The sequence below is a fragment of the Erythranthe guttata genome, chromosome 14 (assembly GCF_056151865.1).
Source record: "Erythranthe guttata isolate IM_541 chromosome 14, IM_541, whole genome shotgun sequence".
Taxonomy (NCBI): domain Eukaryota; kingdom Viridiplantae; phylum Streptophyta; class Magnoliopsida; order Lamiales; family Phrymaceae; genus Erythranthe; species Erythranthe guttata.
Genome location: NC_142546.1, coordinates 6,968,838 through 7,032,075, shown reverse-complemented (window position 1 = coordinate 7,032,075; position 63,238 = coordinate 6,968,838). Strand labels below are relative to the sequence as shown.

The window sequence follows — 63,238 nt, the reverse complement described above, 5'->3', positions numbered from 1 at the left end:
TTGTGCAAAATATAAGCAAAGTTGTTGGAGGTGCATGGGGTTAAGAGTGTAGTGCTAAAACGCTATTCGTATGTTACATTATAGATAGAGACAACCGATTTTAGACAAACTGTTGGAGATGGCCTAACATGTAAAATGCATAATAATGTTGTAATAAGTATGATTTTCGGAAAAACATTGGAAATTGCAGAATTATTTTTGAAAATTAAAAATAGGATCGGATATCGGAATGTACCATATAACCGGAATCAGAATTTTCAAAACTCAAAAAGAAAAATATTCTCCAGAACTCAAAAATTTCAGATCAGAATTGACAGAAATCAGAATTTCCAAACTTTGTAACATAATGCGTGTGAATACCTCAATGTATCCTAATTTCAGTTCTTCGATTTTTGGCATATAATGATTAATGTTTATTTATTTTCTTTTTTAATCAATCTCCTATCAATTAACATAAATAAAAGAAAAAGGGTAAATTACAATCATTCTGGGTCAACGTCAAATTACGAAAACCGCATCATGTTTGGATAATTACAACGACCCTATGAATCTTCTTACACATCCGCTCTTGCAGTGTCTAATTTAGTGGAATCTTCTATCTTATGTGGAATATTCTCGAGTTTGTAACTATTTTACTCCATGTGAACTTCACGTTTTGAAACAAGGTAATCATAGGATGTGTCTCTTGGCTTGTAAATATCAGGTTGTGGTGCATCAAAAACTGCATTTATGCACAAAACAAGTACAAGCTAAAGAATATTCTACAAAATCTAGAAGATTCTATCAAATTTAACACCACAATAATGGACGTGTAAGAATATTCATAGTTAAGGGATTGTTGTAATTACTAAAACAAAAGGATTTTTTATTACCGTTAGAGAAGCGCTTGAAGTCATATTTTGAAGATGTTTCGCAATACACAAAGGTCAAATCGGATTTCATGCAGATAGAGACACAAGAGATGCACGAGAAGTCTCTTTTGCTTGCGCAACGAGATATTTCCAAGGCTGAACTGCAAGAGAGTGAGCACGTTGAGGCGGTGAACAACGTGAAGGCTGAAATTCTTGAAATCACCAAGCAACTAGAAGAGATGAGAAACAAGAAAGAATCAGCAAGTTCATCCCTTGGTAAGGTCGAAGAAGATTTGGCCAAGATGCAGGAGGTTGTGGCTATGAAAAGAGAGAATATTTCTCGTCTTGGGAATACACCATTCTTATCTAACCATGAGGTGGAAGCTTTGGAGAAGATGGAAGCACTACTTCAAGAATCTCGACGGGAGCTAGAAACTTTTGATTTATTCGCTTAGTGCTTTTTTTTTTTTTTTGCCTCATGTCGTTTTACTATCTTTCGATGTAAAAGAACATTCAATCATTTTTATGCAATAGAATTTTCTCTTGCTTCTCATAAGGCCTTATTATCGTCTTGGCATCCCTCTGTCATCATTATGTAGCAAATGATAACTTTGGATAATTACATTGTGCACACTTTTGGATTCGCCTGATTTTACAAATTGGATAACTTAAAAGAAAATTAACCAAACTTGCTTAAGATAAACGCAGTTATAACAAATATTTTTTTTTGGTTTGACTGAACTTAGAATATGAGTCTAAGCTGCCTAAGTACCCTCCTCAAAGGGATCAAGTCATAACGTAGTTCAAGCGAACAACTTAGAACATTTTTTTTTGTTGACCATTTTGTTGACTAGTTCATCCTCAGCCCTTTGATGACCATTTTGTTGACTAGTTCTTCAGCTGCTTTCTATGCTCTGCACCTTCTCTTGTTGTGTAAGTTACGAAGGCGCAGGCTCGTTGGATAACCATTTTAACGGATTCGATTTCGCCATGGGCGTAGAAGTTGTCTCTCAGGTCTTGCTCGGTGATTCTTGCGTCGAGCCCACCTACGTAGAGGGTTCTTATGCTTTGGTCGTCTGGTGGCTCAAGTGACGGCATTTCTCCAGCCTTTTTTAGAAGCTTCATTGCCACTGGATCGTTACTCTGCACGCTCGTAAAAAGTTAACAGAAAGGTTAGGACACTAAGGCCTCGTTTGGTTAATTTACCACAATACAAACTCATGCACAACTTAGAAAACTCCTTATATTTATCACATAAGGACAACCTTAAGAGATTAAGATCATATTATAAAATCTATGGTAAATTAAGAAAACCCCTGAAGTTAAGCTTTAACGAGAAAAACCCTTACCTATTTGTAATTACCAAAAATCCCCTTAGGTTTGTTTTCGTCTTACACCAACCTTTTACAAAGTGTGACTTTTCACGTTTTTTTTATTAGTGGGAATAGACTTTACACAATTTCAGATATTTTGTTTTATTTATCACCTATTCAACAAAAAGTATAATAGACTGTACACATTTTATGTTAAAAAACTCAATCAACAGTTAATTTAAGGGAAATTTTGATTGTTACAGATATGTGAAAGTGTTTTTTCGTTATTTAGCCTAAGTTCAAGGGGTTTTCATAATTTACCTAAAATCTAAATTTTTTACCAAAAACTTATTAGGAAATTATTAATTCTTCCATCTCTACAAAAATCCAAAGACGGTTGGTACTTGGTAGTGATATTAGTTGCCAACTGGACATTCCATATGAAGTATGGTTTATTTGATGTTACACCTAATGAAATATATCGGGTAAATATTAACCGTTGATCAGCATACAATCTCATACACCATGTGTATGTGTGTTTAGTGGAAAATTATTTCACCACGTTAATGATTAATAATTACCCGATGTATTTCACTAGGTGTAGCATCTCAAAAACGTATCAAGGGTTTGTTTGATGCTACACCCAATGAAATACACCGAGTAATTATTAACCTTTGATTTGTATCAGGAAATACATCGGGTGATTATTAGACACTACTGATAATGTTAATTAAAAATGTGTAAGAGTTTCTCACTGAATCATGAAAACTATCTAAAAAGACAAACTTCAAAGTAAACTGTTGTCGGAAGTCACCAATTTTTTGGGATTTCTATGAACTTCTGAAAAAAGCTCCCCATCGTACTTAATAGAAAGTACTTAGAACGTATACGCAATGCTCTATAGAGTCATTTCCAACTGTTGGATTAAATCAATTCTCACCATTCATTAGGAAGGGGGAAAAATATAAATAGGAGTACAATTTCATTTGATAACAAACAGAACAAAATAATTTCATTCAAAAAGGAAAATTCAGCCTGCACAAACAAATAGTGACAGTATAAACATACATAAAAATTGGACAATAAGTGACTACAAGGGTATACATGAAAGAAAATTATGAAGAACAAATTAAACACAGAAAAAAAAAATTAGGGAAGAAGAGAGTACTAAAATTATGATGTGAATTGTCTCGGCTGATGTGTATATATAGAGATACACACATGACACGTGTGCGGTGTGTGCAATAAAATTCTTTCCTTTTTTGAAAACAATTCTTAATATAATTACATTCATTATGCTCTAACTTTCTTAATATTACACATTGACCCCAGATTTAAACAAATATATCACATTAACTCACAAAATATTTTCTTTTCAGAAAATAATTTTTTTCTTAATTTTTTTCCGGTTAGATTCCGACGTTGAATTTTTTTTTTTTTCTGAAAACGTTTTCTTTTTCCAGCCGGTCACCCATTGTTGTTATTCAATCTGAAGAAAACTATGAAGAACGAATTAAACACAGAAAAAGAAAAAAAATAAGGAAGAAGATATGATGTGAATTGTGTGAATTGTGATGTGAATTGTGTGGGCTGATGTGTATATATAGAGATCTAGCTGTGAGTTGCACACCCTTGATTATAAATAAATAGTACTGTTAAACATAATTGCAAGTTTGTTGAGGTGGTAAAGTTATGCCTCCTTTTTAAATAGGTCCCGGGTTCTAATCCCTACCCACGCAATAAACCATCAAAATTTCATTAATTTAGCGAAATATTAACTTATTGATAAATTAATAATCATTAATTTATACATTAATTAATAACTTATTAATTTATGAAATTACTTTTATTATTATTTTCAATAAATACATTTTTTTTTAAATTACGTGTATATTATTCATTGTACCATTAGTTCAATGCACTATAGAGCCCGTTTCACGAGCGGAAGCTCTTAAAGCAGCAATGATATAGAATGATTTTATGTTGAGTTGTGAGAAAACTATACCGAAAGTTCTAACCATGTTAAGAAAAGTGAGGGACGAGATTGATTTTTTTTTTTTTGAGGAGACGTGAATTTCATTAATGAGGAAACTCAGATTTTACAATATCAATAATAAAATTAGGAAGAACGTTCGACATAAAAGAGTCTATCGACGAAAGCCTAGCAATCTCATGGGCTGCGCGGTTTGCTTCTCTCTTAACGTGACGAATCTTGAACACTTCAAACGTGCTGGCTAAGCGTTTAATGTCGTCAATAACATTACCGTAGATCGTGCGACTACCAAACTCTCCAGCAATAGCAGCAACTATAGTGCTAGAATCGCATTCGAGAACTACTCTACTCCACCGGTGGTTTTGGGCGAATTCCATAGCTTTGAGAGCCGCCATAGCCTCGGCTGAAGTAGGATCAATGAAAAGAGGACAATGTGTCGAAAACCAGGCTATGCAATTTCCATCAGATGTCCTTCCCAAACCTCCTAGCCCGCAACCATGTTCCACCGAAGCAAGTGAAGCGTCGACATTAATTTTCACCTCGTCTCTAAATGGAACCTCCCACTTGATACTTGATCTTTGCATCTTTAACGGAGGTTTTGAACAAAGAACCTCGGAAACAGACCCTTGCATCTCCATAAGAAAATTCTTTGCGAGCAAAATAATGTCAAGAGCCGAATGGTTGGCCTCCTCGAAGTATTTCTTGTTTCTTCCATACCAAATAGCCCAGCAGATCACCACACAATATTCAAAATCAGTTTTATCAAGCTTCTTCTTCATTTGCAAGAACCAATCCACAATTGAGCAATTATTCGGCCAATGGATCGACCATGCCACTCCACTTAACGCCCAAACCTGCCTCGCAAACGAACATAAGGACAAACAATGCAACACATCCTCCTCTGCAGCCCCACAAATTTCACATAAACTGTTTTCTAAAATCTTCCGATTAGTAAGATTTTGGCGTGTCGGAAGAAGATTATTACAACAACGCCATAAAAAGATCTTGATCTTATTCGGCAAATTCAAGTCCCAAAGCCATTTCCAAGATCTCGATGAAACGAGAGATGAACCACTTGCAATATTAACACCCGCTTTCTCTTGCTCTAAATGAACCGCGGTATGGTAGGCGCTTCGAACGGAGAATAACCCATTCTTATTGTAATGCCATATAAGTCGATCTTCATTAATCGCGCTTCCAATTGGTATAGAGAGAATACTTTTCCGATCCTCCTCATAGAACATAGATGCAATCATATTAACTTTCCATAGACCTGTATTACCATCAATAAGGCTTTGCACCTTCATATCAATCGGCCAGTTTTCTCGAGGAGTGAAAACTTTAAAAGTTCGTTCTCTTGGAAGCCATTTATCTCGCCAAATGGTCACTTTCGCCCCATTTCCAATTCTCCAGCGTGAGCCTTTCTCCACTAGTTCTATCGCTCCCCAAATACTTCTCCACGTATATGACGGATTAGACCCTAAACCTGAGCCCAAAATGTCCGAATGTGGGTAATATCTAGCCTTAAAGATTCTTCCCAGTAAACTATGTGGAGATACCAACAACCGCCAGACTTGTTTGGCTAATAGCGCCGTATTGAAAGCGTGCAAGTCTCGAAAGCCAAGACCCCCAAAATCCTTGCTTTTACACAATTCCTTCCACCTGGCCCAATGAACTCCTTTGCCTTGACTATCTTCCCACCAAAACTTAGCCATCAACCTTTCGATTTCTTCGGTAAAATATCGTGGAAGTCGAAAGCAACTCATCGCATATGTCGGGATAGCTTGAATCACCGCTTTAATTAAAATTTCTTTCCCCCCTTTTGAAAGCCATTTTTCTTTCCACCCTTGAAGACGTTGGCAAACTCGGTCTCGAATATTCACGAAAGCTTCTCGTTTAGACTTTCCTAACCCAGAAGGTAGGCCTAAATACTTATCATGTTTGTCCACCACTTCCATATTAAGTTTCGAGCAAATCAAATTTACATTCTCTACGCTCGTCTTCTTACTAAAAGCAATGCAAGATTTCGTATAATTAACAATCTGACCCGAGGCCTGCTCATATTTATGCAAGATATTCTTAATGCATTCAGCAGAAGAAATATTAGCATTACAAAAAAGCATAGTATCATCGGCAAAAAGTAAATGTGAGACCTCCGGAGCTGCATTGCAAACGGCCAATCCCGCTATATTGCCGCGTCGTTCTTCTCTTTTAATCAGAGCACTCAAAGCTTCTGCACAGAATAAAAACAGGTAAGGTGAAATTGGGTCACCTTGTCGAATACCCCTTTCCGGCGCAAGAAAACCGAAAGATCCCCCATTAAGAATGAAAGAGTAGGTGACGGTGCACACACATAACATCACCAGATCAACGAAAGCACTGTCAAAACCAAGTCTGAGCATAACCTTACGGAGAAAAATCCACTCGATTCGATCATAAGCTTTGCTCATATCTAGTTTAATAGCCATATGTTCTGCAGGGCTTCGTTTCATGTAATGAACCACTTCATACGCTATAAGAATATTATCTGAAATAAGGCGCGATGGCACGAAAGCTGATTGAGATTCAGAAATAATATCATTCATATGCGGTTTTAGCCGATTTACTATAGCCTTAGAAGCGATTTTGTACACTACGTTGCTCAAACTAATAGGCCGAAACTGGGTCATGTTTTTTGGAGTAGCACATTTTGGAATAAGAACTATGTGAGTGTAATTACCTGCTGTAGGAATTTCTTTGTGATTGAGAAGCCTTAAAACCCATTGCGTAACCTCGTTACCAATTATATTCCAAAAGCGCTGGTAGAAAACCACGGGAAAGCCGTCGGGGCCTGGAGATTTCAGAGGGTGCATCCCGTCGAGCGCTTTTTTTACTTCTACCGCCGTGTATTCCTCCATTAAAACTCCGTTCACTATTGCACTAACTCGAGGCTCAATAGCTTCCAACACCTCATCTAAATCAGCTGTAGATGGGTTACTCGACGTAAATATGGTTTTGAAATAATCGGAGACGATGTTCTCCATTTCATCTTTTTTCTCGCACCAAACACCATCGGAATTGCACAAGCCCAGAATAGTGTTCGCTTTCCGGCGAGAGGATGCTTTAGCGTGAAAAAATTTTGTATTTTTGTCGCCTTCTCGTAACCAATGAGCCTTTGCACGTTGTCTCCACATCATTTCCTCTTTGTCAATAAGTTCTTTTAGTTCCTTTGACATAAGGCTAATCTCGGTACCCACATCGTCTGTTAAAGTTTCCCGTTTTTTCCTCACAATATCCTCCTTTAGCTTCTTTATCCGTTTCCTGACTGCTCCAAATGAATCCCGACTCCATCTTACCAAGCCCACTTTACATTGCTCTAGACTATTCCATAGATCACCCATGTCTCGGAAATCTGATGTCGGATGCCAATTCTCTTTAACAACCTGCTCGCACTCTTCAGACTTAAGCCACATAGCTTCAAACTTGAAACCCCTCTTATAATTGCGATGACCATCACTATTTCCCTTCTTCAGCTCAATGAGAATAGGAAGATGATCCGAGAATAAGGCATCTAAATGTAAGACCCGATAACTTGGAAATAAATCCATCCACTCAGAATTTCCGCAAGCTCGGTCTAGCCGTTCTCTGGTGGTAAACGGCTCTCTCCTATTATTGGCCCAAGTAAACGGATAACCGAAATAACCCAAGTCATTAAGCCCCGTTTCTCGAAGACAATCGGCAAATGCTTCCATATTTCTACTGGACGGCAGATTTCGACCACTTTTCTCTGTAATCGACAAGATTGCATTAAAATCCCCGGCACATAACCACGGTTTTGTTGATAATGTTGATAAATGCCTTAATAAATTCCAGGATTGATATTTAAGAGACTCATCAGGAGCGCCATAAAAACCAGTAAACCGCCAACTATCATTCACTTCTTCATAAAAAACATGAGCATCAATGTGATTGATAGAGAAACTTTGTAAGGAAACTTGCACATTTCTTTGCCAGAGAAGAGCTAAGCCTCCCGACAAACGACAATTAAATTATATATTATTAAGATTTCATAGATCTACAAATTAAATATGTACTGTACCATGTAATTTAAGAATTATTTTTATGCATTATTAATTTATATATTATATGGGGTTTCTTAAATTTTCAAATGTGTATTATCTTATGAATTTAGCGAATTATTAATTTAGCACGTTGTCCCTGAGTCGGGACCGGGAACATTTATTATTTAAGCGAGGTTATTAATTTATCGCGTATTAATATATCGAGGTTCTACTGTAATTCCAATTTCGTTCCAGAAAAAAATTGAAAATTGGAATTTTAAAGAAATGAAAAAAAAAATCTTCCAAAATCGGAAAATTTGGATCTAAATCTGGAAAAATCCATTTTTTAATCACCCAAGAGCATTTCCAAGAATGCTATGCAAACGTATATTTTATATTTTATAAACAACCAAATTGTAATTTAGCGCATCAAGAATACATTAAAATAATATTATATTGTACTTAATAATATAAGTATTATTAAAAAATATTTTATATTGTCTTACTTTTTTTGCAAATAAATGTACTAAAGTTGATATTTTATTATTTTACTTAGTATTAATAATAACTGAAATTAAACAATTACTTATGATATCATTTTATGAATTATAAAATTTTAATAATTATTAACGTATATCAATTAAGTTATTGAAATTTTTTTATACCAAATTTATCAATTAGGGCGAATGGCAAAAAGGCACATCACATGGGACTTAAATGCATTTTGGTCAAAAAGAAAAAAAGTCTCTTAATTAAACTCATCCCCATGTCTTTAGTCTAAAATACCCTCTATAATATAATTCTTATCAATTCCATCCATTATGCTCTGACTTCTTTAATATTATACAATGACCTCAGGTTTAAACAAATATATCACATTAACCCCCAAATTTTTTTTCAGAAAATAATTTTTTTTCCGGCCAGATTCCGCCGGAGACCGCCGGTCTCTGGCGTTGAATTTTTTTTTTCTTTTGAAAACTATTTTTTTCGTGATTTTTTTTTTCCGGCCTGTCAACCACCGTTGACCGCCGGTCTCCGGCGTTGACTTTTTTTCTTTTTCTTAGAAAAAAAAATATTTTAATTAATATTACTATCTTGGCTACTAAATTACTGTCTAAGACAGTAATGTTACTGTTTGGGACAGTAATATTATGAATATTATTTTCCCGAACAGTAATATTATTGTCTAAGACAGTTAAATTACTGTTGGATACAGTAATTTAGCAGCCAAGGCAGTAATATAAATTAAAATAAATTTTTTTAAGAAAAAAAAAAGGTTAATTAACAGTTCAATTACTGTCTCCGACAGTTAAAAAATTGCTGGAGACAGTAATTTAGCAACAAATATAGTAATATTAATTAAAATATTTTTAAAAAAAGTCAATTGACAGTTAAATAATTGCTCGAGACAGTAATTTAGCAACGAATACAGTAACATTAATTAAAAATATTTTTTTTAAGAATAAAAAAGTCAATTAACAGTTAAATTAATGTCTCCGATAGTTAAATAACTGTTGGAGACAGTAATTTAGCAACGAATACAGTAATATTAATTAAAATATTTTTGAAGAAAAAAAAAAGTAAATTTACAATTGAATTATTGTGTCCGACAGTTAAATATCTACCGGATACAATAATTTAGCAGACAAGACAGTAATATTAATTAAAATATATATTTTAAGATAAAACAAAATTATTAAAAAAAAAAAAAAAAAAAAAAAAAAGTCAACGTCGGAGACCCGGCGGTCAACGACAGTTGGCCGGTTGGAAAAAAAATTTCAGGGAAAAAAAAGTCAACGGCGGCTGACCGGCGGTCTCCGGTGGTGGGTCAAAATTGGGGTCAAAATTGGTTAATTGATGAAATTGAGCTAAATTGTGGTGTAAATCATGAAATTGGAGTTGAATTGGGTTTCAATGAATTGGTCGTGTTTTGGTATATATACATATGAAAGGATTTTCCTTATTTGCAAATAAGTTTGAATGAGCTGAATTTATTTTAAAGACAAAATAGTTGGATGTCCCTCTTTTAATTAAGTGTCATTGTCATGAACATTTTTGTGATTTACCCTAACTAGAATTAAACAATTACTTATGATATCATTTTACGAATTGTTAAATTTTAATATTTATTAACATATATCAATTAAGTTATTGAAATTGATTATACCAAATATAAAATTAATTCTGTAGACTGTTAATTAGTATTAAATGTCAGTTGTATATGAACTAAAATAAATTTTAAAATAGTTTTCAGAATTAAAAAATATTACAGATTCAAAATAATAATATATTGTTTAGAATAATACACATTTTTATTAATATTTTATAATAATTGAAATATCATTTAGAAATTATTTAATAATAATTGTAAAAAATATAATCAAAGTTGTTGGAGGTGTACAGGGCTAAAAGTGGAGGGCTAAAACGCTGTTCGTATGTTACATTATAGATAAAGACAACTGATTTTAGATAAACTGTTGGAGATGGCCTAACATGTAAAATGCATAATAATGTTGTAATAAGTATAATTTTCGGAAAAACATTGATAATTTCAGAATTATTTTTGAAAATTAAAAATAGGATCGGATATCGGAATGTGCCATATAACCGGAATCAGAATTTTCAAATCTCAAAAAGAAAAATATTCTCCAGAACTCATAAATTTGAGATCAGAATCGAGAGAAATCATAATTTCCAAACTTTGTAACATAATGCGTGTGAATACCTCAATATATCCTAATTTCAATTCTTCGATTTTTGGCATATAATGATTAATGTTTATTTATTTTCTTTTTTAATCAATCTCCTATCGACTAACATAAATGAAAGAAAAGGGTAAATTACAGTCATCCCTTAGTCAAAGTTAAATTACGAAAAACTCCTCAACTATGAATTTTCTTACACATCCATCCTTGCAGTGTCAAATTTAGTGAAATCTTCTAGATCATGTGGAATATTCTCAAGTTTGTATCCATTTTACCCTATGTTAACTTCATGTTTTGAAACAAGATGATCATAAGATATATCTCTTAGCTTGTAAATATCAGATTGTAGTGATCATAAATTACAATTTTGCACGAAACGAATACAAACTAAAGAACATTCCACAAAATCTAGAAGATTCTGTGGAATTTGACACCAAAAGAGTGGACGTAAGGAATTGTTGTAATTGAATTTTTTTCATAATCTGATCGTACCAATCGTTAGCCGTAATTTACCAAGAAATCCAAAAAACAAAACTAGCACCGGTCAAGTGGGTCACAAATTGGAACCAAAATCCAGAATTTGATTCTCCAAACACATCACAAATAGTTAAAATCTAACAAAATAGAAGTTATATGACAGTTTACACATAACATAAAATTGAACAACAAAGTACTTTCTTTTTTAATAAACATTCTTCATTAATTAAAGAAGCAACAAAACTAAGGCTGCGGTGGATCACCGCCAGCAGGCGGTGGAGGGGGAGGAGGAGCCATCCGACCCTGATAAGGCTGAGGAGGTGGGTACTGTTGAGGGGGAGGCGGCTGCATATATCCATACTGCGGATAGTAAGGAGGTGGATAAAATTGACCAGCCTGAGGGGGTGGAGGGGGTGGCGGCCCCCCCGAAGAAGATCCAGCCCCCTCTTGACCCGAAATTACAGCCCCCATCCTCTGTGGGTCCATCGAAGGGTAGTAGGCCCTCTCTTGCTGACTGGGCAACGGAGGGATATTGAAGTAGGCCATTGGAGGGGGTGGATTCTGTGTAGGGGGGCCGCTTTGCTGATTTGACACAATTGCCCTCGGCAATAACCCACTGTGAGTCACCTTTGAAGCTTCATCCGAGCCTCCTTCGGATTCCAGCCTCGGGACCTGTGGTCTGCCCCAGAGCAGCTTCAGCCTCAGCCCTTTGATGACCATTTTGTTGACTAGCTCTTCGGCTGCTTTCTCAGCACCTTCTCTTGTTGTGTAAGTTACAAAGGCACAGGCTCGTTGGATAACCATTTTAACGGATTCGATTTCGCCGTGGGCGTAGAAGTTGTCTCTCAGGTCTTGCTCGGTGATTCTTGCGTCGAGCCCGCCTACGTAGAGGGTTCTTATGCTTTGGTCGTCTGGTGGCTCAAGTGATGGCATTTCTCCAGCCTTGTTTAGTAGCTTCATTGCCACTGGATCGTTCACTCTGCACGTGCATAAAAGGTTAACAGAAAGGTTAGGACACTAAGCAGATCAAATAGGCGATGAATATTGTATGTTCATCGGGGGGTCAAAGCAATGAGGCAGAGGATTGACAAACATGCCGTGCAATAAGTCGAAAGCAACAGAAAAAAGAATCAATTTTTTTAAATTATCTCCAAATTTTAACAACCACATGCTAATCTTGATTATCTCAAAATATTCTCAGTCGCATAGCAAAAATAATAGACTCGGTCATAATTTTAATTTACATACAGTTGAGAACAAATAATGCATTCAGAAGGCAGATCAAAGCCAACAATTACTAAATCTTTTCATTTTTTCAGCGCTCACATAATAGAACGAACATATTTTACCACAGAAGAGTTCATATATATATATCACACTAACAAATGTTTCGACACGGAAAATAGTTTACTAACAACATACCCATAGTAGCGGTCTTTAATATTTTGCTGAGACAATTCACCTTCAACGGGCATCTCGTGCCTGTAAGGGCACTCCGGGCCTCTCGTACACTGTCCGCGAACAAAGAAACTGCAGACGTGTGCTCGGTTTCTCTTGTAGTACGGTGTGGTTCTCTGGAGCTTCAAAATAGTATCATTTGCGCGTACCTTCCCATACGAAGATTCATAATCTATTCCAGCTCTTGCCTGCATATAATAACAAGTTTTTATTAGCTCAATTTTAATAGGCCTTCTGCTTTTCTTCGTATTTTATATTCACTCAATTTTAATTTCTTTGCATAGGCGCAGATAGCAATCCTCGTCTCTAGAATCTCTATCAGAGGTTGGTTATCCACATCAGAGCCGTTGTGACTCACAAACAACAACGTGAAAATCAGCCTTCTTGAAGGCCGACGACTCAAATCAGGGTCAACTCTATGTAAAAAACATGGTTTCTGGACTACATAGTGATTTTAAGGGTGGTTGAATTAGCAACGAACTGTTAAAAGAGCCACAACAGTTGGTATACTGCATACCTAATCACAAACAACCAAGAACAAAGATGCTACAAATTTGTAAATTAGTTACTGTTCGGTTTGCAAACTATCGATACAGGTAGTAGAAGTAAATAGAAAAAGTGAAATTGATTTCATAAACTTTCATTAGTATATAACAAACTTCAATAAAGTGTTTCGAAAGTAAGTAAAAGAAATTACTGATCTTAATAGCTCTCAGTTACAAGGAAACATACCCTGCGATCATGCTCCTCCGCAAAGTATTCCCGATTGACATCGCTCTTTGGAATGGCATCGTTGGAATTGATACTCAGAGCAGTATCTCGAACCTGAACAGGCAGCCCGTATTCGAGATCCAAAAGGCAAACTTGACAGACATTTTTCAGCTTACTGCAGGTTTGGCAAATCTCCGACTTCTTGTACCTAGCATCGCGACCGGGCCTCCACCTGAACACAGTGAAGGGCCGAGTGCAGATCTTGCATTCCTTGTCATAATCAGCTTTCGTCTGCACCAAAATAAATATATCAGTACGTTCTAAGACGAAACATTGCTGAAATAACGATTTATTTTAAGAAAAAAAACATCGTTATAGGTGTAATGAAATTGAAAACTGAGAAAGCCACCAATTATATTAGTGGCTTCAAATACACGAACGAAATTGAACAGTATAATAGTGGCTTCAAATCCTTTCGGAAATAAATTGCTACAGCTCTCCCGTTCTTCGCAATAAACTATAGAACCCAAAAATAATGCCAAAATTTTGCAATACATGCATTCTACCTCAGATCCTACTTTGCAACAAAGACGACTATTGCCCAATCATTATTCAAGCAAGCTTCAACTTTACGGGGAGTAACAATTTCGTAAATAAGTTCATAATTCTGTAATATTAATATTCCAAAATATTACCACTAATCCACCTAAAAACAGTAGCAACTAATTGAAGCCCTAGAATTAAAAAAAAAATTGAAAAAAAAAATGAATCGGAAAATACCATTCGAACATATGGATTATCGCCAAGGCAAGACTCGCATATAATTGGGAAATCAGCTCGCTCCCACCCATCTGCTTCTGCGTCCCTCAACAGCCGATGTGCCATTATCGACTAAACTTTTCTGTACCCTAAAATTTCGAAACTAAAAGAAAATTAGAACAAAGAAGAAAGGCCAATACAGAAACCCTAATTCGTAATTGATCGTCAAATCAAACAGTAGCTTGTGGATCGAAAATTTACAGGCAGGGGAAGATTACGACGGCGGCTGCGCGAGGATACGACGGCGGAAGAGAAGATTTTTTAAGAAAAAACAGCGAGAGATGTACAAATCTCAACCCGTAAGAGGGATGGATATAGGGTGCCTCGTTTGGATTTTATAACGAGAATTACACTTTTAGTCCCTCATTTTCACCGAATTCCACCTTTGGCCCCCTATTGTTCTAGAGTGAACAAAATGCACACCAAAAGTTCGACTCCAAATACTTTTCGTCCAATCCGTCATATGATTGTTAAAATTGAAATTTAATAATATTTTGGGGCTACAAGACAATTAGAAATTTAAAGTACTATTTATAATTAATATTTTTTTAATATTATGCATAAATAAAAAAGAAAGAAATCGATTATTTGAGTGAATTGCATTTACTATCGCTGTTAAATTCGCAACTGCACGATTTCCCCTGTCATAATTTTTTTTAGCAAATACCCCCCTATATTTACTTTTAAAATGCACATTCGACCCATTTACTTTTATCCCCTTGACCCGCTGTAGTAAGACCAAAATACCCCGAGTAGTTTTGTTATATTACACGTTGGTAATTTTTTCATTATATTTAATAAAATCTTAATTTTTATTTCTATTTTAAACATACACAAAAATATTATTAAATATAAATATATAAAAAGAAAAAAAGGTCATCTCCCCTCTCTCTTTTCGTCCTTTCTAAGCTAATCCTTGCAATTCTTCAGGTCCAGAAATTTCAGAGACAAAGAAGAGAAGACGAGGAAAGAAATTAGGGGATAGGGTTTGATTTTAATTAAGTTCTGAAAAATTGCAATTTAACCCCTGCATTTGTTTTAAAAATTCAATTTAGTTCTCTACCTTTAAAAATTATATGTTTAAGAGCTGGATTTTTTTATTGCAAAAAACCACAGGTTATTATTGTCCTTTCATAAGCAAAAGGGAAGAAAAAATCGCAAACGCGGCGAGTGAGCCGCACTATCAGCTCCAAGGGGGCTTTTCGCCTTTGACTAACAAACATATGAGGGTATTTGCTAATTTTTTTATGACAGGGGGAATCGTGCAGTTGTGAATTTCACAGGAGTAGTAAATGCAATTCACTCCGAATAATTTTTTATTTCCAAAATCAAAATGCAAAAAAATATATTAAATGTAAATGCATTAGAAAAAAAATTGAATAATATTTTAATTTTAACAAACAAAATGCAAAACATATAGATATAATACATTAGAAAAAAAGAAAGAGAAGTTTGCGCATCCATCGTCTTCGTTTTGATCTCTCACAACTTAGATACCACCCACCACCACCACAGCCACCACCACAACCATATTCATTCCGCCATCTCGCGTTTTGTAGTTCCAAATTATTGTTAGAATCATGTTGGGTTTCTAATTACTCGAGTGCTAGTGAATAAAGGAAAATTGTCAAGTCGGAACTACTCAATCGAATGAGGATTAAGTATTAAATCATCATTTTGTGGTGTATGTTGAGAAATATATAATTATAATGTTAAGATTAGTAAAGTGATGAATGTTGCTCAAGAAATAGAAGCATGTCGAAAAAAAATCTAAACTTTATATTCGTCTATAAGAAATGTAAAAATTATTTTCTTGTACATTTTTCTCCTATTTATTAACATTAAATTTCGAAAAACCTTGAATAATAAATCACGGATTCGTCCATGAATGCAATGAATCTTTTTAGGGAACGTATAGAGTCCAATATGTCTAAACTTCTCGGACCATTATCTTCCAATAGAAATGTGGCGTGTATAGTATGGATGCAGGGACCCCCTAATTTTTGAAGTCCTTATTATTTTATATGGCCGTCCTACAATTAGTCATGGATCCGCCGTATCCCATCTGAATTTTTTGCCCAATTTCTCTTTTCAAATAAGAAACCTAAAAACAGAACAATTTTGTTGTAATTGTTCGCCAACGTCTTCAAATCGCCAAAATATTCCCCGTAGCTGATTATATGTATCAAAAAAATAGGTTTGGGTGTGTATGTGCAATTTTTTTAGTTAAGGTGGCAAATGGCCAAAAATAGGCAAAGTATAGGTGGCAAAATCCTATTAACCCAAAAAATTATATTCATCTATACTTTAGAAACTAAGTGAATAAAAAAAAAATACAACTTATCAAGATCCTTAAAAATTATATATTTATTTTTATCAGAAAAACTATTTTACAAAAGAAAATAAATTATTTCATCTATTTTCATCAACTACAATGAAAGATTCACTAATCGAATGGTTTAGTGAGAAAAAAATATGTTTTTTTTTTATTTCTGAGAAAATACTGTTTTTAAGCAACTAATGTAATTTTTTTTCCGCACTTTGTATGCTTGAAATTAGATCGGGGAGTAGAAAAAAATAACTTAATTCATTATTTTGCTCCCTAAAACAAGGCGATAAGAATAAAATTGCACTCATTAAATTTTAAAATTCATTTTTTTTATTAAAAATTCGAGGTACACTATTGTGAATGATTTATTGTGTTTATAAATACAAAGTATTATTAATAAGGGTAGATTACAAGCACCTTCATGAGGTATGGTTAAATTACGAAAAAACACTTCATTTTTGGATAATTACAACTACCCCTCAACTATGAATCTTCTTACACGTCCACCCTTATGGTGTCAAATTCAGCACAATCTTCTAGATTCTGTGAATGTTCTCTACTTTGTACTCATTTTATGCAAAAATGCAGTTTCTGATGCACCACAATCTGATATGTACAAGGCAAAAAACACATCTTGTGATCATTGTTTCAAAATGTGGAGCTTGAATAGATAAAACCGATACAAAATTGAGAATATTCCATATAATCTAGAAGATTCCACTATATTTGACACCGCAAGGATAAACGTGTAAGAAGCCTCAAAGTTGAGGGATGATTGTAATTATCCAAATATGATGGGTTTTTTCGTAATTTGATCAGGTTGTAATTTACCCTATTAATAATTTAATTATTTTGAGGGTGAAACTTGAAAGTGGCAAAATGCGATGCAAAGTGGGATCAAGTAGGAAAACTATTTAAGGGAGTTATTTTGAATGATTGTAGGCTTGTAGCAACAATTGGAAGAAAAGGATTTTGCAGTTCGCAGGTAAAAAGTATTTTCTTCCGCCGCTGCGATAACAGGTACGAATTTAGGGCTCTAATTCTGTTTAATTTGTGATTTTAGACAACTACGAATGTAGGACTTTTATTTTCCAAACCTGCAGTAAGCTGAAGAATGTCTGTCAAGTTTGCCTTTTGGATCTCGAATACGGGCTGCCCGTTCAGGTTTGAGATACTGCTCTGAGTATCGCTTCCAACGATGCCATTCCAAAGAGCGACGTCAATCGGGAATACTTTGCGGAGGAGCATGATCGCAGGGTATGTTGTTTATCTCTAACCGAGAGCAATCTGTCGACTTTTTTTTTTTACCCATTTTTTTTCCGATTAAATACTTGTTATTATGTGCAGGCAAGAGCTGGAATAGATTACGAATTTTCGTACGGAAAAGTGCGCGCAAACGATACTATCTTGAAGCTGCAGAGAACCACACCATACTACAAGAGAAACCGAGCACACGTCTGCAGTTTCTTTGTTCGCGGACAGTGTACGAAAGGCCCGGAGTGCCCTTACAGCCACGAAATGCCTGTTGAAGGTGAATTGTCGCATCAAAATATCAAAGACCGCTACTACGGGTACGTTTGGAAATTATTAATAAATATGTTTATTATATTATGTGAATGCCGAAAAAGAAATAAAAAAGATCGATAACTGTCGGCTTCGATCAGTCTTCCTAACTTCTGTTTTTTGAAATATCGACGCACGTGCAGAGTGAACGATCCATTGGCAATGAAGCTACTGAACAAGGCTGGAGAAATGCCGTCTCTTTTGCCACCAGACGACCAGAGCATAAGAACCCTCTACGTAGGCGGGCTCGACGCAAGAATAACCGAGCAAGACCTGAGAGACAACTTTTACGCCCACGGAGAAATCGAGTCCGTAAAACTGGTTATCCAACGAGCATGTGCTTTCGTAACTTACACGACAAGAGAAGGTGCAGAGAAGGCAGCCGAAGAACTAGTCAACAGACTCGTAATCAAAGGCCTGAGGCTGAAGCTGCTCTGGGGCAGACCACAGGTCCCGAAGCTAGCATCCGAAGGCTCGGACGAAGCTCCGAAGCAGCAAGCTATGCAGAATCCACCGCCTCCGGTGCCGTACTTCGATATTCCATTGCCAACGGCGTATTATCCTTCCATGGATCCACAAAGAATGGGGGCTGGTGCTGGATCTTTTATTTTTTGAATATTCACTTTTAAGCTAAATTTTTGTACCATATCAAGTAGTAAGATCAAATTTATATGGATTTTTTTTTTCATCTTTTTCAATGAAATTATAAACGAATCAAATAAATAATTAACATAATACATTCGAGACGTATTCTACACCAACATGCTAGAGGTAACTAAAATTAATGTAATCGAATACTGATGCGGTATTGTACATCCAAAATATTTCTTGTTACAGTAAAATCAAACATTATCGAGTAGTTAATCTGCAAAAAAAATCGTGTTTCGCGTCAAATCAGTGCTACAGAGTACTCAAACAACATTCATGCAAAAAAATCGTGTTTCGCGTCAAATCAGTGCTACAGAGTACTCAAACAACATTCATATAAACGCGAATGAAAAAGAATGTCTACATTAATGTACCTTAGCTTAAAAACGACAACACCGAATATCAAAAAAAAAAAAAAAAAAAAAAAAAACAACCCCATATTAATTATTAATATACTAGTGCATAAAAAGTATGTACACACATAAATAAGACATATCACGTCAAATAAAATAACAAAACAAACATTGTTTAAAATATATATTTTCATATTTGCTGAAATACTTTTTTGTACACGATTTCTATAGTAACATAAATTATTATTATTATTCTTATTATTATTGTTGTTGTTATTGTTATTATACTAAAATCATAACAACTTGTAATTCTTTTATCAAAACAACTATCAAACCCTAATGATTTTGATAACGGATTTTAATCAGGACCAATACCGATAGATAAATAGCGGATCGGATTTTTTTTGCCAGCCATGGTAAAGTGAAAAAACACATAAAATTGTAATTTATGACAGAGTGTAACTGCAAAGTAATTTCAAAGAGAGGAACCTCTTTTTACAATTTAAAGGGGTGAAAATGCAAAAAGTAAATATTTATAAGGGTCGAAGTGCATTTTGTCCTAAACACTAATCGAAGGAGATCCAAAGTAAGAATCAAACCTCCATTGCTCTTAGATTCTTCTTCAACAATGTCTCTTTCTCTGTGCTTCACCCCATCAACCCGCCACCCCAAACAAACCCGACCCGTTTTCCAACTCCACAAACCCTCAAACCCCATTAAAATCTCCGCCACACCACGGATCAACAATCATCACGCAAGATTCAAAATTTGTTGCGTGAATCCCAAATTCGAAGATTCGGATGCAGTGGGGCCCGCCGATTCCGATAGGCCGAGATGGGAGAATTGGTTGGCCGGTGCGGCGAGTTTGTACCCTGTTTATGTGACCGTTGGAGGGGTGGTTTCTTTCTTGAGACCCGCCACTTTTTCTTGGTTCTACAATTCGGGTCGGGTTTCGTATAGCTTCGGACTCGGGTTTATCATGCTGGCTATGGGGATTACTTTGGAGCTCAGAGAGTTGATCGCTCTGTTCAAGCAGAGGCCTCTTTCTGTGAGCTTCCCCAATTAATTTAACCCCACATTTAATTTAATTTTGAATCTTCAAATATTTGCTCTTATTTTCGGAATCGGTAATGGATATTAGAATGAGGTTTATAGATGAGATTTACGACTTTCGAGCTGTGTATTGTTGCGATCGAACATTTACGAAAAATTAGGGGAGTCGTTGTTCTCGATAATTTCGAAACATTACATGAACTTATAAGTGTCGGTTTCGGTTTCAATTAATGGATATTAGATGAGATTTATAACTTTTGAGCTGTGTATTGTTGCGATCGAGGTTAACGAACATTTACGAAAAATTAGAAAAAATTAGGGGAGGCGCTTTTCTCGTTAGTTTCGAACCATTATGCGAACTTATAAGTGTCGGTTTCGGTTTCGGTTTTGGTTTGAATAATGGATATTAGATGAGATTTATAGATGAGATTTACAACTTTCGAGCTGTATATTGTTGCAATCGAGGTTAATGAACATTTACGAAAAATTAGAAAAGATTAGGGGAGTCGCTTTCTCGATAATTTCGAACCATTATGTGAGCTTATAAGTGTCGGTTTCGGTTTGAATAATGGATATTAGATGAGATTTACAACTTTCAAACTGTATATTGTTGTGATCGAGGTTAACGAACATTGACGAAAAACTAGAAAAATTAGAAAAAAATTACGGGAGCAGCTAGTATATAATTTCTTCCATCGCTTCTCTCGTTAATTTCGAACCATTATGTGAACTTGTAAGTGGCGGTTTCGGTTTCGGTTTTGGTTTCAGTAATGGATATTAGATGAGATTTACAACTTTCAAGCTATGTATTGTTGCGATCAAGGTTAACGAACATTTATGAAAAATTAGAAAAAAAAAATTAGGGGAGCAGCTATTATATAATTTCTCCGTCGCTTTTCTCGTTGATTTCGAACCATTATGTGAACTTATAAGTGTCGGTTTCCGTTTCGGTTTCAGTAATGTATATTAGATGAGATTTGCAACTCTCAAGCTGTATATTGTCGTGATCGAGGTTAACTAACATTTACGAAAAATTAGAAAAAATTACGGGAGCAGCTAGTAAATAATTTTTCCGTCGCTTTTTAATTTCGAACCATTATTCTGTCTGCATTGACATATGAAGTTCGTCGATTAGTTAATTCCCAATTTACTTTGAAATATCAGATATTTTACGGGTGTGCTGCTCAATACACCATTATGCCTTGTTTGGGGGTGATAATTAGCAAATTATTGGGGCTGTCACCTTCGCTTACAGTGGGTCTGATACTGCTCTCGTGTTGTCCAGGTGGCACGGCATCCAACGTGGTACGACCAATCCACATTACATAGTTCTTTACGAGCTCCACTTTTCTTTAAACTACTCTATGTTACTTGTGGTTTAGTTTCGATTCATATTCAATATGATATTGATCAATATTCACAAATTTTTCCGTTTCTTTCCCTTTTTGTCTGAAAATAGTGTTACAGGTAACTTTAATTGCTCAAGGAGATGTTCCTTTGTCGATTGTAATGACTGTATGCACTACGCTTGGAGCAGTTATTCTTACCCCTCTTTTGAGTAAGATTCTTGTCGGAACTTATGTTCCCGTTAACGCACTAAACCTATCCGTGAGCACCTTGCAGGTTAACGTTCTCTCTCTCTCTCTCTCTCTCTCTCTCTCTCTCTCTCTCTCTCTCTCTCTCTCTCTCTCTCTCCCCCCCTCCCTCCCTCCCTCCCTCCCTCCCTCCCTCCCTCCCTCCCTCCCTCCCTCCCTCCCCCTCCCCCTCCCCCTCCCCCTCCCCCTCCCCCTCCCTCTCCCTCTCTCCCTCTCTCTCTCTCTCTTATTTATTTAATGGTTTTTATCTCTCTGTATAGGTGGTAGTTGCTCCGATTCTGCTCGGTTCTTATCTGCAGAGCAGATTTCCTAAAGCGGTGAAACTAGTGACTCCTTTCGCACCACTCGCAGCTGTTTTATCTGCCTCGTTGCTTGCTTGCAGGTCCTAATCTTGCCATTAATTTAATTTATTGAAAACTGTAACATTGTTTATTTATTTCAGCATATTCTCGGAAAACGTGATTCGTCTGAAGTCTTCCGTAGTGAGTGCATCTTTATCATCCGATCTATCTCCGATTCTTCGTGCTCAAGCAATACTCAAAAGTGAACTCGGCGGTGTTGTACTTTCTGTCTTTTTGCTACATTTCGCAGGTTTCTTTGTCGGGTAAGATTTTTCTTTCTCTTCTGTTGTTTTGCAGTTGAATTAGTATTCTCTAATAATATTAATCAAAATAGCAATAGTGGAGATCGAAACTCACGAGTGTAAATTGGTGAAGTTGACTTTGCCTAATCGAGATTTTATCGAATTTACGTTCTTGTTACGTTGGTTTAACATGTTTTACTAATTATCCTTTTTTTTGTGACGAACCATCTTCTTCGATTAACGAACGAGCTTAATTACATTGAAGTAAAATAAAGTGCTTCGATTTTTCCCATGCAGGTATTTATCCGCAGCTTTCGGTGGATTTAAGGAGCCACAGCGGCGTGCAATATCAATCGAAGTAAGTGAGATCGACCACTCTAATAAAATAATATTGCCTCATCTATATATACATTCATCGAAATTTTACAATTTTATTACCAAAGTCGGTCTTAATAACAATCGGAGTATCTATACATGCATGATTTTTTTTATTTTTTATTTCGATTTGATAATTATACTAAAAATGAAATCATAATTTAAATACTTGCCCCTTCGTTTTTTTTTTACAGGTGGGCATGCAAAATTCATCTTTAGGAGTGGTTTTAGCTACATCGCATTTCACCTCGCCGATGGTTGCGCTACCTTCTGCCATGTCAGCAGTAATTATGAATATAATGGGCAGCAGTTTAGGTTTCTTTTGGAGGTACGTTAACCCTTCTGAATCGAAGGATTGTCCTAAAGTTGTGCAAGAGTGACGACGACGACGACGACGACGACGACAGTGTGTAATAATACATTACTACAGCAACCGAACAAAGAACTGTTGTGAAAGAAACGAAAAATGACACCAAGTGTTAGATTAGGCGATGAGAGGGTTTCCGTATGAATTTGTTGAACTTATTTGAGAACAATGTGGATTATAATCATTTTTCTTCGGGTTTTTTTTTTCGAGATTCTGGCATGGCTCGAAGAAACGGTTTCGAAACATAGTCATTTCTTTCGATATGGGATTGCTTTCATTTCTTTGTTTAAAATGTATTAGAAGCTAGTTTGATGCTAGTTCTGTTATTTTCATACTCATCTATTCCAAGTTCCAACCACAAGATTTAATTGGATTATCAAATTTTAAATATAAAAATAAATCTATTTGAAATTGACACGTGTCAATTCATGATAGGTTATTTAGGTACTTTATTTTTTTTATCTCTTTTCGCACTGCATATCCTGAAATTGGATATCAAAATTACTACCGCTTTTATTCCTCCATTAGAAATGAAAATTTAAGTTTTGGAGCATCAAAATGAAATATTTTACAATTTCATACCCCATTTAATTTCTCCATTTAACTTGCTCTTAGATCTTAATAAAACTATCATTTTTAATCTATATATATATATTTTGGAGAAATAATATTTTGGGCACATTTAGGTTGTTGAAATAGTGCCTTTTGGCACTATACATGTTTGAAAAACAATAATAGCATTTTATTTTTTCGAGATCAAAAAAAATAGTTTCGAGATCAAAATGGTGTGATTTTTATTTTTTTCGAGCGCATAAAGTGCGAAAAAATAAAAATCACACGGGATAATTGAAAAAAAAAATGTAACTTTTATCTGTAAACTATTCGATTGATAGATCTTTTATTGTAATTAGTGAAAATATTAGATAGAAATATTTGGAAGACAATATGATTTTCCAGATAACTTGATAACGAAATAGCTGAAGATTTTCTTTTTCGTAAAATATATTTTTGTGATAAAAATATATAATTTTTATATACCACTAAAAAGTAAAAATATTAAATTACCTTTATTAGCTTTAAAATTCATGTGAGGTGCATTATGCATGATATATTGCGTTTTGGTGGTACAAAGTGCTATTAATTTGTTTTGAGGGTGCAAAATGCCAAAATAATATATTTCAAGGGTGCAAAGTAGGATTAAGCCGCGCATTTAGTATAGTTATATTACATAATAAATAAAAAAAAAAAAAACGTACTCTCTATGTCCCATAATAACTGTCTATTTTTAAAAATATTTTATTTCATATTATATTATCTGTCACTTTAGATTTCCAATAGTACATTAATTACTTAATTTCTAGTTAATAATCATGTTAACTGTTTTTAATACTCTTTTTTAATCAATTTCTCTCTCTTATTATTTATATATCAATTTAGTCTAAAAGCATACATCAAAACTAAAAACGACTATTGAAATGGAACGGAGGGAGTAATTAATAGTCGACCTAACTTTAGGAAAAAACTTAATACACTAACCCCTTTATAAATTACTCCCTAGTCCCTAACATATTGCAAATTGGTATTCCACCTTTGACTTTGGAGAAAGCCAATTTACAAAATTATAAACCAACCCCCGCCGCTCTTGCCACGTGTAAGTTAACCATTGGTTCCCCAAAATCAATTCTAATTGGGTACCGCACTATTGGAAATGCCAATTAACGTTCATATACCAGACATTTTCTCACTTTCATCCACTCTTTTCTACACACACACACACACACACACACACACACATATATATATATATATATATATATATATATCATCGCTGATTCAATTTCACATAATTTTGAAACGATAAATGGACACCTCGAATCCGGCAGAGTCAACTGCGGTTGAATCGCCGTACTCGGCGCTGCTCACGGCGGCGTCACTGATACCAATTCCTCACTATTTATTGGGGATTTCGTTGATCGGAGCTGTAATTCTGTACAATTTCCTCGAGATTCATTTCTTTCAGGACTTATTCAGCGGATTCAGGGGACAACCGGTGGTTCTGACTTTCGATCCTCACTCTCAACTCTACCGCGACGTCGTTTCCAAGTGTAGAACACTCCACGGCAGGTAAATGTAGAAATTGTCACAAAGCGGAACAAAATCGAGAGAGTTGACTATCAGTTCGACGTTGATGAAAAATTGTCGATTTCTTTTTTTCTCATATTTTCGTTTTTTTTTTGTGCGGTCGAATATAGGTACTTGTCGACTCCATGGTTACCGAGTCCGCATCTCCAGACTCTATTTCTGCATTTTTTCGGAAATTCGCCAGTTGTCAATTATAGAAGGTGAGATTTTGGTCAAGATAAAATTTTGATTGGGTGCATTTGAGTATCTGGAATTGTTGATATATTGCAATCTACTGATTTGATGCACTGGTTCAGACAGATTTTTATGACCTCTGATGGTGGAACCTTAGCTTTAGATTGGGTCGAGAATGCCAAAGGTAACAAAGCTTTTGCCCTCTCCTTTTTTGTCCAGCTTTGAGGATAATGACTCGTAAACTACATCTCATCTACGTTTGCATCGATAATATCTTTTTATCATCCACGACATAAGCTAGAATACAGAGTCGAGGATTTGAATAATTTTATGTTTCTGATACCTCCTTTAAATGATCTTCTAGATGTTATATTGAAATGAAAAAAGGAAATTAGAAAAGGTTTGTGTGATGAGAAAAATAAAAGTAAATACAAGCCATTCGGGCTAGTTAATGCTTCAACTGTATCCAATTCAAATTTTGTACTATTTGGTTTGCCTTTTCGAGTCATATACGTTTTGTTGATAAGTTGTTGTTGACCTGGCCTTGAAAATATCATTAACCTGGTAAACTGCTGATACACATTCCACAAATTTTGGATGAAATGGTGTATTCGACTTCTGATAGTTTTAACTATTTTTTTCCACTTTCTTTTTAGTTAAGAAACAAGCCTTTCAGACGAATGATGCACTACAACGAGATGACAAGAATCCCATCATAATCATCATTCCTGGCTTAACAAGTGAATCTAATACTCCTGTAAGTTATCTAGATCATTTGGCCATCCTTTTATATTGTGTTAGTATGTTTCCAGTCACAAAACAATAGTACTCATATCCTTCATGGTGTAATGTATGAACTAGACTGTAACTCGTCCTTCTGGATTAGAAACAGATAAAATTTCAAATGTTGGTTTTTCGTTGCTTTCGCTATTGCCTCTCTTCCCAGGAGCAGTTATGTAGCTAGATGTGCTTTTTTCTTTTTTCGATGAGATTTTTTTCTTAAATTTTTTACGTGCATAAATTTGAAGACAAGTGAAATGCTACAACAATCTTGGTTTCATTGAAGTCAATGAGAAGTTCTACTCAAATGTGCGAGTATTTTTTAACAGCGTTTATACTCTAAGCAGAAAACACTATGATATTCATCATGAAATGCTCGACCGCATTTCTTTTGGGAACTATGTATCTGTTTTAGTCTTAGAATATTGTTTTGTTGTGGGCCTATGGCATATGTTCTTCGAGTATATTCAATAAGACAAACCATAGAGAATGAAAAACTATGAGTGTATTATTACTTAAGTCTTGAATATTATCGGAGATGTTCATTAAAAAAAATATAGCTAGTGGATTATTGTGATTTTGTGTTCTTTTACTGTTATGTCTAGTTGATTCCACTCCAGTCAGGTTTTCGGGTTTCGGTTTCGTTTTCGGTTTTCAGTTTTTCGGTTTCCTTATTTTCGATACATTCAAGGTGAACACATGTAGTTACTATATAGATATGTTATGTGGTAACTCGAGAATGGCAATCAGTGGCATATTGCCTTATTATTCCCACTTCCTCCTTCCTCCTTATTCTCACCAAGGCCATTGACTAATTGTCGCTATGAGGGATTTTTCTGCCTTTCTTGTTTATTCCATAGCATCACTGGAATATTTATGTGCATCTCTTACCAAAAAGAATTAAGTCATTTATGGTGATATACTCGACCAACTCCAATCCTATGGAAATGTGGTGAAGTAGCTAAGTTTTATAACTCTTGAATGCTATCAGTGAACTATTTCCTTGTTCTTGTGCCCTTATGCCGGTTAGTGTGATTTCGCCAAATTACTATCGTATGCAAATATTTCCACATTTAAGTCTTATCATTGCTACTGTTGTTCCTGATTTGTAAACTCTATACACAGTATGTCAAACATCTGGCTTTTAACATGGCTAATCGTGGCTGGAATGTCGTTGTGAGCAATCACAGAGGACTTGGAGGTGTATCAATTACGGTGCGTAAAACTTAGCTGAAATTATTGCATTTGAAATATTGTTTTATTCTTTTTTTTTTTTGATGTATACTCCAATGTACACTACACTAACAGCAGCACGGAGTTTGTACAGTATCAGTACTTCAAATTTTCGTTAATGATGATTACCTCTTAACAGTCTGATTGCTTCTATAATGGTGGATGGACGGAGGATGTAAGAAAAGTGATTGACCATCTTCACTGCCAATTTCCACAAGTTCCTCTACTTGCTGTTGGCACTAGCATCGGTGCTAATATTCTGGTACAAGAGTTTGTCTGCCATTTATTAGACTTTCCCTATAAGTCCTACGTAGTATGATTGTTCTAGTTTTACTTATGATGAGCTCTAATACCACATCGCCAAAATCACTCAAATCAACTGGCCCTTTCTGATATTTTCTAAATTTCTGGGATCGGAAATGGAATATATACTAGATTCCGATTTCCGATTCAATTTTAATTTTCCGAAAATTCTGGGTTTTCTTATTCGAATATTACATCAATAGTATCGAATTGGAATTTTCAAATTCTGCCGATTTCGATCCAAACTTTTTCGAATTTAGAAAAAAATAAATATATTTCATTCTAATTTCCGAAATTTTGATTTTCAATTATTCTGAAGCAGAATGAATATGAATCTTGTTACTGCATAGGCTCAAACTGGAAAGTCATATTCATATCATTTTGTCAATACTTTTTTCAGGTTAAATATCTTGCCGAGGATGGAATAAATACTCCTATAACTGGAGCTGCAGCAATCTGTTCTCCTTGGGACCTTTTGGTTGGTATCTTTATATCTTGTTACCTTTCACTATAATTTGTATATTCTTGCTTTCTTTTTTCCCCCCATTTTCTCATCTTTGTTCAGAAGACATTATCTTGATTCATACCCAAGAGTCTCGAGTTAAATAATCTATTCGTGTCTTATATCCATTTGTGAGAAGGAAGGGTCGAACCCTTGTTCAGTAATTTCATTTTTATTGCATTGTATTATAGATTGCTTAGCTACTCTAAATTGGATTTCTCGTTCATCATTTCCAGATTTGCGACAGATTTATGAACCGTAGACTTGTACAGAAATTTTACAACAAAGCTATAGCCATCGGCTTGAAGGACTACGCTCATTTGTACGTCTTCATCACCTAGTTGTTCTGTTTTCTTGAAATCACACGTCATTATGTTTTAACGAAACTTTTCCTATATTGCTAAGGTTCAAACATTTTATTGTTCTCTTGCATTTCCCAAAGTTAGCAGACAACTTGATCGAATATTGAAATTTGTAGGCACGAGGCTGTCCTCTCTCGTCTTACAAATTGGGAAGGCGTTAAAAAGGTATCTCAAGTTTTTAAATTTCTTGTGACTAATACACACACACACACACACACACACACACACACACACATATATATATATATATAATATATATATATATATATATATATATATATATATATATATATATATATATATATATTTGTAAATTGAAACTCTTTACGTTTATACTTATGACTCTCTCGAACATAACATTTACTTTGACATCCACAGTCGGTTTCAGTTCGGGATTTTGACGATTCTGCAACTCGTGTTGTTGGTAATTACGAGGTAATGATACGCTGCACCTTTCTTCTTTTGGCCATTCTTCAGTGACTGATTCTTTTTGTTTTTTTCACAGACTGTGGACACATATTATAAGTGCAGTAGCAGTTCTAATTCCGTGAAAGGTGTAACGGTACCCCTTCTTTGCATTAGTGCGTTAGATGATCCGTTATGTACAAGTGAAGCAATTCCATGGGATGAGTGCAGGTATGTAATCTGGGTATCGTCTTTGAGGTATCCTATATAATGTTTTAAATTTAATTTTGTTGATAAATTTGATCTTTGAGGTTATGGAAACATACTACTAATACGCCTTTTGTTTCTGTTCTTCGCCACGTATACGATTCACGTGTTTCCATAGCCAATCTTACACTGAAAAATGTGCAGGTTAAATACAAATGTTGTCTTGGCTACTACAGAACACGGAGGGCACTTACCTTTCTTCGAAGGGTTAACTGCAAAAAGTGTCTGGTAAACCATAAAACGGCTCGAATTTAAGTTATTTAGGTGTTGAGTAAAGTTGTAATGTGAACATGCTTATATAGGGAAAAATCGAAAACTAAATCTTGATGTAGTTCTTCGTTGTCTCTTGTAGGTGGGTGAGGGCAGTTGGTGAATTCTTTGATGCTCTGCAATCCAGCTCCCTGAGTCACCGGGAAAATGAGGTGAATAAATAACTTGATGCTCTTATATAGACTGTTTATTAACCTGAAATCGGCACTACAAGCTAGAAAATAGGAATCGACTAATTGCGTAAGAATTTAGGCACTATGCATTAAAACATTTGCAGAACACAGTATTCATAGATGCTCTGATGTTTTGCATACGTAAAGACTGATGTGAAGATTAACCATATTTTATAACTTTTTTAAGGGATAAAATTGTCTTTTTACTAGTTACTACCTACAAAGTTAACTCCCACACGAAGATAATAGCATTTAATTATGGGCTTTGTATTTTATGGCGCTTGAATAAGATTTTGAATTTCGTTAACCGAATATGGTTTTAACCCCTATTACTTAATCAACCGGACTTAATACTTTAATAGTGTATTATTCGCGATGCCCGATAATCAGTTGAAACCTGTTGAAAGATTAGCATACGAAAGCAGAGTTGTTTACAGTCATTACATTATATCACATATATCATTCACTACAGGTGTCAGTTTCGTCAGTCAATGCTCTCGACACATCCATTGACCACGCCCCGTACGTGCATGTCTTGCAAAACGGTATGATCTCAGCAGTAGGTGAAGAAGTAGCAGAAATAGGAATACTAAACAAAGAGAATGTGGATCAAGACAAGAAAGAAGAAGACACAATCAATGCTGAACAAGAAAAAGTAAGCACGGAAATCGACCTCATTCAGCCACAAAAAATCGTCGACATAATCGCCCCTGTGAAGAAACGCCTGAATCAGCTTTCGCGTCAGAATCGGAAATCTATGTGGCTGCTTGCCTATGTGGCGATTGTTACCACTTGGCCAGTTGTGGGTCCGGCTCTATCGTTTTTCTTGAGGAGAAGGTTTCGGAATCTTTTCTCTCCAGCTTCGGTTAAAAGGTAGGATCGGACTTGATTCACTGTAGCTTGTGTTTGTTGTGGGAAATTTGGCAGGTGAAATTAGCTGTTATTAAGGCGAAATTTATGTTTGTTACTGGAAGAAATAAAAAGAATAAAAGGGGGTAAAACTTCAAGAAAAGATTGTCTCGGGTATAAAATAAAATTCATACTGGCTTCAAAAGGGTCGTCTCTTTTGTATGTTGACTCAACAGTTGACCCAGAACTGATTCGAATTTCGGAATTTGATTCGAAAAAAGCAGTAACGTTTCTTTGTATTTTGATTTAAAGGCAAAAGTGTAGCAATTAATATATGCAGCTAGCTGCACACCATAAAACATCAGTGACCTTGAACTTTGTTCGCACGTTTGATGATAAAAATTCAATCGAGCACTCACCGTTGTTTTATGTCTTCAAATATGACGACTGATAAAAGTTTATAGAAAATAAAGTAAAATTAGTACGATTTTCATAAGTCACAGATGAACCAAAAATACAATTATGCAGAATCATCTCACTTTATCTGCTATTTTGTGCAGTGTTTTCAAGTGGTACATCAGACTCAACGACACGTATAATAAAAATTTCTGCAGTTCCGATTTTCTCGTTTCTAAACTCTCTCTTAACTAGTCAGATTAACCACTTCAAATCGGCAACAAAAACCGTACCACCTGCTTCTTCGTATCAGAACTAATACGCTACATTCAGAAACTACGAAAGTGGTAACATTGAATGAACACTAACAATATAATCTAACAGCTAAAAGGTACCATCACGACGGCGGATGATTAAAACGGTACTACAAGTAGGATATTCCATTAACCGGAAAGAGAAGTGAACAAAATCAAGACGACTATAAATAACGAATCTATTACCTCTAATGACCCTTAGTCATCTTCATTTTCGGCATTGCTTTCTTCATTTGGCGGGCCCGCTCTTTAGCTTCTTTCCTGCGTAAAGCCTCGGCACTTAGCTTTGCTTCAGCCTCCTCCAATTTCCTCCTCTGCTCGGCTTTCTTCTTCTGCATGGCGTCTTGCCTCGCATTTTGAAGTTCTTTGTACATCTCTTGGGCAACCTTCGATCTGGCTGCTTCGGTTTTCGAACGAGCCTGATTTAACAAAACAACTCACAGTTCAAAAAGATTCATTTTTTTTTTTTGGCTAAAAATGTTGTATTTTCTCGTACTTACCTGTGAGCTGAGCTTGTATTTTCCGATTAGGTCGATGTAATAAGGTACAAGAGCAACCAATCGAGCCATGTCAGCCATTTGATTCATACTAGGAAGAGCAAACTTAAACACCAGCATCTTCTTATTCGAGCCCAGGTATTGATCGGAGAAATGCATTGAGATGAAACCCTTTCCGAACTTTTCATAAGCTTTGTCACCGAAAACCTTTACGTAATTACCGAAGAATGCGTTAGATTACAATGCTCAATGTTCACGTAACCGTAAAAGACATAATCAATTCACAATTGAAGCTAAACAAACACTATAATAAACCAACGAACGAGAAAAAATAAAAACCTGATCAAGAACGGCATCAGTGATCAAATCGCCAGCAACCTCCTTCGACTCGGAAACTACCTGCAATTCCTCGGGTACCCATTTTCTCCCGTTCGGCGGATTCACCAAACCCGCAAACCTCTGCAAATCCCTCACCTCCTTCTGCATCGTCTTCGCCAATTTCTTCCTCGCCAGTGCAAAAACCACATGATCCATTGCATCGTCGTTCATATAGACCTCGAACGTGATCTCATCCTTGCACGGTACAACCATATCGTACAGCCTCGATATCAAATCGTGCCTACTCTTCAGCTCCATTGTCGCCAGCAGTCCCGTGCAAAACCTCCTTCCGCTCGCGTAGAATTTAAACACGTTTCTACCTTCCTGCAACAACAGGGGCGAGTCTTCGGTCTCGCCCACTCCCAACAAGCTGAAATTCCTGTCGAATATCGAGCCTTTGGTAGCGAATTTGCTAGCCCACGCTAATGCTAGATTCTCATTCTCTTTCCTTCCTGTGAAATAGTTGATTGTGAACATAATCAAGAAGGAGACGCACGCGATTTCGACGGAATACGAACCGAGCTTCTTCGGAACTTTCGAATCCGAATGTAGGTCTTTCTCTGTATTATTATCGGAGCTCGAATCAGATTCGGAACCGGCGGAAGTAGAATCAGGAGTGACTTGATTCTCGGGGGATGAAATCAAGTTCTGAGGAATGCCTTCAAATTCATCTTCATCCCAATAGACAAACGAACCGGGGTTAGGGTTCTGATCGGAGGGAGGAGATTGAATCTGGGATTGATCGGAATCGGGTGCGGGTGGAGCGCGGTGAGACTCGGGAGTGGGAGTGGAGAGTGAGATCGGCGGAGGAGAGGAGCGGAGAGGAGGGATGAATTCGCCGGAGATTGAATCTCCGTGGGCGAAATCTTCATCTTCTTCGGCGTCGAAACCCTCGAAGTCGGGGCGGCCGGCGGCGGAGAGGTGGTGAAGGAGTAGGGAGAAGATGGAGAGAAGAGCGAATAGGTAGAGACGAGAATTGCCTCTGGTTGGGAGGAAGAGAGAGAAAGGAGAGTTGAGGAGAGAGAAGGAAGATCTCTTCGCCATTGTTGATGGAAATTCAGATAGCTGCTGCGAAGTGTTTTTTCTTACTTCCTTTTTACATTTTTACCAGATCAATATTAATACTTACAATAATGTTTAAATGGTACATTATTATGGCTTAATTTCACTTTGCACCCTTTAATGTAGTATTTTGGCCTTTTGCACCCTTGGAAATAATTAATAGCACTTTGCTACTTCCAAACAGAGTAAATCATTCACATTGCACCATGAACATAATATTTAAAACTTCATGAGGGCTATTTTCAATTTTTATTGGTTTTTGATTTCCAGGGTGCAAAATAAAATGTTATTTTCTTCTACTTCCGACATAAATTCGAGCGTAAAAAACAATATTCACAATGAATTACAGGAAAAAAAATATACAAAAAGAAAATGTCACTAATTTATTCGATCGATGGATCTTTTGTTGTAATTCCTGAAAATATTTGATAGAAATCTTTGGAAAAAAATATAATTTTTAAATAACTTGATAACAAAATAGATGAAGGATTTAAAATATTCTTTTGTAATTTATATTTTAATATACTGATGAGATGTATTTTAATTTTTGCATTTTATAGTTTCAAAATGATTGGTAAATATTATAAAATAAATAAATAAATAAATAAAGACGTTTGGCAACATAAAGAAATACCATTAAAAATATTAAATTACCTTCATTAGATTTAAAAATTCATTTGGGGTGCATTATACATAATTTATTGTGTTTTGAGTGTGCAAAGTACTATGAAGTTTTTTTAAGCTGCAAAGTGCCAAAAATATTATATTTCAAGAGTGCGAAGGGAGATTAAGCCAATAATTATATCCCATGTTTTCATGTTACATACTTTTTTTCATGAGGTCTATAAACAATTTAAAAGATGTATTATCTTATAAATTTAGTAATTTAGTAATTTAGTAATTTATTAACTTAATTTATCAAAATTTTATTGTATTAAGTGTGTATGTATCTAATTGTAAAAAAGATGAAAATGGAGTAGTGCTAAATGAATTATGTAATGAGCAGTTAAATTTAGTTGTCCTTATAAAATTTAGTAAATATTTTTTTTGAATCAAAACTATTTGTCAAGTATTTTGGGAAGTAATTATAAATGTGTAATTATTTACATTTCCAAAGTATAAATATTGACATATTGTTTCAATATGATTGTAAACAATTTAGCCTCATTTGAATATTATTGTTCTTGGTGCATAAGAAAGAACGATGATTTTAGTAAAATGGTTGAGACAGAGTTAGAATCCATGTTCTTAAGATGGAATTGTCACGACGATATGGTGCTTACGGTTTTGTAGCAACCGTCTTTCATGTTTTAATGATCTTATCTCGACATAGTAGCATTGTAAATGTAGAGACTCTGAGAATATTCAAAAAAATAAGAATTCTAAAGAACGATTTGTTATTGAAATATATTTCTATTTTTATAGAAATTGCAAAATGGCTCCAGTGTCGGACACGAAACATATTCAAAACGCGTAAACGTTAAGTAGTTGGAGTTTAGGTCCAAGTCTTGTAGATGCCACCACGGCCATTTCCCATTTATTTTCATTTTTTTCAAAAAAATTTAAATTATTTTTATTTTTATTTTTATTTTAAGGAAGCCATTTATTTACACACATAATAAATTCTAGAAAAAAAAAAAAAAACGAAATTGTACCAAAATAAATAAATATAAGACAAAAGTCCTTGTAGTGTAAACACAGCTGAAAGAGGAAGAAGAACGAACCAGAAATATTCATATCAATTCCTTCTCAACTCCGCCGCCGATCGTTACGGCGATGAACTCAACCGCCGCCGTGACCTCTCCGCCTTATTTTCTCAACTGCAGGCTCCAGCCCTCTTGCTCTCGTTCCTCTTCCGCCGTCGCTCTATCCCGCCGCCGTCCTCCTCCGGGGGTATGCTCTCTCTCTCTCTCTCTCTCTCTCTCTCTCTCTCTCTGAGTATTAATTGTGTGTATAGGTTGAATTTATTGTTCGAAAGTCTGTATTCATACGATAATCGAGTGTTTTGATTGTCAATTTCATTTTTTTGATTTTTTTGTAGGTTTCGAGCTTCTTCGGCACTCGAATTTTGAATTTCAATTCAGTTAATCAGGCCTCATCGAATAATCTACCATATGCTTTGCCCTCCGTTCCTCCTCGGCATCCAGGTTAACCTTCGACTTCCGTTTCTCTTTTTTCGATTTCGTTCTAAACCCCGATAATCAAAATTGTAACAATCAACAATTGTTTATCAAAATTCACCATTCGAATAATTTTAGCTTTCGGTATAAATCGACGAAATATCATTTATTCATCTATGATAAATTGTATTTTTTGAAATGTTTCTCGAAGTTGATTAAGAAGCTCGCTGTTTGTGTGTAACCCCCTTGATTATCGATGCTATATCGACAATTACATTTGTACCCTGTCTAAAGATAATATTATTTGCAGATTCAGTATACAAAATTACCGTCACCGTAGAGTGTAATTTGAGTAATGTTCGAAATCTGCACGTTGTTTTGTGCAGGTATAACAAAGGCTGTTGCCACGTCAGATTCAGCTCTGGAACTGCCGCTGACAGCGGAAAACGTAGAGAGCGTGTTGGACGAAATTCGACCTTATCTCATATCGGATGGGGGTAACGTTGCGTTACATGAAATTGATGGGAATATTGTGAAATTGAAACTGCAAGGAGCTTGTGGCTCGTGCCCTAGCTCTGTAGTCACGATGAAAATGGGCATCGAGCGTCGTCTAATGGAAAAGATCCCTGAAGTTGTTGCAGTTGAATCAATTCCAGACGAAGAAACGGGCCTTGACCTAAATGACGAGAACATTGAAAAGGTGCGTTCGTTCAACTCCTCTTCCCTCTCTATGTTAAATGATCAGTTATATTCAAAATCGTACATTTGTCTAGTAAAGTCAGTAAGATATTTGTGCCGTAAACTTTTATCCTCTTGAAAACAAAATATATCAAATTATATTTCCTTGTTTTAGTGGCCTCTTGGTACTTACAGTGGGATGTTGTAGGGACGTTTAGATCGTCATAATTTGGATGATCAGAAACTTTATTTTCCATCTAAATCATTTGTTGATTTTATCATCATTTTCTAACAAATCAACAATCAAATAGGATTAAGAGGGTGTTTATAAGCTGTTCAAAAGTGCTTATAAGCTCTTCTAAAGTATTTGATATTTTTTTTAAAGATCTTAAAAATTCAAAAAATAATCTGTTGGAGAGCAAAAAAGTTTTTTTCTTTTAAAGTTCCTCTACCCCACATTTTATTTAAGATCTTCAATGAGTAAAAATAACTTATAAGCTCATTATCCAAACACTTTAAAAACTTAATTATAAAACTAAGGCTTAACAACTTACCAGCTCTTAAACAATTTATTTGACGTACGAGCTTATCGACTCTTTAAAATAAGCGTTGCTAGAAATTAATGTCAAGGAGCACTAAAATAACTTTTCTGTTGAGCACTAAGAAATCGGATTCTTGTTCTCTTTTGACACATTCAATTCAGATTGGCCTACAAATTATCTTCGTTTTGTCTTAATTTTCTTACATTAGCATTTACCTAGCTATTAGAAGAAATCGGGTTTATAATTGCGTTACTGCTCAGCAAATCGTCTAGTTGAAAACCAATGTCGGGATTTTGTTCATTAATGACAAAAAGGCTTACGAAAACCGACTGTCCATAATTTTTTTATAATCATTTAGGTGCTCGAAGAAATAAGACCTTACCTGATTGGAGCAGCTGGTGGGGAATTAGAGCTAGTGACAATCGAGGAGCCAATAGTGAAAGTACGAATAAGTGGGCCCGCAGCTTCTGTGATGACTGTTCGAGTCGCTGTCACTCAGAAGCTTCGAGAAAAAATCCCATCCATTGCAGCTGTTCAACTTCTTTCCTAGTCAACAAGACATCTCTCTTCGTGGAAAATGTATCGAAAATCGAAATTCAAGATGCAGGCTCAAATAAGAAAGCATTGTTCGAGTCGATGTTTAGAAAAAACTTAAATTCCGACTATAGGACTGCGCATTATATACACGATTTAGAAGTTGCAGTGTGTGTGAGGTGGGTGCAGGGCAGCATTTTTCAGTGTGATGGTTCTCATTTGGGGAGTAGAAATTTAGTTGTATAATTTCTCATGTTTTGTTTTTATGGGTTTTCATTTGTAATAGAATTTGTGTTTACAATAAATTAATTTGTAAAAAAAAAAAAAAGCATCTTCATTAGGTTATTTGGTAATGGTAAATTGGTAATCTCATTCAGAATGTTCATTTTCATAGTAATACTAACTCACCCGTGCGTTGCACGGGGTCAGTTTTGAAATGAGAAAAAATAATAATATGGAAACGATTATCTCTTTATAACGTCATGAATTCAAGTAAAACAAAATGAGAGGAAATAAAAAAAATTAAACTTTATCTCTTAATTCAGAGTTGTAAAATATGAAATTCAATTAAATATACAAAAAAAAAAACGCGAAGCGTGTTCAGATTAAGTGAAATCATTTAAAACATATGGTATAACTCTATTTCGTGGAATGCAAACTACTACACCATGTCAATCTTCTGCAAAGTAACTAACTTAACAACAAATACAGTAACAGAGAAGTAACACAATAGATATTCAAATAACCTGCAAGTTTATCACTAACGGTACGGTGTTCAATTAGTGATGTACATTACTCAAGCAACAATACAACTTATAAATACTGCAAAAGAGATAAGATGTATACGCCATTATTGATACCAATGCTAATACCATTATTGATACCAATATTGATACTAATATCGATACTAATATTGATACTAATATTGATACTAATACTAATACTAATACTAATACTAATACTAATACTAATATTGATACTAATATCGATATTAATACCAATACTAATATCAATGCTATTACTAATTGTAATCCTACAAATGCTAATACTATTACTAATCGTAATCCTACAAATACTAATATTAATAATGATACTAATACTAATACTAATACTAATACTAATACTAATACTAATACTAATACTAATACTAATACTAATACTAATACTAATACTAATACTAATACTAATACTAATACTAATACTAATACTAATATCAATACTAATACCATTAATACTAATGTTAATATTGATACTAATATTAATATTAATACTAATGCTAATACTAATACTAATATTAATACTAATAGTGATATTAATACTAATATTGATATTCGTATTGATACTGATGCTAATAGTGATACTAATAATAATACAATATTAATACTAACAACGATACTAATAATAATACAATATTAATACTAATACTAATACTAATACTAATATTAATACTAATACTAATACTAATACTACTACTAATACCTACTAATATTAATACTAATACTAAAACTAACACTAATACTAATACTAACACTAATACTAATACTAACACTAACACTAATACTAATACTAATACTAATATTAATTCTAATACTAATACTAATACTAATATTAATACTAATACTAATACTAATACAAATATTAATATTAATACTAATACTAATACTAATACTAATATTAATACTAATACTTATACTAATACTAATACTAATACTAATATTAATATTAATACTAATACAAATATTAATTCTAATTCTAATACTAATATGTTAATATTGTTAATGTTAATGCTAATTTACATGTACTAATGCAAATACTAATTTTTATATTAATGCTAATTATAATTGTAATCCTAATATTATCCAAATCCTTATCCTATTCATAACACTAATCATGACTCTAATCCCAATCATATTCCTAACACTAATCATAAGTCTAATCCTAACCCTAATAATTCTAATACCAACAATGCTAATGCTAATGTTAATTCTAATTATAACTCTAATTATAATCCTAATCATAATCCTAATCCTAATGCTAATCATAATCATAATACTAATACATGTCACTAACTATAGTACTAATCATAATCATAATTTTAATTGTAAATCTAATACTAATATTAATCATAATCCTTATCCTAATTCTAATACTATATTAATCCGAATCATAATTCTAGTTTTAATACTAAAACTAATTCAAAGAATATTAATTATAATCATAATTCTAATGCTAATACTAGTCACAATCCAAATTCTAATTTTGTATCAATGTTTTTTGCAATGATCTATTATTTTGTATAAAAAACAATTATATTCAATCTCGCAACCTTTATATCAACTTCCTTATGTGTGGTAGTTGAAGCATCAAAAAATACGTATTAAATATATTAGAAATTAATATTTAATTATATTATCAAACTGACATTAAAATTATTTAAATTATAAGGGTATAAGCAAATTAAACGTTAAGACGTAAAAGAACAATAATCGTCGTTAATAGGATAAATTGTGAAAATCCTCATGAACTTTGGCTAAATTACGGAAAACACTCCCATTTATCGGTAATTACCAAAATTCCCTCATGTTTGTTTCTATCTTACACGACCCCCTTAAGGTGTGATTTTTCATGGAATCTTTTTTATTCCATGTAATATCCAAAAAAAAATGTGGATTCTATCCTTGTAGACGTGACTTTTCTTTTATCCTACTTTTTAAATACAAATTTTACCCTTAGGGGAGGTAGTTGTAGTATTGGGGAGGTAGTTGTAATATTAAAAAGATGTGAAAGTGTTATTTAAGAAGAATAAATTAAGATTCCGTGTAAAGTCTCCCTTATGGTAATTTTTGTCGCGTGTGCAAGGTAGAATCAGCATTTTCGGGGAATATTCCAAGTAATAAAAAAAATTGTGAAAAATCATACTGTAAGGGGGTTGATGTAAGATGAAAACAAACATTAGGGAAATTTTGGTAATTACGAATATGTGGGGATGCTTTTCTTAAATTAGCCTAAGTTCACGGGGTTTTCGTAATTTATCCCTGTTAATATACAACTTAAATTGATTTACACGTATGACCATATGTTAGAAACTAACATAAAGGCTGATGCTAATCAAAATAGATTAAATTTTAAGTAAACAAAAGTCATTATAAAATGCTTATTAAATAATAAATGGAAAAATAAAAATGAATTGATTTTTTGTTTAAATCAGTCGAACGTATCGTGATTTCAAAAAAAAAAATAGAGATACAAAATCGATATTAAATTCTTATAAACATTATAAAATAATTAATCTTATTTTATAAATATTTTAAAAATGTAAATTAACAAAATAAATATATCTTATTATATAGGATGGAGAAATAGAAACCTTAAGTGTATTTCACTAATTTACATACATAACTTGTAAGTTAGACAAAAAAAATCCATGTATTATAGTGAGACATATACAGTGTTAAAATATTGAATAATCAATTATTTACGCTATAATACCTTACATTAATATTTTTATTTTCCTATGATTTAAAATTTTAATTTTAAAAATTAGTCAGAATATTTGTAGCTAAACATTTTTTTTTCCGTGATAGTATGTCTATATCTTTATCCACACTATAATGGATTGTAGTAAATATCGTATAATTTCAATATGGTACCAATATCCTACCAAATGATGATAACCACTAATTTGATATTTGTTAGATAATTTTTTTATTGGTATACTATGATACTTGAAATTTGATAATTTTTTCCATCCATAGCAACAATATTGCATCAAACTTTCTCGATTTGGAAAGACACACATAATTATGCAAGTACTTCTTATATAGTTGTAGTCATTTATATAATATATAAATATCTTATTGAGTTTGTAACTAAAAATGGATCGAAGAACTACTGATTTGCCAATTGATATTGTATTTGTTAATGTAAACTATTTAAAGTAACAACACCTCGAGTGGGTTATTAAATGTGCTATCAAAACTTTTAACCACAATTTTCATACTAAAAAAGAGTAATTTTAAATTTTAATAGAGTTATGAAATAAGGGTTGTATTTTGATATTTCATCTTTCGGAATTTAAAAATACTTTATGCGGAATAAAATATCAAACATGAGTTATGAATTTAACTACCTCAATGTCCATTTAGATTATGACATGTGCCACGTATAAATCAATTTAATTATTTTTAATTAACAACCATTTAATACCTATGATTAGAGCATATTAAATATCACATAAATATTTGCAAAATCATTTTGATATTTTTGAGTTGGAGTTGCTCTATATATGTACTTAGTTATATCTATCAAAGTTATAGAGAAATACTTATTAGTAGAATACGTTATATAGTACATACGGTCATTATACATTTTAAACAAAACAATTGATATTCTTAATATTTGGTATTAAATAAAGTGAATAAACGGATTTAATACTGAAGATTTAGAATAGTATTGTCATATTTTGAAATATATAAAATAATTTTTTTTTTATCAATTGATTAAATTTACCTTATGTTATTTAATTTATTAGTATAATTATGAGAAAGTTTGTATTTCAATTAATATATAATTAAAAAACTTATATCAATTATAAAATTTATTGTCACTGGATTCGGTGAAGCCAAAAGAAATACTAATATTTGTACTAATACTAATACTATTACTAATACTAACATTAATACTAATACTAATACTACTACTACTACTAATAATAATAATAATAATAATAATAATAATAATAATAATAATAATAATAATAATAATAATAATAATAATAATAATAATAATAATAATAATAATAATAATAATAATAATAATAATAATAATAATAATAATAATAATAATAATAATAATAATAATAATAATAATAATAATAATAATAATAATAATAATAATAATAATAATAATAATAATAATAATAATAATAATAATAATAGTCAATAATAATAGTCAATAATAATAATAATAGTCAATAATAATAATAATAATAATAATAATAATAATAATAATAATAATAATAATAATAATAATAATAATAATAATAATAATAATAATAATAATAATAATAATAATAATAATAATAATAATAATAATAATAATAATAATAATAATAATAATAATAATAATAATAATAATAATAATAATAATAATAATAATAATAATAATAATAATAATAATAATAATAATAATAATAATAATAATAATAATAATAATAATAATAATACTAGTAATAATAATAATAATAATAATAATAATAATAATAATAATAATAATAATAATAATAATAATAATAATAATAATACTAGTACTAATACTAGTACTAATACTAGTACTAGTAGTCTAGTACTAATACTAATACTAGTACTAGTACTAATACTAGTACTAATACTAGTACTAATACTAATACAAATACTAATACTAATACTAATACTAATACTAATACAAATACTAATACTAATACTAATACTAATACTAATACTAATACTAATACTAATACTAATACTAATACTAATACTAATACTAATACTAATACTAATACTAATACTAATACTAATACTAATACTAATACTAATACTAATACTAATACTAATACAAATACTAATACTAATACTAATACTAATACTAATACTAATACTAATACTATTAATAATAATGATATTAACACTAATACTATTATTAATACTATTACTAATACTAATATGTTAATATTGTTAATGTTAATGGTAATGCTAATGTTAATGCTAACGCTAATCTGGATATATTAATTATTCTGCTAATGCTAATTATAATTGTAATTCTAATATTATCCAAATCTTTATCATATTCCTAATCATATTCATAACACTAATCATAATTCTAATCCTAACTATAATCATAATGTTATTCCTTACACTAGTCATAAGCCTAATATTTTTAATACCAATAATGCTAAGGCTAATGTTAATTCTAATTCTAATCTTAATTATAATTCTAATCCCAATCCTAATGCTAATTATATTTTTAATACTAATATATGTCACTAATTATCGTACTAAGCATAATCATACTCTTAATATTAATTATAATATTATATTAATCATAATTACAATTCGAATCCTATTTTTAGTATTAATACTAATACTAATTCAAAGAATATTAATTATAATTCTAATTATAATGCTAATATTAATCACAAATCCTGATTTTGCATCAATTGTCTTTTGCAATGATCTATTATTTTGTATTAAAAACAATTATATTCAATCTCGAACTTTTATATCAAATTTATTATGTGCGGTAGCTGAAACAACAAAAAACACATATTAAATATATTAGAAATTAATATTTAATTATATTATCAAACTGACATTAAATTATTTAAAATATTATAAGGCTATAATAAACGTAACGACGTAAAAGAACAATAATCGTTGTTAATAAGATAAATTATGAAAACACCCCTACTTATCGGTGATTACCAAAATTCCCGTGATGTTTGTTTATGTCTTACTCGACCCCCTTATGGTGTGATTTTTTACGAAATCTTTTTTTATTCCATGTAATATCCCAAAAAATTATGGATTACACCCAAGCAGACGTGACATTTATTTTATCGTATTTTTTAAATACAAAAATTACCCTCATGGCTGGTTATGGTAATAATAAAAATTTGTGAAAGTGTTATTTAATAAGAATAAAGATTTCTTGTAAAGTCCTCCTGAGAGTAATTTTTGTCTTTAAAAAGTACCACAAAGAAATATTGCGTGTGCAGGGTATAATCAACATTTTTCGGGGAATATTCCACGTAATAAAAAGATTCCTTAAAAAAACATACCATAAGGGGGTCAATGTAAGACGGAAACAAACATTAGCGGAAATTTGGTAATTACAAATTTGTGGGAGTGTTTTTCTTAATTTAGCCTAAGTTCAGGGAATTTTCATAAGCTATCCTTGTTAATATACAACTTAAACTTATTTACACGTATGTCCATATGTTAGAAACTAACATAAAGGATGATGTTGTTGAAAATAGATCAAATTTCAAGTAAATAAAAGTCACTATAAAATGCTTAAATAAATGAAAAATGGAAACATAAAAAAATTAATTGGATTTTTTTGTAAATCAGTCGAATATATTGTGATTTCAAAAAAAAAGTATAGAGATATAAAATCGATATTAGATTCTTATAAACATTATACAATAAATATTTTAAAAATGAAAAATTAAGAAAATAAATATAACTTATTATATATGATGGGGAAATAGAAAACTTAAGAATATTTCATTAATTTAGATACATAACTTGTAAGTTATACAAAAGAACTCATGTATTCCAATACCAAAATATAGTAAGATATATACAATATTAAAATATTTAATATATAATCATTTACGCTACTATACCCTACATTAATATTTTTATTTTCGTATGGTTTAAAATTTTAATTTACAAATTAGTCATAATATTTGTAGTTAAACATTTTTTTTCCAATGATAGGTTTTCTATATCTTTCTTTACCACACTATAGGATTGTAGTAAATCTCATATAAGTTCGATATAATACCAATATTGTGCCAAATGAAATGATAACCACTAAGTTGGTATTTAATAGATAATATTTTTTTGGTATGTTATGATACTTGATATTTGATAACTTTGCTTCCATCCATAGCCACAATATTGCATCAATCTTTCTCAATTTGAAAAGACACACATATAATTGTGCAATTACTTCTCATATAATTGTAGTCTTTTATGTAATATATAAATATCTAATTGAGTTTTTAACTAAAAATGGATCGTAAAAACTACTGATTTGCCGACTGATATTGTATTTGTTAATATAAACTATTTAAGGCAAGAGAACCTCGAGTGGCATTATTAAATGAGCTATCAAAACCTTTAACCACCATTTTCATACTCAAATAGTTATTTTTAATTCCCATAGTGTTATGAAATCAGGGTTGTATTTGTATTTTGATATTTCATCTTTCAGAATGTAAAAATACATTTTGCAATCATGCAGAATCAAATATCAAACATGAGTTATGAATTTAATCAACTTAGTGTCCATTTTGGAAAATAACATGTGGCAATTAGAAATATAAATAAATTTAATTATATTTAATTAACAACTATTTAATACCTACGGTCGGAGCAAATACATTTAGATAACTATCAAAATAAAATATTAAATAACACATAAATATTTGCAAATCCCTTTTGATACTTTTGGGTTGGAGTTGGTCTAGATATTTACTTGTACCAAGTGAATATTTATCAGATACTTATTAGTGGAATACAATATATAGTATATACGATCATTATACATTTTAAACAAAACAATTGACATTCTTAATGTTGGTATTAAATAAAGTGAATAAACTAATTTAATACCAAACATTTAGAATAACATTGTTATATTTTTAAGTATATAAAATCAATTCGTTTTTTTTTATCAATTGATTAAACTTAACTTATGTTATTCAATTTATTAGTATAATCATGATAAAATTTGTATTTTAATTAGTATATAATTTAAAAAAGTTAAATTAATCGTAAAATTTATTGTCACTGGATTCAGTGAAGAAAAAATAACTGTTTAAATAATTACATGAAATTCATGTAGTATAATTTTGAATATGGTAAATAGTTAGAAGTACATTACTCTACACATGGAAGAAAAAAAATAGTGTCAATTTTTGCAATATAGTAAATTCGAACATGTATTTTTTTAGATATAATATTAAATTAGTAAAAAAAACATATTCTCTGGTCATGTTCATGTAAAATACAAAATATCAAATGATTTATTCTGCAATATTTTTTAACATAAATCTAAGTTTATGAATTAAAATACAAAATTTCTGTAACACCACCAGTCATGCAATTATAGACCTTCTTGTGACAATATCCTCCTATTTAGTTGTTTGTAGAATCTAGAAAGAGCTCTCAGTAGTAAAAAAACGCTCCCAAGGTTAGGAAAAGAATTTTCCGCCCCTAGGTTTTCTCGACCACGGTGGTGCCTTCCGTCGGCCGCTCCTCCATCTCCGGTGATCGGATTGACTTGGTTTCACCACCAATCAATTCGTCTCATCGGCGCGCTCATATTGAGTGTGATTTTGAGGTTTTCTGTCTTCGGGTTAAGGAGTTTCGTTTTATCTTCTCTCTCGTTTTTGCGAAGTTCGTGTACGTGATCGACGGTGATTGAGGTTCTTGTTCGTTTGTTGGTGGTGGATTGATCGGATCTACGATTGGTCGAGGTTTGGCTACGTTTCCGTGGTCAAGGCGTGAATTTTGAAGGATTCCTGTCGGATCTTGGCCGTGTGTGTGTTTACGGCCATTGATTCCGACCGGGGGTGGACGGCCGGTGGTTGGACTCCGGCGGATCTGACGGCTAGGTTCTCGGTGTGCGTGTTGACGGCTAGGGTTTCGGTGGGCCTGGTGGGCCGTGGGGCTAGGGTTGGTGGTTGGTGGGCCGCGGCTAGGGTTTCGGCCGGTGTGGGCGGCTAGGGTTACTTGGCCGGTGGTGGGCTGCTTGGTGGGCCGTGGGTTAGGGTTCGGTGACCGGTGGTGGGCGGCTAGGGTTTCCTTGGCCGGTGATTGGGGGGGATCGGATCTAGGGGGGCTTGACGGCTAGGGTTTGGGTAGGGTGCTACAAGGGGTTAGGTTTTGACGGCCACAATGGCTAGAAAGAAGACGGGGGCTGGGGCGTTGGATAAGGGGAAAGGATCGGCAGCCGTGGCCGTTGCACCGAAACCGGCCACGGCCGAGAAAGGCAAGGGAGTGACCGGTGTCGGGGTTGGTGCTGCCTCGGCACCCCCCGTGCCAACACCGGTCACAACTACGACGAAGGCTACAACGACGACCGAAATTCCACATGCCGAGACATCAATGGCGGCTGAAATTCGAGGATCTACTATGGGGCAGAAATCCGGCGATGGTGAACGAGTGAACTGGGCTCAATTTTTCAAAGGACGACCGCCACCACCGGAGGATCTTGCATTGGAGTCAGTGAAAGGCTTGGACGATACAGACGTCCTAAAATTCGATGAAGACGACGAAACAGATTGGGGTACGAAGGGCGTGTTCTTGGCCGTGGCGTATTTTCCGGGGAAATTCCCCGGTGTTGAGGCCATACGCGCGATCAAGGCTCAATGGGAGGTCCCGGTGAAGTTTCAGATCCATCCTACGGGGTGGATTGTGTTCAAATTCACAACGGACCAAGACCGGATGAAGGTGGTGGAGTTGGGGAAATTCGAACATGGACTGGCGACTCTCTACATTCGCTCCATGCCGGAATTCTTCAACTTTGACATCAACGACATGATGTTTGTACCGGTTTGGGTGATCATACGCAACATATCAGCGGAGCTCTACAACAAAAAGGCGTTGAGTAAGATCGCTCAGAAGATAGGCAAACCGGTACAAATGGACAAGGTAACGAGTGAGATGGGGAGGCTAGGTTTCGCTCGGCTGCAAGTGGAGGTGGACGCATCGAAACCTTTACGACGTTCTCTCACGTTGATCAATGCGAAAGGGAAAAGCTATGAGGCCCCAATCGAGTACAGCTATGAGCCAGTGTTTTGCTCGACATGCCAGACCCTGACGCATAAAACGGATCAATGTCGTGCGGAGGCAGTGGTGAAACGAGGACGAAGTAGAAAGCCTAAACCGGTGGTGAGTGCTACACAAGACCCATCGGTGACCACGATATGGGCCGGCAAGAGAACGGTGCTTGTTGATGAGCCGTTGCCGGAAACGACGGTGGAGGCCGTGGATGATGGGATGACCGTGGGCGCTGAGGATGGTGTTTCGGAGGATGGTTCGACCGAGTGCTATGCAGCCGACGATGATGATCGGGGATCCTTGGTGGAGTTTAATGCCTTACACTCTCCAACTTCCCCGGGAACAGCCCCCAAGTCGAAGTTTACAATCAAGAAGAAGTATTTACCTCCGGATGCGCTTTTGCTACCTAAAGAAGTGGAATCAAATTCGGTGGTGGAAAGTGAGTTAAAGATTGTTCAAGATGAGCATGACACTGCAGAGCCGCGGGGGGGCCCCAAACCCCCAAAGACGAAATGATTGTGGGATGTTGGAATGTGAGGGGGTTGCTCAATTCCCTCACGCAGAAGGAGGTCGAGAACCTCCTTGGTAAGCACAAACTTTCGGTTTGTGGCTTATTGGAGACGAAAATTTGGGACCCGGGAACGCTGAACTCGATTATGGAACGGCGATTCCGGCACTGGATGAAGGCCGACAATTTTCACCTCCACACGGCAGGCCGGATCCTTGTTATATGGAACCCGGATGTGGTTCGGGTGGAAATTCTTGATACGACGCCGCAGGTGATCCATTGCAAGGTAACGTGTCTAGTCACCCAACGACTTTTTTATGCTAGCTTTGTGTATGGCCTTTTCACACCGGTTACTAGACGGCCATTGTGGCAATCGTTAGAGGATTTTGGGTCGAACATCACCGAGCCGTGGCTTTGCTTGGGTGATTTCAACGTGGTGCGCAAACCGGAAGAAAAATCGGGTGGCAACCTGATGACCCCCTATCTGCTGAACGACATACAGACATGCTTTCGACGTAGCGGACTTGAGGATCTTCCCTCAACGGGATTTCAATACACGTGGACGAACCATACGGTGTGGAGTAAACTTGACCGTGCGCTTGTAAATCAAACTTGGCCCGACGGTTTTAAGGGTAGTTCGGCCCACTTCCTTCCGTTCGGGGGGGTGTCGGACCACTCACCGGTGATTGTGCGATTAGGTGAGACTGAACCCCCGGCATCTCGGCCGTTTCGGTTTTTCAATATGTGGACTCAGCACGACGATTTTCAGCGAGAAGTCAAGGAGATGTGGACGGCGAACTACCGGGGCAGCCGTCAGTGGGCCGTGTGTAAGAACCTCAAGGCCCTTAAGCACCCTCTTAAACGTTTCAATAGGCGAGAGTTCGGGCATATATCTGAACGGGTGAAACGTGCGGGAGGTGAGCTCGAGGAAATTCAGCAAATCTACCATAATGACCCCCATAACCAACAACTTTGCGGGGAGATGATGGCTAAGGTGGAGAAATTTCGTTTCTTGGCGAAAGCGGAGAAGAGTTTTTTCTACCAAAAGGCGAAGTTGCACCACTTACGAGATGCGGACCGTACAACGAAATTTTTTCATGGGATGGCGAAGAGAAATGCTAAACGCAACAATATTACAGCACTTCGCAAGGAGGATGGCACGTTCACAACATCCCGTGATGAGGTACTAGGTATGTTCGAGACATATTATCGTAATTTCTTGGGCACTCGTACTACATGCGAACCGGTGGATGCCCAGGTTATTGCCACGGGGCCGAGATTGGGTGAGGAGGACCGTGACGGGCTGATTCAACCGGTGACGGAGGTGGAGATTCGGGAAGCACTTTTCGATATCGCCGACGATAAGGCTCCGGGGCCGGATGGGTACACGGCTCTCTTCTTCAAGGCTGCGTGGTCGACCGTTGGACCTCTTCTAACTGAGGCAGCCTTGGAGTTTTTCAGAAGTGGCGAGTTGCTAAAACAATGGGACAACACGGTTTTGGTGTTCATACCAAAATCAGCCCAAGCCGAAACGGTGGGTGACTTTCGCCCTATCGCTTGCTGCAACGTAATTTACAAGGTGATTGCGAAGGTTATTACGAAGCGCATTGAGAAGGTGCTGCCCTCTATCATAGATCGGGCCCAGTCTGCTTTTGTGAGTGGACGATCTATCACGGATAACATACATATGGTGGAGCAGCTCATGAGGGGCTATGAGCGAAAGAGGATTTCTCCCCGGTGCATGATTAAGATGGATTTACGGAAAGCCTACGACTCCGTGAATTGGGACTTTTTGAGGTCAATGTTGGTGGAGTTAGGGTTCCCGGACTTAGTGGTTCGTTGGATTATGGAATGTGTGAGCTCAGTTTCCTACACGGTGTCGGTTAATGGAGTGACGAAGGGGTTTTTTCCGGGGATGAGAGGGCTTCGGCAAGGGGATCCGCTATCCCCTTATCTTTTCGTTATATGCATGGAATATCTATCGAGACTGCTGCATACACGATCGATGGAGCAAGAGCTCAATTTCCATCCGATGTGCCATGTGCACAAATTGACGCATCTCATCTTTGCCGACGACTTGATGCTATTTTCGAGAGGAGATGTTGCATCCGTTCGTACGCTTGCCACTACGGTTCTCGAGTTCGGCCGTGCATCGGGACTTCAAGTGAATAACTTGAAGTCGAATATTTTTCTTGCCGGAGTCCATGTGGCCGACCGCACATCGATTGAGGAGGAATTCGGATTTGCCACCGGCACCTTCCCATTTCGATACTTAGGTATTCCACTTGCTGCGTCAAAACTGCGAGTGCTGAATTATCAACCTCTGCTTGACAAAATCGAGCATGCCATTGGAGCTTGGAAGGGGCATACGTTATCTTATGCGGGTCGGTTGAAGATTTTGAAGGCTGTGGTGCAAGGTACGTGTTGCTATTGGCTTTCGATTTTCTCGGTGCCGATTACGGTTATTGGTCGCATTGAGGATATGGCGCGGGATTTCTTGTGGGGAACTAGTGCTCCAAAAGTTGGGTGGGAACACTTGTGCAAGCCGAAGGCCGATCGGGGGCTGGGACTTCGGTGCCTACGCACATGGAACCGTAGCTTACTGGTTAAGGACCTATGGGACATCCACTTGAAAAAGGATTCCCTATGGATCCAATGGGTGAATGAGTTTTATCTCAAAGGAACGGCCGTATGGGAATGGCAACCGTCGACGACTTCACCCCCGTATTTTAAAAATATCTGTAGCGTCCGGGATGAGATCGTGGGCAAGGCGGGGTCGATCCCATTGCTTCTTGCTCGAATGGAGGAGTTTTCGAGCATGGGGAAGATCACGGTTGGACGAGTATACGAATGGATTAGGGCCCCTACTGGGGGGCCACCTTGGGGCCGACGGATTTGGGACCACTCGATGACTCCCAAGCATTCCTTCATTCTATGGTTAGCCGCCCTTGACCGGTTGCAAACCCTAGATAATGTGTCAAAGTTCGCGACGGTGGAGAAGACATGTGTTTTGTGCGGAGCGGGGAAGGAAGACCGTGAGCACTTATTCTTTCGATGTAGCATCTCGAGGGACGTATGGGACCGCATTCGTGTTTGGTTGGGAATCTCCCAACGACCGACTACACTACGGGCAGCATTGAAGTGGCTTGTGAAGGACGTCAAGGGCAAATCTTACCGAAGCAAGGCGAGGAGATGTGCTTTGGCGATTGTAGTGTACCACATTTGGGCAGCTCGGAATAGGACGAAATTCGACATGACGGAAACGACGGCTACCGCTATTACTACAAGGTTCAAGACCCACGTTTACTCAGCTATGTTTATGCAGCATCCGGAATTGACGACCAGCAGTGGAGGCCGATTCATGATAGGCCAAACCGACGCAAACTAGGGCTTGGGGCTTAGCCCCAACCGATACTTTTACTGTTTTACGAATTTGAAGTTTTTATGTTGCTTTATGTTTTTTCGATGGCGTATAGCTATCCATTAGAGCCTCAATTCCCTCGGGTATGCCCGTTGTAATTGTCTACGACTTTTTTTGATTTATACTATTTACATCTTCAATCAAAAAAAAAATAATAAGGGAAGATTTTAAATTGAATTTAACTAAATTCAAATTTAATTAATTATAAAATTAAATTAAAAAATAAATTTTGTTTAGAGTTTCTAAGAAAGTTGATATATTTAAATCATTTTATAAATGGTAGGATATAAATATATTAATAAAATAATTAAATATATTTAATGACCTTTAATTTTGAAAAATGATGACATGTTTTTTGATGATTTATTTCTACTAATCAATTCGCCACTTGGAATGAAATTGGGGACATGTCAGCAATTGAAATTGCCAAATGTCAATCAATTAGGTGTGGAATTCAACTTTTATATATTATATAGATGTGTAATAGATATGACCTTAAATAAATCGATGAACATTTATAAATTAGGGTAAATAGCACTTAACCCCCCATTGTGGTTTGAGCATTTGTACATGACCTCCTTGTGGTTTGAAATTTTGCACATGACCCCCTTATGGTATGAAATTAGGCACATAACCCCCTTGTTGTTTTGAAATTTTGCACATGACCCCCTAATGGTATGAAATTAGCACATAACCCCTTGAATAAAAACATGAAAAGATTAAATTACCCCTATCAAGTCAAAAGTTATTGTTTTAATTTAATAATAATTATTCTATAAAATAAAAAGTTAATGTATTTTTTTGTGAAATAAGAAATATAATATATCATCGTATTTTTTTTTTAATTTTACAGCACAAAAGGTATATAATACTAGTTATTGTACGATTGACAATTTATTCGATTTTAAAAATCAATTTGAAAATCTTTAACATTTCATTAATTATGATTATTATATTACTATTTTCTATATAATATATTATATTATAGTTGTTATCGTACTTTAATTTTTTTTTTAAGAAACAAAGTCTTTATTTCTTTTATGAAAAATTCTAAAAAAACATTTCTCTATAGTTGAAATGAAAATTAAATAATACATATACATATATATATATATATATATATATATATATATATATATATATATATATATATATATATATATGTGTGTGTGTGTGTGTGTGTGAGTAAGTGCTGTAAAATAGAAAAAACACAATAATATAGGGTAAATTACAAACACCCCCCTGAGGTATGGCCAAATTACAAAAACACCCCTCTTGTTTGGATAATTACAACCACCCCCTCAACTCATCAAATTTAGTGGAATCTTCGAGATTATATGGAATATTATCACTTTTGTACCCGTTTTATCCCATTCAAACTCTACATTATGAAGCAAGATGACCATAATATGTAATTTTTAGCTTGTATATATCAGTTTGTGGTGCATCGGAAACAGTATTTTTTACACAAAAAGAGTACAAACTAGAGCACATTTCACGGAATCTAGACGACTATGTTGAATTTGGCACCATAAAGGTGGAGGTCTAAGAAAAAATCATAGTTGAGGGGGTAGATGTAATTATCCAAACAAAAGGGGGGTTTTTGTAATTTGACCATACCTCAGGGGGGTTTGTAATTTACCCCAATAATATATTATATTTTTATTTTATAAAAAAGTACATTGAGCTGTTCATTTTATAGAATAATTATTTTTAAATTAAAACAAGAACTTTTGACTTGATAGGGGCAATTTAGTCTTTTCCAATTTTCTATTCAAGGGGGTTATGTGCTAATTTCATACTACAAGGGGGTCATGTGCAAATTTTCAAAACCACACGGGGGTCATGTGCAAAATGCGCAAACCACAAGGCGGTCAAGTGCTATTTACCCTTTAAATTAATGAAAATAAAATCAATTTGAGTGCACCTAATTTCAATTTTGCCCAATTTTGATCCGCCACCACCGGAGACCCGCCGGTCGCCGCCGTTAACCGCCGGTCTTCGGCGTTGACCTTTTTTTTTTGTTTGTTTTTTCTTAAATAATTTTTTTTATTAATATGACTGTCTTGGCTGCTAAATTACTGTCTCTAGCAGTTATTTAACTGTCGGGATAGTAATTTAACTGTTTAATTGACTATTTTTTTTCTTCAACTTTTTTTTTTAATTAATAATAATGTCTTCGCTGCTAAATTACTGTCTCCAGCAGTTATTTAACTATCAGAGACAGTAATTTAACTCTTAATTGACTTTTGTTTTTAGATATTTTAATTAATATTACTGTATTAGTTGTTAAATTACTGTCTCCAGCGGTTATTGAACTGTCGGAGACAGTAATTTTAATTTAACTGTTAATTGACTTTTTTATTCTTAAAAAAAAATTTAATTAATATTACTGTATTCGTTCCTAAATTACTGTCTCCAGCAGTTATTTAAGTGCCGGAGATAGTAATTTAACTGTTAATTGACTTTTTTTTTCTTAAAAAGATTTATTTTAATTAATATTACTGCCTTGGCTGCTAAATTATTGTATCTAACAGTAATTTAACTGTCTTAGACAATAATATTACTATTCGGGAAAATATATTCATAATATTACTGTCTGAGACAGTAATTTAGTAGCCAAGACAGTAATATTAATTAAAATATTTTGTTCTACGAAAAAGAAATTTTGAAAAAAAAAAGTCAACGCCGGAGACCGGCGGTCAACGGTGGTTGACCGGCTGGAAAAAAAATTCAGGAAAAAAAAAACGTTTTCAGAAAAGAAAATATTTTGGGAGTTAATGTGATATATTTGTTTAAATTTGGGGTCAATGTGTAATATTAAGAAAGTTAGAGTATAATGGATCGAATTATATTAAGAATTGTTTTAAAAAATGAAAGAACTTTATTACACACCGCACACGTGTCATGTGTGTATCTCTATATATACACATCAGCCGAGACAATTCACATCATAATTTTAGTACTCTCTTCCTCCTTAATTTTTTTCTGTGTTTAATTTTTTTCTGTGTTTAATTTGTTATTCACATCATAATATAGCTACTTATTGTCCAATTTTTATGTATGTTTATACTGTCACTTTGTTTGTGTAGGCTGAATTTTCCTTTTTGAATGAAATTATTTTGTTCTGTTTGTTTTCAAATGAAATTGTACTCCCATTTATATTTTTCCCCCTTCCTAATGAATGGTGAGAATTGATTTAATCCAACAGTTGGAAATGACTCTATAGAGCATTGCGTATACGATCTAAGTACCTTCTATTAAGTACGATGGGGAGCTTTTTTCAGAAGTTCATAGAAATCTCAAAAATTTGGTGACTTCCGACAACGATTTACTTTGAAGCACTACTAGAAAATTAGCCTTTAATGACGCCTTAACGGCACCTTATTATGACAGGCTTTAAAATGGGCCACAATAGGTATTCTATTGAGACGCCTCTACGGATACCTGTTTATTTTTTATTATTTTATTTTATAAAAATATATTTAATGACGCTTTTGAATAAATCGTCATAATATATTATTTCTATTGAGAAAAAAATTTCATACCCGCTCATACGCGTAAAAAATAAATAAATTCTAAAGTTAACCTATTAACAAATCTTTAAATTTAACAATCCCCAAACAAAATTTCCACCCTATTCTTCTGCCCTTTCCCCTCTTCTCACCAACGTGCAGTCCCCAATTTTATCTGCAATTTTGGTTTTTCTCCAACAAATTGCAGACTCCAATACCCGTCAAAGAAGAAGATTATTTTCATATTTGGGCAACGACATGTTCGTTCGTGGAGATTTCATCGAGATAGATTGAACACTCAACATTGTATCTAATTTCGGATACGGATCGAAGAATCCTATTTTTTTTTATTCGATTTCATGGAGATAGGTTAGTAATTATGTTTTTCCTCTTATAGTTTATCCCTTATTTTAGTTGAATTTGTTATGCCGCAGTAAATCTGAGTGCGCCATGACGAAGAAGCTCGATAGTCATTACCCCGCCGTAAGTTTTTTTTTTTCTCTCCTATTTGTTTTTTACCTTATTTGACTTTCCTTCTGCTGTTGCCCTTTTTTTTTATCATTGGGTTTGAATTGTGCTCGAATTAAAAAGCTGAAAATTCAATATGTGCAACTTGTTTGTTTGGGGTTAATGATTTTATTGATGATAATATTTCTAGTTTATAGTTGATTTTAAATTTTATAGATTTGCTGAGATGCATAGAGTATCTATTGTATTTTACTATTTATTTAATTGCTTCTTGTATTTAATTTAGTTTATATAATATATTTTTCACATTTGCTAATGATCTAGTAAATGAACTAAAGCTTAAGATAATGAATTTGTAAGTTTGAGTGCTTCGTTCTGATTGTGATTGTTGTTTGTGCAAATTTAATGGTTTTGTTTTTAATAGTCACATATGTTTTTTAGAGAAAAATAGGTGTATCTTATTTGTTAGGTAAAAATTTTTTCATCTTAAGCAATGTATAATGGTAATTATAATTATTGTATTAACATTAAAATTCAAGGACATAATTTTTAATGCTTGGATTTTTTAATGTTTGATGTCCATTAACCTATTTTGAGTACATAGTGTTGCTAGGAGATGCTAAAACATCATAAAGATGCTGGATGAACATTCTTGTATATTTTGATTAATGTAGTTTTTTTTATTAAAAAATGTTAATCATGGAACCTGGGCTGATATACTTGATATTTATTTGTTTGGAATGACAATACTGATGATTATTTTAACAGTAGTTCCTATTTTATAAGTATACATTCTAGTTTTGTTGGCAGCATATGGAACTTGAGGGGCTCACATGTATTCTATATAGTTTTACTTTTATGTTTCTCTATAAGATTTGATTACTGTACCAATTGACCATATGCACATAACCTGCATAACAAAATATTCATAAATGTATCTTATGAAGAACAACTTTCCGTGAGTACTTAAGGTTAATGTATTTTCCGTGTTTGCTTTTTTATCTGTTTATACAGGAACAACTTTTAATAGACGAAATCAAAGAGGTGAATCGGAAGGTTCTCTTTTGATGTGGGAAAGACGTGATTTCTTGTTTCATGGAAACTTCACTCATTTTGATGATAAAGCAAACTTTGTTCAGCAAGAGAATGCAGAAATGCAACTTGTTGTCGAATTAATGGTATGAATTGAAGTTTATCTTCTCTTATAATTATAATCGATGTTCAATTATCTCCCAAGAACTTATTTATAATATGACTATTCATTTTTCCTTGATTTATTTTATTTTTTTAATAGGTCATCACAAAAGAAGGATTTTGATGGCAAGAGAGATTTGAATTGTCAAGATTGAGCTTCCAAGGTCTGATGCATGCTATTCTTGCATAACATTGATGTTCCAGGTTACTTTGTAATATTTAGAATGCTGTTGATTTCTGACCTCTAAAATGTTTTGAGGTGTGAATAGAGTAAAGATGCTATTCTGTACTCTACTGTCGATGTGTTTTAGGCAAATCAACAAATAAAATTGTTATTCACCTATGTTCAGTCATTAATATTCTTTCATAATAGATAATGGTTTTTTATTGAATTGCTTTACGGATAATTGATTGTCCTGGTATAGTAGGCAAGTGAAGAACCAAAATAGTCTGATAGCATTTATCCACGCATTTGTGACGTTTTTATTTGTCACAAGAATGTCTGTTGCGACGGTTTAAACTGTCACATATATAGGTTGTTAAAGTTGTTGGAAAGAATTAATGTGACACCACTAGGCGTCACAAAAGTCCCTTTTGGAGACGAGCGAGGGCGTCTTTAAAGAAATGTTTTTATGACGTCACCAAAGCGTCACAATAACCTATTACCACGGCCACCTATGTGACGCTTTGTCTAGGCGTCACAATAGCAAAAGCGTCACGATAGCCGCTTTTGGTGACGGTTTACGGCGTCCCGATAGATGGTTTTTCTAGTAGTGAAGTTTGTCTTTTTAGATAGTTTTTTTGATTCAATGAGAAACTCTTACACATTTTTAATTAACATTATCGGTAGTGTCTAATAATCACCCGATGTATTTCCTGATACAAATCAAAGGTTAATAATTACTCGGTGTATTTCACTGGGTGTAGCATCAAACAAACCCTTGATACGTTTTTGAGATGCTACACCAGGTGAAATACATCGGGTAATTATTAATCATTGACATGGTGAAATAATTTTCCACTAAACACACATACACATGGTGTATGAGATTGTGTGTTGATCAACAGTTAATATTTACCCGATATATTTCATTAGGTGTAGCATCAAATAAACCATACTTCGTATGGAATGTCCAATTGCCAACTAATATCACTACCAACCATCTTTGGATTTTTGTAGAGATGGAAGAATTCATAATCTCCTAATAAGTTTTTGGTAAAAAGTTTAGATTTTAGGTAAATTATGAAAACCCCTTGAACTTAGGTTAAATAACAAAAAACACCTTCACATATTTGTAAGAATCAAAATTTCCCTTTAATTAACTGTTGATTGAGTTTTTTAACAGAAAATGTGTACAATTTATTATATTTTCTGTTAAAAATATATATAAATCTGGGATTGGTTCGATCGATTATCAGCCTAAAAATCGACAATCCGACAAACCAATTTTACTCAAATTTGAAACCGTTATCGACCCAACATTTATACTCGCCATCTAATTCACTTTAAAAAAAAATCAAATTTTGGATTAAAACTATACACATCCTGCATAATGTCACTCACACATCCTGCATAATGTCACTCACTGCTCAATCATCACTTATCACTTCAAAATAATTATTAGCAATTTGATTAAAAAACTATAATTAAGAAATTTCAATGTAATTGAGAAAACACACCCTTTATTTCATATTTTTCTTAATAATATAGTTGGTTGATCGATAATTATCGGTCAACCAACATTTGAAATGTTAAAAACCACCAACCGATTCATTATAGATAGGTTGGTTGAAATTTTCAACCCGATCCAATGGGTCGATTAAAAAATTATTGACCGCCTAAAAATATGATCGGTAATAGGTCGGTTGGTGGATAGTAACCACCTCAGTCCTAGCCCGATATAAATCTACTATCGGAATTGAAGTTACATTCTCAATAATATGTAAAAATCAAAAGGTAAATTACAAGCACCCTCTAAGGTATGATCAAATTACGAAAGAATCCTTTGCAACCATATCTCTTCTTACACATTCATCCTTGTGATGTCAAATTAGTGAAATATAGTAGATTATGTAGTTATAATTATCCAAACATGAGAGGGTTTTTTTTTCTTCGTAATTTGACGATACCTCAGGGTTGGTTATAATATACCCAAAATCAAATGAAAATCAGATCGGCGAAGCTTCCAACAAATTATAGCAGCTAATTATCTATTATTATGACATTTACTCAGCATAGTTGTAGTGAAATGGCATCTGTAAATAAGCAAGAAATTGAGATATATTTATATATCACTTATCCATAAATTAATAATTATAATTGAAAAATTAAAATTTATATCACTATTAAAAAAAATTAAGTATCACTATTTCTTTAATCCTTATTAAATAACAGATGATTAAGAATAGTTGTGCTTTGTATTGACTCGTAAAAAATAGTCTTTTGGTTTATCAAATTGGCAAAATTTAATCAATGATGCATTTAAATTTGAAATTAGTTTGCTTAACTAATTAAGTTGGTGACATGTACATTCCCAGATACAGTAGAACCTCGATAAATTAATACCCAATAAATTAATAATTTCACTTAAATAATAAATTTTCCCGGTCCCGACTCGGGGATAACGTGCTAAATTAATAATTCGCTAAATTTATAAGATCATACACATTCGAAAATTTTAAGAAACCCCATATAATATATAAATTAATAATGCATAAAAATAATTCTTAAATTACATGGTACAGTACATATTTAATTTGTAGATCTATGAAATCTTAATAATATATAATTTAATTGTCGCTTGTTTCTAGTTGAAGTTCACATTACCATCAATCTCGTCCCTCACTCTTCTTAACATGGTTAGAACTTTCGATATAGTTTTCTCACAACTCAACATAAAATCGTTCTATATCATTGCTGCTTTAAGAGCTTCCGCTCGTGGAACGGGCTCTATAGTGCATTGAACTAATGGTACAATGAATAATATACACGTATTTTTTTTTTAAAAATGTATTTATTGAAAATAATAATAAAAGTAATTTCATAAATTAATAAGTTATTAATTAATGTATAAATTAATAATTATTAATTTATCAATAAGTTAATATTTCGCTAAATTAATGAAATTTTGATGGTTCCAAGTGACATATCACTTTTTTTATAATAAAAAAATAGTGTTATATAGCTTTTTTTATATGATTGTGGAAATATTTAAAGACAAAAAAGTTGAAAAATGTTAAGATTTCAAAAGAAAAATCATTATTGCGAGGGTAAGGATTAGAACCCGAGACTTATTTAAAAAGGAGGCCCCACCTCAACAAACTTGCGATTCTGTAAATTTGTATAAAACAGTACTATTTATTTACAATCAAGGGTGTGCAACTCACAGCTAGATCCACCACGTGTATCTATATATACACATCAGCCCACACAATTCACATCACAATTCACACAATTCACATCATATCTTTTTCCTTAATTTTTTTCTTTTTCTGTGTTTAATTTGTTCTTCATAGTTTTCTTCAGATTGAATAACAACAATGGGTGACCGGCTGGAAAAAAATTTCAGGAAAAAGAAAACGTTTTCAGAAAAAAAAAAAATTCAACGCCGGAATCTGGCGGGAAAAAATTTATTTTCTGAAAAGAAAATATTTTGTGAGTTAATGTGATATATTTGTTTAAATATGGGGTCAATGTGTAATATTAAGAAAGTTAGAGCATAATGGATGGAATTATATTAAGAATTGTTTTCAAAAAAGGAAAGAATTTTATTACACACACCGCACACGTGTCATGTGTGTATCTCTATATATACACATCAGCCGAGACAATTCACGTCATAATTTTTTTTCTGTCATGTATACCCTTGTAGTCACTTATTGTCCAATTTTTATGTATGTTTATACTGTCACTATTTGTTTGTTATCAAATGAAATTGTACTCCCATTTATATCCCCTTCCTAATAAATGGTGAGAATTGATTTAATCCAACAGTTGGAAATGACTTTATAGAGCATTGCGTATACGTTCTAAGCACTTTCTATTAAGTACGATGGGGAGCTTTTTTCAGAAGTTCATAAAAATCCCAAAAATTTGGTGACTTCCGACAACAGTTTACTTTGAAGTTTGTCTTTTTAGATAGTTTTCATGATTCAGTGAGAAACTCTTACACATTTTAATTAACATTATCAGTAGTGTCTAATAATCACCCGATGTATTTCCTGATACAAATCAAAGGTTAATAATTACTCGGTGTATTTCACTGGGTGTAGCATCAAACAAACCCTTGATACGTTTTTGAGATGCTACACCTAGTGAAATACATAGGGTAATTATTAATCATTGACGTGGTGAAATAATTTTACACTAAACACACATACACATGGTGTATAAGATTGTATACTGATCAACGGTTAATATTTACCCGATATATTTCATTAGGTGTAGCATCAAATAAACCATACTTCATATGGAATGTCCAGTTGGCAACTAATATCACTACCAACCCTCTTTGGATTTTTTTTGGATTTTTGTAGAGATGGAAGAATTAATAATTTCCTAAGAAGTTTTTGGTAAAAAGTTTAGATTTTAGGTAAATTATGAAAACCCCTTGAACTTAGGCTAAATAACGAAAAACACTTTCACATATCTGTAAGAATCAAAATTTCCCTTAAATTAAGTGTTGATTGAGTTTTTTAACAGAAAATGTGTACAGTCTATTATATTTTATGTTGAATAGGTGATAAATAAAACAAAATATCTGAAATTGTGTAAAGTCTATTCCCACTAATAAACGAAAACAAACCTAATTTAAGGAGATTTTTGGTAATTACAAATAGGTAAGGGTTTTTCTCGTTAAAGCTTAACTTCAGGGGTTTTCTTAATTTACCGTAGATTTTATAATATGATCTTAATCTCTTAAGGTTGTCCTTATGTGAAATCTCGCCTCGCCTCTCCCTCTCGCTTTCTCTCTCTCTCTTTCGCTCATTCAATCTTAAAAATCTTAAAAAGAAAGGAAATTTTCCTAATAAAAGTGAAAGTAAAAAAGGAAAGAATTTAAAATAAAAGCTTCGAACTGAAGCAAATCCCACTTCACCTTCTAATATATATATATATATATATATATATATATATATATATATATATATATTCATCTGCTAGCCGCAGACAATTATTCTAATCATAATTTTACTTAGTACTACTCTGTTTAATTTCCTCCTTATTTTACATAATTTTTTTTCTGTCATGTATACCCTTGTAGTCACTTATTGTCCAATTTTTATGTATCTATATACTGTCACTATTTGTTTGTTATCAAATGAAATTGTACTCCCATTTATATTTTTCCCCTCCTTCCTAATAAATGGTGAGAATTGATTTAATCCAACAGTTGGAAATGACTTTATAGAGCATTGCGTATACGTTCTAAGTACTTTCTATTAAGTACGATGGGTAGCTTTTTTCAGAAGTTCATAGAAATCCCAAAAAAATTGGTGACTTCCGACAACAGTTTACTTTGAAGTTTGTCTTTTTAGATAGTTTTTATGATTCAGTGAGGAACTCTTACACATTTTTTAATTAACATTATCATACTTATTACAACATTATTATGCATTTTACATGTTAGGCCATCTCCAACAGTTTGTCTAAAATCGGTTGTCTCTATCTATAATGTAACATACGAATAGCGTTTTAGCACTACATTCTTAACCCCATGCACCTCCAACAACTTTGCTTATATTTTGCACAATTATTATTAAATAATTTCTAAATGATAAATCAATTATTATAAAATATTAATAAAAATGTGTTTTATTCTAAACAATATAATATTATTTTGAATCTGTAATATTTTTTAATTCTGAAAACTATTTTGAATTTTAGTTTAGTTCATATACTACTGACATTTAATACTAATTAACAGTCTACAAAATTAATTTTATATTTGGTATAATAAATTTCAATAACTTAATTGATATATGTAAATAATTATTAAAAAAAATTAATTCCTAAATTATACCATAAATATAATATCTCCCGTTTCTTTAACAAATTAAATCAGATTTATTTTCTTTTCTTTAATTTCTCTCTCTCTCTTTCGCTCATTCAATAACAATGGGTCGTGGGAAACTAAAGTTGGAATTGATGCGCAATGAGAAATCAAGAAGATTGAGTTTCAAGAAAAGAAAAGATGGTTTGATCAACAAATTGCATCAGTTGACTACCCTATGTGACGTCACCGCATGCATGATCATCTTTGATGATAATAGTAATTATCATGAACCCGATATTTGGCCTCGAGATCCCGAAAAAGTCCGACGAATCGTTGAATCATACGATTCCCCGAAATCAGTAAGTACCTTTGGTC

The 63,238-nt window shown here is 33.9% G+C and overlaps 6 protein-coding genes and 1 long non-coding RNA gene across 11 annotated transcripts; 5 read left to right on the top strand and 2 right to left on the bottom strand.

The window, feature by feature from the left end:
- Positions 1–11,462: 11,462 nt before the first annotated feature.
- Positions 11,463–14,697, bottom strand: LOC105969645 (zinc finger CCCH domain-containing protein 49). Of its 3 annotated transcripts, none has more exons than XM_088813057.1 (5): positions 14,569–14,697; positions 14,329–14,470; positions 13,570–13,839; positions 12,802–13,025; positions 11,463–12,358 (listed from the first exon to the last, which is right to left on the bottom strand). In XM_088813057.1, exons 2-5 carry the CDS (start codon positions 14,431–14,433, stop codon positions 11,623–11,625), a joined length of 1,335 nt encoding a protein of 444 aa, XP_088669183.1. In that variant the 5' UTR covers positions 14,434–14,470; positions 14,569–14,697; the 3' UTR covers positions 11,463–11,622. The 3 variants fall into 3 exon arrangements, with proteins under 3 accessions (XP_088669183.1, XP_012849872.2, XP_088669184.1); XM_012994418.2 differs by having other exon boundaries at positions 14,329–14,456; positions 14,569–14,693; XM_088813058.1 differs by having other exon boundaries at positions 14,329–14,449; positions 14,569–14,599.
- A 2,878-nt stretch (positions 14,698–17,575) lies between these two features.
- On the top strand, positions 17,576–18,920 carry LOC105969635 (zinc finger CCCH domain-containing protein 49). The gene is given in 4 exon segments (XM_012994408.2): positions 17,576–17,597; positions 17,760–17,953; positions 18,044–18,267; positions 18,403–18,920. Coding segments are annotated over 4 exon segments (912 nt in total). The 3' UTR covers positions 18,875–18,920.
- Positions 18,921–19,742: 822 nt separating this feature from the next.
- On the top strand, positions 19,743–23,516 carry LOC105969643 (putative sodium/metabolite cotransporter BASS2, chloroplastic). 2 transcript variants are annotated; one of them, XM_088814759.1, is made up of 7 exons: positions 19,743–20,308; positions 21,478–21,618; positions 21,781–21,936; positions 22,169–22,290; positions 22,351–22,512; positions 22,789–22,849; positions 23,061–23,516. In XM_088814759.1, the coding sequence occupies exons 1-7, from the start codon at positions 19,889–19,891 to the stop codon at positions 23,244–23,246; spliced, it is 1,248 nt and encodes a 415-aa protein (XP_088670885.1). In that variant the 5' UTR covers positions 19,743–19,888; the 3' UTR covers positions 23,247–23,516. The 2 variants fall into 2 exon arrangements, with proteins under 2 accessions (XP_088670885.1, XP_088670887.1); XM_088814761.1 differs by having other exon boundaries at positions 19,879–21,119; positions 21,185–21,618.
- Positions 23,517–24,922: 1,406 nt separating this feature from the next.
- LOC105969642 (embryogenesis-associated protein EMB8) lies at positions 24,923–30,913 on the top strand. The gene is made up of 14 exons (XM_088814758.1): positions 24,923–25,357; positions 25,486–25,575; positions 25,672–25,733; positions 26,206–26,306; positions 27,455–27,544; positions 27,702–27,824; positions 28,266–28,343; positions 28,604–28,689; positions 28,846–28,894; positions 29,108–29,164; positions 29,235–29,365; positions 29,546–29,629; positions 29,754–29,823; positions 30,317–30,913. The coding sequence occupies exons 1-14, from the start codon at positions 25,095–25,097 to the stop codon at positions 30,719–30,721; spliced, it is 1,689 nt and encodes a 562-aa protein (XP_088670884.1). The 5' UTR covers positions 24,923–25,094; the 3' UTR covers positions 30,722–30,913.
- A 248-nt stretch (positions 30,914–31,161) lies between these two features.
- Positions 31,162–33,384, bottom strand: LOC105969641 (uncharacterized protein At5g49945). Its single transcript, XM_012994413.2, has 3 exons — positions 32,240–33,384; positions 31,904–32,107; positions 31,162–31,822 (listed from the first exon to the last, which is right to left on the bottom strand). Exons 1-3 carry the CDS (start codon positions 33,320–33,322, stop codon positions 31,592–31,594), a joined length of 1,518 nt encoding a protein of 505 aa, XP_012849867.2. The 5' UTR covers positions 33,323–33,384; the 3' UTR covers positions 31,162–31,591.
- A 1,644-nt stretch (positions 33,385–35,028) lies between these two features.
- LOC105969644 (nifU-like protein 2, chloroplastic) lies at positions 35,029–37,542 on the top strand. Its single transcript, XM_012994417.2, has 4 exons — positions 35,029–35,233; positions 35,382–35,487; positions 35,847–36,160; positions 37,039–37,542. Exons 1-4 carry the CDS (start codon positions 35,117–35,119, stop codon positions 37,228–37,230), a joined length of 729 nt encoding a protein of 242 aa, XP_012849871.2. The 5' UTR covers positions 35,029–35,116; the 3' UTR covers positions 37,231–37,542.
- A 17,729-nt stretch (positions 37,543–55,271) lies between these two features.
- On the top strand, positions 55,272–57,003 carry LOC148765027 (uncharacterized). 2 transcript variants are annotated; one of them, XR_016029710.1, is made up of 4 exons: positions 55,272–55,577; positions 55,623–55,691; positions 56,691–56,854; positions 56,971–57,003. It is a non-coding gene; the product is annotated as an uncharacterized LOC148765027 (long non-coding RNA). The 2 variants fall into 2 exon arrangements; XR_016029709.1 differs by having other exon boundaries at positions 55,272–55,691.
- Positions 57,004–63,238: the final 6,235 nt, after the last annotated feature.

Coding starts and splice junctions, on each gene's coding strand:
- LOC105969645 (XM_088813057.1), bottom strand. CDS start 14,433: ATGGCACATCGGCTGTTGAGGGACGCAGAAGCAGATGGGTGGGAGCGA. Junction 13,840..14,328: donor ATAATCCATATGTTCGAATG/GTATTTTCCGAT, acceptor ATTTTGGTGCAG/ACGAAAGCTGATTATGACAA. Junction 13,026..13,569: donor CGGAGGAGCATGATCGCAGG/GTATGTTTCCTT, acceptor TATTATATGCAG/GCAAGAGCTGGAATAGATTA.
- LOC105969643 (XM_088814759.1), top strand. CDS start 19,889: ATGTCTCTTTCTCTGTGCTTCACCCCATCAACCCGCCACCCCAAACAA. Junction 21,937..22,168: donor TATCCGTGAGCACCTTGCAG/GTTAACGTTCTC, acceptor CTCTCTGTATAG/GTGGTAGTTGCTCCGATTCT. Junction 22,850..23,060: donor GGCGTGCAATATCAATCGAA/GTAAGTGAGATC, acceptor TTTTTTTTACAG/GTGGGCATGCAAAATTCATC.
- LOC105969642 (XM_088814758.1), top strand. CDS start 25,095: ATGGACACCTCGAATCCGGCAGAGTCAACTGCGGTTGAATCGCCGTAC. Junction 25,576..25,671: donor CCAGTTGTCAATTATAGAAG/GTGAGATTTTGG, acceptor GCACTGGTTCAG/ACAGATTTTTATGACCTCTG. Junction 28,344..28,603: donor GTTCTCCTTGGGACCTTTTG/GTTGGTATCTTT, acceptor CATCATTTCCAG/ATTTGCGACAGATTTATGAA.
- LOC105969641 (XM_012994413.2), bottom strand. CDS start 33,322: ATGGCGAAGAGATCTTCCTTCTCTCTCCTCAACTCTCCTTTCTCTCTC. Junction 32,108..32,239: donor CTGATGCCGTTCTTGATCAG/GTTTTTATTTTT, acceptor AATTACGTAAAG/GTTTTCGGTGACAAAGCTTA. Junction 31,823..31,903: donor AATACAAGCTCAGCTCACAG/GTAAGTACGAGA, acceptor TTGTTAAATCAG/GCTCGTTCGAAAACCGAAGC.
- LOC105969644 (XM_012994417.2), top strand. CDS start 35,117: ATGAACTCAACCGCCGCCGTGACCTCTCCGCCTTATTTTCTCAACTGC. Junction 35,234..35,381: donor GCCGCCGTCCTCCTCCGGGG/GTATGCTCTCTC, acceptor ATTTTTTTGTAG/GTTTCGAGCTTCTTCGGCAC. Junction 36,161..37,038: donor ATGACGAGAACATTGAAAAG/GTGCGTTCGTTC, acceptor ATAATCATTTAG/GTGCTCGAAGAAATAAGACC.